This window comes from Ziziphus jujuba, chromosome 12 (genome assembly GCF_031755915.1).
Source record: "Ziziphus jujuba cultivar Dongzao chromosome 12, ASM3175591v1".
In the NCBI taxonomy this organism is placed as follows: domain Eukaryota; kingdom Viridiplantae; phylum Streptophyta; class Magnoliopsida; order Rosales; family Rhamnaceae; genus Ziziphus; species Ziziphus jujuba.
The window spans coordinates 16,635,308-16,696,255 of NC_083390.1; the positions used below are offsets into that span (position 1 = coordinate 16,635,308).

Genomic DNA, 60,948 nt, shown 5'->3' on the forward strand with positions numbered 1-60,948 from the left:
TCATGGATACAAAAATTTTGGTAAAAAAATTTGATCACGCTAGATTTATCCTATTGATAATTAAGCTTAATTTTTGGTTTTGTATATATATATATATGTATATATATAATATTTTCTAACAATATATAGTCTAATTTTGGTTTTTTAGCGACAACTATGTTAGATTTGGAATGGTTAAAGATAATTATTCCATCAAATTCGAAAACGAAAACAAAAGAGACAATCCATTTAATTTTATTAAAAACAACTAAAATGCTTGCCTTAAACATGTGAGGAGTCTCCTATTTTTCTTTTAAAAAATGTTTAATTTTATTTATTTTTTAATAAAAAATGTTTAATTTTATATCAGATTCAAAAAAGAAATAGAAGATATATAATAGTTTGTTTTACGCGTTATACTTTTGTTGCGTTATATATATTCTTTTGCATAAATATATAAAAATAACGACTAGTTTATGAAAAGAAATAACAAACTAAATTAATAAATGATCAAAATCAAGCAAGCCATGTGATAAGAAACGTGGGTTGAAGTGGAAAGTGACTGATACAACTCTTTAACCCAGCAAAAGATAGATCATTCCAAATTCAATTTTGCAGAAAAAAAGAGAAGCAAAGAACCTAGGAGATGAGCAGCAAAGCCATGGTTGGTGTTGAAGAGTCAAAAACTGTGGACTCCAAGGGCAACTCAAATATAGGAGAATTCAAATTAGAAAAATCAAAGAGTTTGAATAATATTGCACGGGTAAAATCTGATCAGAAGTCAAACAGTTTGTTCATTTCACGGTCGCGGTTATCCCGGTTGTTATTGTGCCGACTTGGAGCCATTGCCATGCTAGTGTTGTCTGCTTATATGCTAGAGTTGAGCACCCTGAGAGAGGTTATGAGGTCAAGGGTTTTCATGCTTCGATCTTCTTCTCTGAATATTAATGATCCACTTCAAAGTAAGTACAAATTATTTGTTTATTATATGATTTGGAAGTTGTCTGTTGAATCTTGTGTTTGAACCTTAGTTATATTACCTTCACTTTAAAAATAATAATGATGATAATTTATATATCCAATCTTGATTATAAACCTGCTAGCTAGATTATCTGCCTTTTGATATGTCTTCTTACCTTCATATACGTCCTTTATGATTTTGCTTATATTAATTTTCCAGTAGAAATTAAATCCTTAGTTGTTGTACCACTGACCTTTAATTTCATAAACAATAACACTTTGTGTGCCAATTTGTTTATTAATTATTTTGATATCAATTAATATAACATTATTTTATTTATAGGATGGGATATATCAGTTTATTGATTTATATTAAATCATATTAATGTATATATATATATATATATTTAGTTTAATAGAGCTTTCCACATACAATTTTTTTTTATAAAAGTATTATACAAATAATCTAAGCTTTTTAATTAATTTAATCTAAAGGTTCATATTTATATTTTTAAAATATTTAAATATTTTATATCCATATTCAAATATTATTTATTATTTACTTAAATTATTTGTTAATGCTAAAATTACTCTCCATTCTCTCCTAATTAAGTGCAAATGCTTTTTCTCTCTCTTATTTGATTTCTAATTTCTAATTTTAAGACACAAATATTTTCTTTTCTTCTCACAAAGAACCAAAAAAAAAATTATATATATATATATATATGAAGAAGAGTTTCATGGTTTTAATGATTTTCGGCACCAAAAATTTTTTTTTTTCCTAAAAAATAAATAGTTTAATATATATATATATATATGAGATTTTTTTTTTATCTAATAATGGATTAAGCAACTTCATCATTTAATTATTTAAATAGTATATCATTGAGACGTTTCAGGAATCTATTTCAAAAATAATAATAATAATTATACAGATAAAAAGAAAAAAAAAGAATTATGGATTAGGAAGAGAGATAGATGATTAAGATAGAGGAAAAAGAAAGATTATTTAGGTAAAAAATAAATGTTATTTGAATATGAATATGAGATATTAAAGGATGTTTAAAAAGATAAATATGAACTTTTAAATTAGCTAAATTAAAAGAACTAGATTATTTGTTAAATACATTTGTCAAAAAAATTTCTATGGGGAACCTTCCTTATTTAATTTATATTGATTTTTCAACCCTTAAAATATGAGTTAATTACACTTTTATACTCTCTAGTTTCAAGTAGTTGCATTTTCAACCTCAAATTTAAAACATTTCAATTTCGAGCCTCAGATTTTAGTTTGTTGAGTTGTGGTCCAATTGGAATTTTTTTCTTTTTTTGGGGGTAACAATAATTTAACCAATATTAAAAGATAATTTTTGTAATTTAAGCCCTCTAGATTTAAATTTATTGTAATTTAAGCTCTTTATTTTCAAATATATATATATATATATATTTTAATACCCTTAGACTGTTAACCATCGTTTGCCAAACATCCAACTGGACCAAAATAAAAGAAATTGAAATTTGAGGATATAAATTGAAACATTTTAAATTTGAAGATTTAAACTACAACTTTTCGAAATTAGAAAGTATTAAAATGTAATTAAATCTTAAAATATTGTTTATTATTTGTCATATGCATTTGTAAATGGTAATTATACAAAATTGGTGTTCAATGTCTTCAATTAGTTCATAATTTCAAAAATCAGTAAAGTTTACCTACAATTACCAGTTTCATTTCATAAATCATTTCCAATGGTTTTTCCTCAAAAAAACAGATCTATCATGAATTATAAGAACCATATCAAAGTTCTATACATATACATATATGCATGTCTCAGATATGTAACATATAGCTATGATTTGTACAAAAATGTTGTCAAGTTTAATTCTACATATAAAGCATGAGGATTCGTCCGTCCTACTCAGTCACTTTCAATTAATATCATCATTACATTAATTTATTTGCAGGTGCACATTTTTATGACAACAATGGATTTCTAACAATTTCAGCCAATGGAGGATTGAATCAAATGCGAGCCGGGGTTAAGTGTATATATATATATATATATATATATAGGTTGACTTGGTAATATTATGTTAAGGTCTATAATCACATCGGTAGATTTATTTGGATTTTTTTAATTGGATTAAACATATCTTTAAAACAAAAACCAAAGGGTTGATTTCATAGGTATATTTTAGCATCAAGGATAATTTGTTCGGAATTTGTCCACGTCCTCCAGAATAAAGTTATATCTGCCAATAAATCAGTTATATTCAAAAATAACATGATATATTGAGAGATATAACCTAATCATTGAAAATATATATATATATATATATATATATATATATATATATCCAGAATTTCTTGATAAGAAAAAGATTATATTAATATAACTTGCTTCTTTTTTACTAAGCTTTACTAGTTAGCAAGTTTTTATTGGTATTATACTTAACTATAAAATTAAAAAATTAAAAAAAAAATAATAATTACCTGTAACTATGCTGCACGCAGATTTGTGACATGGTAGCCATTGCAAGATATTTGAATGTCACGCTCATAATTCCTGAACTAGATGAAACCTCCTTTTGGCACGACCGCAGGTGGGTCAAAATTCTACAACTATTAAATTAATTGATAATGTATAGTTTATAAATTGCCAATTATCAAAAAAAAATTTGGTTGCTAAATTTTGGCAGTGGATTCCAAGATATATTTGATGTGGATTACTTTATCAAATCTTTGAGAGACCAAGTCCGGATATTGAAAGAAATTCCTGATGAACAGAAGAAAAATGCAGAGATAGCTAAGCTCTATCCCATTTCACCTACGAGATGGTCCACCATTTCATACTATAACAAAGTGGTTTGCTTTCCAAATCTCCTCCTCAAAATTTTGATTAAATTTTTTTGGGCCAAGACTGTTTTCTATGACTGATTCTGATGCTTCATTATATGTGTAAAACAGATACTTCCTCAAATTAAAAAGAACCAAGTCTTGCACTTCAACCAAACTGATTTCCGGCTCGCCAATAATCATCTTCCTCTAGAGCTTCAACAATTTCGTTGCCGCGTAAACTTCAAAGCTCTTCGATTTGTTCGTCCGTTAGAGGAACTGGGCCGGAAAATTGTTAGGCTTCTTAGGGAAAAAGGTCCATTCTTAGCTCTTCATCTCAGATATGAAAAGGACATGCTAGCATTTTCTGGTTGCACTGAAGGTTGTAACAACAATGAAATTGTAGAGTTGACAAAAATGAGGTGAGACAGAACACTTTTTATATATACCTCAATAGAAAAAACAGTTTAATCAACAACACAATTAGAGTTTTTAATTATCTCCTTACATGTTTTTTTTTTTTTTTTTAATTTCAGATAGAGTTGAGTTTTAACCTAAGATTTTAAAAATATATAACTCTGACATCAAATTGAATTACTACTTCTTTCAAAACTAATGTGTAAGATTGATCATCATTTCTTTCGGTTAGAGTTTTTAATTGTTTCCATTTTATAAAAAAGAAAAAAAAATTAATATGATGTTTCCATTTTTAGATATCCATAACTAATGTGTATATTTTTCAGATTTGCCTACCCATGGTGGAAACAAAAACTAATAAATTCAGTGAAAAGAAGAAAAGATGGAGCATGTCCTTTAACCCCAGAGGAAACTGCACTTGCATTGAGAGCCATGGATATTGATCCAAGTACCCAAATTTATATTGCTGCTGGTGACATATATGGAGGAGAAAGGAGAATGACACCTCTCAGATTAGCTTTTCCACATTTTGTAAGTGAAAAACATATACATTGCCATATTTTGCTTGTGGATTGAATTTTTCTTTATTATTTTGTCCATGTGAAAAAGGTTAACAAGAAGTCACTGCTAGATCATTCAGAACTTGGTCCCTTCTGGAATCATTCAAACCAGATGGCAGCACTGGATTATATTGTGTCAATGGAAAGTGATATTTTTGTTCCTACCTACAAAGGAAACATGGCAAGACTTGTCGAAGGCCATCGACGGTATTAAAATATATTAGTTTTTTTTTCTCATTGAAAAAGTTTAATCATGGGTAGCATGAAAGTTTATGTAGGATTCATTGTATAGTTTCCAAACTTTTCATTCCGACCTAATTGAATTCAGGATTAAAGATTAATATCTGTAGTCATTATCATTTGGACTATTCTTGAACTAAAATATTAAGTAAGAAGCTGCACCATTTATATTTGGATAAATAAATATTGTATAACACAATTAACCAAAAAATGATAACAATATAAATTGAGTAACACACTTTTAATAATTAAATTGTTTTTGTTCAATTAATTTATTTTAGATATGTCCTTTTTTATTTTTTCACTTTTTTTTTTTTTTTTTTTTTTTTTTGGTTGCAGATACATGGGGTTCAAGACCACAATTCTTCTAGATAGAAAGCTTATTGTGAATCTTACAGATGAGTATAAGAATGGAAGTCTAAGCTGGGATGAATTTTCCAAAGCAGTGAAGACAGGTCATACTGATAGGATGGGTGCCCCCACATCAAGAAAAATGGCTAAATATCCAATGCTTGAAGATTATTTCTATGCTAATCCCCAAGAATGCTTGCCATCGCCTCCAAAAATATCAAACCCTGCATAGCGTTTTCTTTTTCTACTTAGGCCGTTACGGTATTGTTATAGTTTTTTTTTTTTTTTTTTTTTTTTTTCCATCATCGTGTTGTTGTAGCTTTTAAATTAATCAATTTTAGCTACGTTGAAAAAATAATAGACATAGACAGTGCACAGTAAGTAGTTATTTCAAAATTGATGTAAGTTTTAAAATTAGCATTTATACTATGTTTGGATGTAAAGAATAAGAAGAAAGGAAATGAAAATTTTAATTTCTTTGTTTGGATTGTTAAAATGAGATGAAAGGAAAGAATAAGGAAGGAATAGATTATTATTATTTTGACCATCTAGTTTTCTAATCAAATTTGACAGGAAAGGAAAGGAAAGGAAAAAGTGTTTAATGAATCGAATATTCCAATATTATCTTTATTAATTAAAACCTAATTAATTGAGATATTTTATATTTAGGATATTTTTGTAAAAATATAAACTACATTAATTATTTTTTACTTTTCTTTTTCTTTCCATTAATAATAGTCCAAACAAACAATGTTTATAAATATTTTCTTTTCCTTTATTTTCCCTTCATTTCCTTGGGTAGGTTGTACGTTAGATACTTTGTTCCCAAAAAAAAAAAAAAAAAAGGTTTGATTGCACTTAATGTATCAATAAATAATTTTAAGATAAACTTTTTTATTGTGCATAGATATTTATATATATACATATATATATATATATACTTGTTTAACCATAAACCAAAATTTATATAAGTCAAACCATTATTTTTTATATATTATAATATGATAAATTAAATAATTAATTCATAGTATGTGATAAAGGATATATATACACTTGTTTAATCATAAATCAGAATTTATATAAGTCAAATCATTCCTCAAGTTTGATTGCACATAAATATATAAATATATATATATATTTGTTTAACCATAAACCAGAATTTATATAAGTCAAACCATTCTTTTTTATATATTATAATATGATAAAATATATAATTAATTCATAGTATGTGATCAAGGATATAATTCAAATAATACTAGAAATAATAATAAAAAAAATTATATATCACATATAATCCAACACATAATTTCCAAAATTATTTTAGAAAATAAAGTTCACTCATAGATCATAACTCAAACCAACTCCTCCATCAAATCGCTTCCAATATCAGTTCGGTGTCTAAAATAACAGTAAAATATTTCTCAAGTTTCAAAAATTAAACCAAAAACATTGGACGCATATCAATGTCCCAAAATAATTTTAATAATTCTAAAATTTCTAAAATCGAACATCGAACAGTACTGCGAACCCTAAATATCTGATATCTAACATTGTGGCTTTTCCATCTAGAGGCAAAATTAATTGAAATTAAACCTTCTATTAGATCTCATTAATATCTAATTACACTAATTTAACTTTAATTTTGTCCAATTTTTCCAATTATGTCCAAACACAGTCTAATTTATCCTATATTAAACTAATTAACCTAAAAATAGAAAAATTATCAAATAATATTCAAAATTTATAAACTTTATATCAATGGATAGCTTGTAGAATGTATAACAAGAATCCAAGCTTACCTTGATCAAAAAGTGTTGCCCCTGGCTGAAAAACACATCGAAAAATTCACCAAACTTGATGCTAATTGATCTCTCAATCCGTAAAGAATTTCAACAAATAGATGATGCCAATGGATCAAAGGGTCCAAATTAGAGGAGAAAGAGGCATGGATATAGCTAAAACAGCTGAAAAACAACAACTGGCCTAAAACCGAACCCTTTGCCTCAACTAGCTTCATATAGTTGATCCCCCAGCATCTGCCAATAGATTAGCTAGAAAATTGGGCATTTTGCTCACCAACAAGTGGCCTTGTTGGTTGGTCATCATCTGTAGGTCACCGACACTGGAAAATGAATCAAACAGGCATTAACCCGATTCGTCGTTAAAATGGGTCTGGTTGATCGAGTTCGAATTCCATAGGTTTGGGAAAGATTTTTAGGACTTTTTGAGTATTTTTTTAATTTGCTAAATGAGGACATTGATTCTCAAGATATACATAAACATTAAATCCGCTAAAAGATAAAAAATGGATTACTTTGGATACATATAAATTCTTATATTTAAAAACATCTATAACCATAACTTCCTAACTGTAACTCAGAATTAAACATACTACCAGTATACAAACTCTTATCGAGAAACTATACGCTACAATGTATTGGTCAAAAAAAATTCTAAACCAATAAAAGGTTAAACTTATGGCCCACTTACAGTCTAATTAGTCAATCTCAGTTAGACCAAATAAAATTTTAATTTTAATTTCCAATTTTGGAACAGATTGTCAAATTAATATTTTGTTTATGCAATGAATGATTTCTGAAGTGAAGACTAATCTTTGATTAAATTATTATAGTAAAGAATTATCAAGGCAATGCGACAACATTTGAAAAATGGAGGTTAGGGCCCTAAGGACTAGAGACAATGTGGATCGTCCTAACTAGCTACATGTTTAATCAAATATAAAATCCCCACCACTGTACCTTTTCTATTTCCTCAAACGATAGATCCTAAATATTCAGATTGTATTGATTTTCTTTTAATATACAAGTGGTTTTTCCTTAGGTGATAATATAATATTCGGATTGATACAAGTAAAACCAATTAATAGTCTGATATGAAAATTATTAATTAATAATATCCTATTAGTTCACTTTTTTCATGCATATTTTAAATTTTAAATAGTTTGACATATGAATGGGCCAATAAACAATATAATATGCATAGTCATTTTCTTATTTAAAAGAAAATAATGTTATCCTAATAATTTTGTAACACCCCGTCCCAAACAACATCGGAATTTTCTTCACGTTGACCAAGGTTGACCGGGTTTAATCGTCATTGACCAAGAGGGGTCAAAATTTGACTTTTTGATCCGAATGGAATTTCTCTTTGACTGGGGTATCGTTGCAAAGTATGTATCACCCTGAATCCATAGACTAGTAGCACGTTGAAAACGGAGCTACAGTTTGAAAAATATTAGCAAAATAAGTTGAAGTCCAAACTGTCCAAGGGATGTCGAAGTTGACTTTTTGTTCGTGCAAAGTTGAGCTTTGACTTATGCACGGTTGTGAAGTACTCGTTGATACGAGTTTATAAACTAGTGGCATGCCCGAAACGGATATGTGGTTTAAAAGTTATGAATCTGCAAAATTTTCTAATATATTATTATTTTATTTTACATTATTTTATTAATTTATTTTCCTTTTTTTTTTGTTTCTTTTTCTTTTTCCTTTATTTTTTTCTTTGTTTTTCTTTTCTTTCGGGCATGTGAAAAAGAAGGGAGAAGGGGTACTATTCATCATCACCTCCCTCTCCCTCTCTCTATCAATTCCCTCTTTCTCTTTCTCCTCTCCCTCTCGGGCCTTCCCGTTTCTGTTTTCTCCAGCCATCAAAATGAGGCACGCACCGGCCAGCATGACAACCCATGGCTAGGCGACTTCGGTGGCCAAGTTTCTGTCCAAATTGTCGATGGACGCGCCGGGATCGGTGCCCCAAATTCGGCGACTAGTGGTTCTCCAGTCGGCCATTTTTCGGCTGTTTTTAGCCGTGAGACCTGTCCTTCCCCCTAGATTTCAATCCCATGGTTCCAAAAATAACCTCCATTTGCCCAAATTCTGAGCCGTTTGTGAGATAGAAGAAGGAGAATTTCAGTTGAAACCTTCTGCCCACTTTCCGCCACCTCCGGTCGAGTTGAGTCCAACGGAGGTCGGTAATGTGATCCTCGTTTTATTAGCTTTCCATAGACACCTCATTTGTGAATTTTGGATACTGTTTATGTTAGCTCCCCCGGATACTAGGTATTATTTATCGGAATAAAATATTAATTTATTTGATCCTATGTAATATTGTTATTCTAGGAGCACGTGTGAGTCGTAGAATTGATCCTATGGAGGATCTTGGTTGGATTGAGTGCTCGAGGTGAGTGACCCACTTTCAAAATTAACTTCGAGTGTCAAATTAATTATATTTGTGATATTTTAATATTTGAATGTTTTTATTTTGTGTTAATTATGTGATAAATTGTGAATTAAATTTTGATGCCAATATTTGAATAATTTGAAGTATATGATTTTTTGACAAATTATGGAAATTTAGATTTTATGGAAATTTGATATTTAAAAGAATTGTGAATTTAATATTATTATTTGATTTATTGTGGAATTTATTTATGAGAATTTTGATTGTTGTGGATTTTATGAGGTTTAAATGACACATTTGATTCAAATTGGTTTTTTGAAAGTTTGAGAAAGAAAGAAATATTGATTTAAATTATTATGTTTCAAAAATATTTATGCCATTGGAAAATTTGTATATTTAAATTGATGGAATTGAAATTGATAGAATTTATGCGATGAATTTATGACGATGATTTATAAAAGAATTATGGAAAATTTACGAGTTTAATTGGATGGAATAAACTCGGTGGTATTTATGAGATTTTGAGATTTGAAAATAAATATATTGATTTTATGATTTTTAGATGCACTATACACGTACTGGTGTTCTGTATACATGGATATGACTAGCGCGCAGGTGGATGTGGGGTTGTCCGATGGTTACCATCGGATGAGGGTAAGCTACCCCTCCATGGCCGGGACGACTGTTTACAGCGGCACGGTGGGACACCATGTGACCATATGCTGGTTTCTCTCTTTAACCTTCTGTCTGGCAGTGCTTGGGACGCTGGGTACCGTTGACGCCACTGGCATATAGTAGGTGTATAATATGGTTTTCGCGACATGATTTTAGTTCTACAATATTTTAGAATTTTATTTAAATTAAAATATTTTTAATAGTGTTTTATAAATTAAATTGCTTTGGTATTCTAAATTGACTTATATTGTCAATTATTTGGTTTTATTTTATTTATTTAAATATTTCTTGGATCATTTTTGTTAATGTAAATTTTATTGTGTTTTCGTATTAATTGGTTACAATACTTTATTTCCAATTTCATATTTGTCGCTCGTCTTATTTTTTATAATTATTTCTCACTAAAATTTTTAGATTATTAATTTATTGTCTTTTATTTGCAAATTATTAATTAAATATTTTCTGAATTTTTAGGGTATAAAATATTAGGTTTTGCGAAAATATTTTAAAAAGAAAACTTTTCCAACTGAGTGAATTGTGAGAGTTTTGAGGGAAAATATTATTTTTTAACTATCTATTATTTATTTACTTATTTCTTATTAATCAATTAATTAAGTTATTTACCATTTTATTTTTATTATTGTATAGTAGATTGGGTCACTCACTGAAATAATTAGCATCTCACATTTTTAAATTCCATTCCCTTAGGCCCAGGTTAGTTGACGTTGATCGTCCGGGAGCAAGCTCGACGTCTTGGTTTGTTGCTGAAAGTCCAAGAGGATTTTCCTTTCCTTTCCTATCTTGTATTATTTCTTTTTATCTTGTATTGTATTAAATTTTATATTCAATTGTATTTGATAATGCTCTGTATACTATTTGGACGATTATCTATTTAATTATGCACTGGTTCCCTGTTATTTATTTGAAGTCCTGCAAACTTGTGGTAAGTCAAATCCTTAGGGAAGATTCTGCCGGATTTTCCATTGGAAGATCCAATAGGATTTCTCTGGGATCAGGATTTATCTAAGGTTCCGGTGAAAAATCTTGGACAGATCTAACAAATTTTGGGTAAATTTTTTCTACATAAAAATATAGATATATATATATATATATATATATATCATTATGGACGGTTAGCATTTGCCCATTGAAATTTATTACAAATAGCAATAAATGGCAATAGTCCAACAAATGAAAAAAATAGTTATTTTCGTTCCTTAACTTATATGCTACTGTTTGTGTTGCGATAGTTTTGAGCAGATGCAATAGTTCTGCATGATTAGCAAAAGAAAAGAGATTGTCTTCACTTTATTTCTGTTGTTTATATTTGACTTTTGTTCTCTCCTTTTGGGTACTATTTTATGGACTTCTAAAAAGATTTTTGAATATGATACAAGCAAATAATTTTTTCAAGGTACAAATTCTTATTCTTTTCTCTTATTTTTTTCTTTATTTTATATAATGGCTTTGCCACTTTATTTAGGTACAAAATTTTAGTGCATCACTTTAATTATAGTATAATCTCCAATGATAGATCTGCTGGGTAATTTGAAAAGGAAGAACCTTTTTTTTTTTTTTTTAATAAGAAAGAAGAAGAACATAATGCATATGGATATAAGAACTATATCATTGTCCCACTCGTGGCACTAAAATACATTTTATGGAAAATTAGGAGGGATGAGCAACGGAAGGAGGATTATATAGAAAATGAGCAATCAGCAAGGGTAGGAAATTAGAGCGGGAGACTAGTTTCCGCTGTATATATATATATATATATTGTAATTTAGCTTAATTTTTTAAGTTGCATTTTTTTTATTTTTGTAATTTAATTAATTTAATTTTTAAATTGTATTTTTTCTGTGATAATTTTATTTCATCATATAATTGTTTCTTTTTTTAATCTAATTGTGTAATTTTGTTTAATTGTATATTGTAATTGTTTGTTAATCATTATTATTAATGTTTTTTATTAGGAATGCTTTTGAATGAAAAAAGAGCAGGGCTTTTTTTTTTCTTTGTGTAATTTAATTTAATCTTTTAATTGTACTTTTTATTTTTTTGAATTTAATTTTTTTAATTGTATTTTTTTCTTTTGCTATTTAATTTTATTTTTTAATTTTAATTTTATAATTTAATGATGTAAATTTTTTAATTGTCTATTGTCATTGTAATTTATATCATTATTATTTATTATTTATTTTTTGTTAAACTTTGGCATTTCACAAACATGTCGAGATCTATAAGTAAAGTACCAATCAATTGAAGAGTCATTTGGTAAGTTCTGTAGAGGAGTAAGTTTGTACGATCCATTTGGGACAAGGTGTTGGGATGTTGGAAGGAAAACTTGGAAAGGTCCGAAGGAGTGTTTTTCTTGAAGTTTGAAGAATGAAATAAAAGGGAATCCGGCTCATTTTCAGCAGATGTAGAAAAAAATGGTGTGGTAGAAATGAGATTAAGATTGTGCAGTTTTGAAAACTTTAAAACTTTAAGCAACTTGGAGGTGAATAAAAATGGTCAATTGTGGGAGATTTTTTTTTTTGTCATTTACAATAATAATTTTTTATAATTCGGATAATTCTTCTATCTTCATTTTAGTACATCATATCCATAACTTTTAAAAATGTAGATATAAATGCCTTATTAATTGAAATAAGTCATTTGATAATAATTTGCGAGATATTTGATGAATTATTTGATAATGAGATGGCATAAGAACTAGAATTTATCGCTCACAAAAGTAGAATGGCTCTGGATTAAAATTGGCTTCCCAATTGTACTACTTTAAATTCAGTATCTATTTGATTCAACATCTTATTGGCCTTGGCTATGATCATTTTTGGACTCTTATAATAAATAAATAAATGTAAAATATTCATCATGATAAACCAAGTTTTCTCATCATCATCATCATGCTGCATATAAGCTCTACTTAGAGCTAGAGTGTGGGACAATTCCAGCCTGATCAATCCTTTCAAACAAAGGATGAAATTATATCCAAAAAACAATTGGTCCTGTTTTTCGTTTCTATGGTCGTTTAATAGACTTTCCAATATATATTAAAATTGCTAAATTCGTAGATCAAATTTTAAAAACTAATAATTATAATTTAAAACCAATCAATCAAATATAATAATACGTCCCTCACACGCTTGAACACCAGGGAAATTGTCGTAACCGTAAATTGCATTTTTGACCTCAAAGTTGTGGACCAACCTCACCTATAAGAAGAAAAAATATAAACTTATAGAAAGATATGTGCAGCCTAATAGATCCTTGATACACATTTGCTTTGTGTTGACTGTATGGGTACGAGCCTGGTAATATATTTCACAGTTAAGGCTTAACCATGTCAGATTAATTTGTATAAAATAATTAAATCTTATTAATTGTTCAATAAATATATGTGTGGTGTCTACTTTGTCCATAGTAGTAGTAGACCTGCATATTTATATTATATATATATATATATGTAGAAGGTAACATCTAGTAGACCTGCATATTTATATATATATATATATAGAGAGAGAGAGAGAGAGAGAAGGTAAATGATGTTGATGATGATGTATCTATACACAACTCTGACCAGTGATATAATTGCATTTTTGAAACTTAATTTTTTACTATTTTGTAATTTAAACTTTTTAACTTTTAAAATTACAATTTTACAATTTGTTGCAATTTAAATCATATTTGATTTTAATGAATAAAAACGTTAATGATCATCTCATATGAGTTAAATGGTTGATATCAAAATGCAACATTTTCTTAAAAATAGATGCAAATTTTTAGAATTAGAAGGCATTAAAATTAATTTGAAATATAATATAATTTAATAGTAATTATTTAATCTACACTTAAAATTGTTATTAAACTTTCTTAATCAAAAATTAAATAAGACCAACAAATTATAAATTAAAGACCTAAATCGCAATTAAAAAATCCTAAAACTATGAAAATAGGGTACCAAAATGCTTTTTAAGCCTTTTCATTATAATCCTTAAGCGATGATAATTAGCAATGTTGTTAATCATCCGCTATGATTGGTATTTTTCTATTACAAAAAACAATCATATGAAAGGAAGTGCCGTTGTGGCCTATCAGAAACAAGGTCTATGAACCCAAACAAAAATAAATAAATAAACCTGGATATCCACATAAATTCTTGTGAGTCTGTGACAACCAAAATAAAAACTTTATAGTATTTTTAAAATCCTAGTAATGGACCCTAAATTAGTTTCCCAAATTTTGTTATATTTTCTTTTCTTAATGCAATGAATCATTTCCGAAGTGAAGACTAATCTTTGATAAAATTATTATAGTGGAAGCTATCATTGCTTTTAAAAATTGAGGCTGCGGGCCTCAAGACAATGTGGCTCGTCCTAAGTTGGTAAAGCCCCACCGCTATTCCTCTTTTCTGTTTCTGTAAAGATAGCTCTTGTACCTCTTCATCAAAACATGTAAATCCTGCTTAATTTTCTTTTGATATCTTGGTTAATTTCCTGTTGATAGACGAGTCACTTTTTATTAGGATGTGATACATATACATACATACATACATATATATATACTCACACACACACACATATATATATATATATATATAGGGTTTTACTATAAACTCCTATCAATTTACTAGTATATAGGCCTGGAAATTGTTTATTTCACATACAACAATTTTTTATGGTAAAATCATATATATATATATATATAAAAGAAAATTCTATGATACGAATGGTCTGAACCATATTATAGTGCGGACTTTAATATTGACGATAATTTTTTAATAATATTAACGACAATTTTTTAAAAAACTATCATCAATATTTGTTTTCATGTGATATTATCAATGGTTTTTCAAAAATCCTCATCAATATTAAAATCCACATGACAAAAATATGTAAACATCTGCACCATAGACAAATTCTATATATATATGTCACTATTTCCGATTGATACTAATTGAACCAAAATCTAATAATTAAGCAAATTTTCATTTGCGCTTATTAATTAATAAAATATATAAATTTACTATATTCATGCACGTTCTAATTTTTTCTAAAAGTTATATTTTTCTTATTTTTCATGCTACTATTTTTTATGGTTAGTTAAATATGAAACAATAAAAATATATAAAAGATATGTACATGTATAAATCGTTTAATTTACTCAAAAATATTGATAAAAATTCAGCCAAAAAAATGTAAACTGAGAGAAATAAATTATTTTTAATATAAACGATAAAAATATAACTATTAATAAGATAATAATAGTTTAATATATTAAAAAATAAAAAATCGTAAATAATTAAAGAATAAAATAATAAACTTTTTTATACAAATTTTTTTAGGTTGTCATAAAAGAGAAGAAAATGATTAAAAATATTTACTTTGTTTCAAAATACATGTTTTTTTCATTTATATAATACAACAATACGTTTAATTCATATTTTAAACTTAAACTATTCCATTCAAAAATAAGCATTTTTTCTATGGAAAACCAAAAAAAAAAAAAAAAACCCAAATATATGTACATAAGCTGTTTGTAAAGAAGTTAACAATTTTTATATCATTGGCAAAAGAAAAGGGCTTCCACACTTTATTACTTTTTATTACAATTTTTTTTTTTTTTTTCTTTTTGGGGTGAATGTTATTACTTTTGATTACATATTTCACTTTTGTGCTCTTCTTTTGCGTACTATTTTATTGACTTTTAAAGATTTTAGAATATGATACAAACAATCAATTTTCCAAGGTACAAACTCTTTTTCTTTTTCTTATTTTTTCTTTATTTTATATATTGGTTTTGCCACTTTATTTAGGTACAAAGTTTTAGTGCATTACTTTAGTTATGGTATAATCTCCAATGATAGACCTGCGTGGTAATTTGAAAAGTAATCTTTTCTGATAAGAAAGAAAAGGAAGAAACTTATGCATATAGACAGAAAAACTATATTTATTATTTGTCCCACTCTTAGGACTAACGCCTTTTAGCCTTGAAGAAAATAACTTCTTTCTTACCAGGGAAATTGGCCCCTCAATGGCACAATTTGATACATTAAAAAGAATTATACAGTAGCGTACAACCAGAAAACCAGAAATGGCAACCCCCTAAAGATAACTTGACAAAGTAACTACACAAAATTTTATAGATCGAGGGAAATGGTTCTTGACATGAGCTCCATGAAAGAGAAAAGAGAAAATCAAGCACAGCATGTACAATAACTAGGAGATGATGCCAGAATATTCCAAAACAGAAGAAAGTAGAGCGTAAAAATCTACACGAAAATGACTAAGGTAATGTCATACTAGTCTCTCATGTCTTGAGCCGTTTTTGAGCTTGATCTGAATCCTCCCCATTGCCTGTATCCTTATGATGTGCCATCGTTTGATTACTAGAAGTTGGATTCTCATATTCCTGGAAAACAATGTTAAAATGTCGAGATTACTCATAGCCAATTTCTAGCATTCTACAATAAAAGAGCTCGAAAGAAGTCTGCTAATTTGCTAACGAGAAAAAATGAAACACTTGCTCACGTATGGAGATTGGAAAGGAAAATAATGAAGGAAGAGGCAGCAAAAAGAAAAATCAGACGAAAGTTCATAATAAGAATGTAAATACATACTAACCAACCAACCAGCATCAGGAAAGCTAATACCTTAGAAATGGGCATTCTGGAGGACACTCCTCTGTTTGCACGCTTCCCAAGATCAATCTGCACTGAGATGCTGGCCTGTGACAGATCCACACCAGCACTCTGCAGTGCTTGAGCTAGATTGTTCAATAACCTGTTCAAAAACAATTTCTGCACATGTTACCAGCTTATAACATAGTATATTACCTAGAAAAGGTCGATGAGAATAACGTGCTAATGAAAATATGCCATAACTCAGGTTTCTCAAAGTAGCACAGTAAGTGAGAAAAATATATAATACCACAAGCATAAGAGAAGTTCATATCTAATCAAGCAATCATCCCTTAAATATATCCTTACAAGCATGACAGAAAGATTATAAGCTAAAAGATACAAGTATAGGAATGAAATAGTAAGTGCATCAACTCAATATTTAACGAAATATAACAAATGCATTCACCACCAATGATAGGAAGACCCATTGAATTAGAGTAAAAAATATTTCATAACCAGTAACTTAAAATTGTACAGAGAAACCAGAAACTCTATGAGTTTGTAAAACACCCACCCTTGAGAGTAAGCACTTGAGATGCTAATTGTTCCCCCTTCAATCATCAGCTCCTCTTGTTGGTTTATTGTATCACTTGTGCAGGGGCACTGCGTTGATTGTGCATCAGAAACTGGTCCTTGAAGAGAATGTGCAAGCACACCATCACTCCTCATTGGAGCAGACATGCTGGCTTGAAGAGGCATGGGAAGAGGAATTCCCTTGTTGGCAATCTCAGGATGACGATCCATAGCTTTGCAAGGTACATCTCTACTAGGGTCAGATTCTACTGGATTTTGTGTGCTTGGAAGCATTGTTGGGTTGATCGAGATGCTATTCTCATCAAATTTTCCGGGAAAATTGGACCCTGGACCAGAACCATTCTTTATGCCTTGAGGACTACCAATATAACTTTGTACACGCCAGTGACTGTTTCTCTGTTTTGTTCAGGAGCATTAAAAAATGAAATTGTTTGCAATAAACTCTTGAGTTTTGAGTTCCAAAACTCTTTAGTTTTAAAACAATGTTTAATGCCAAGAATCAAAAAATTTTACCCAAGGCATTAACTTTGTCGGCTCTGGACTCCATCCCTGGTATGAACCTTCATACTTTTGTACCTTTTCCTGTAAAACCTGGACATACTCGATAACCTGTACAGGAACACAGATAATCCTATGAGTTGTGACATTGCAGCATCAAGCATGAACTTGTTTTTACAAATACATTTACACAAAATAATGACATACCTCTACTAGGAATGATGCTGTATCTCTCTTCTGATCACTATGAGGTATGAGATCTCTCAGTATCTGGAATCTGAAAGAAAAACACCAAGCTTCTTCAAGCTCTATTGACAATATTATCCATAAGACCTAAAATATAGGATCAATTACATATTTGAGCAACTTCAACTCTTTAAAATATACCCTTACATTGTAAAGTGACCAGTAATGCCCACAAATATCAACAATTTCACCAATTCGACATGTAATAATCAAGTGTTACCAAGAGTCCAAAATAGTACATTAAGTCATTTTACGTGGAGCAACCATGCAAGCCTCACCAACTAATACTTCAATTATTGGAGATTATATTATTCAAGAAATTGGTTTGTTCAACAGCAAAATGATTTACAAGCAAAATCTTTAAAAAGAATGCCATTTGATGCAGAATAAAACATAATCATTAATCTATGTTGCTTATCAAAAATACATTTGTAACAACATCAAAAGCGCTGTCAAATAACCAATATGAATCATCACCATAATAATTACAAAATGAAGAGAGTTACTTTTCAGTATACTTTTAAATAAGAAAATTCAAGCATAGATTTTAATTTTGTTGAAACGATTACCTAAAATACCAACATATTAATTACATTGGGAGCTACGTGAATTGAACTAAATTATTCAATTGATGATTTCTTCCTTGATAATGTACAAGTCAAGGCAAACAACTTCTATACATGAGGGGTAAAAAACAAAAAGCCTATGGCATAAGTCAAAGGTAGTGATGCTGAAAGTATATCACCCATCACCCAAAGAAAGGTAAAGAAAATATCAGCACAAGAAAAAAATGGAGATTACTTCAACATTTCCTAAAATTTCAAAAAAACATTTTCTCACAACTAAGGAAAGGTTAACACTTTCCAATAAAAGTCAATAAGGGGCTTTCATATGTTACAAGATGCATAAAAATGCTACCAAATTTTCTTCTTTTAGAGCTTAAAACTTCAGCAAGTTAGCAAGGAAATAGCAAATCACAACATAATCGTCAACTCATAAATCTTCTATTTCCGTTATATATCAAACCAAAAATACTAAATAAATATTACCTCTTTACAAATCTAATGCTAGCTAAAAACTCTTCAATGGTACTTCACAATTATCTCTATATATAAAAATTACCATGCTATAGGCCAACCACCTTAAGAATAAAAAGTTAGTAAAATGCCTAAAGCAAGTTAAAAGTTCTTGACTTTCATAAACAAAAATCAATGAAAACGATCAGAATCCATGCAAATGAAAATAGAGCGGGTTGGATTATAACTCATTTTCCACTCCAATCACAATTTACCAAGAATTCTAAAGGTGAAACGCATTACTACTAGATGTTTGTATGCATGCGTTTCCACAAGGTTTTTCCAAAAATGCAAAGGCAGTTAGTCTAACAACTTCGTAACTTACAAAATGAATCAATTCAAACAACGGCAGACCCTGGTCAAGCATACCTCTCATTGATCTTGCTCCTTCTGCGCTGCTCTGTGACTGAATGTTTTGATCGTATTGCACTAGCTTTATCATTGTTCTTGCCATCTGATTCCATAGTCAGAACCCCAATATAAAGAAACCCCATAATCAGAAAAATGCAAAAAACCTACCCAACTCCACTTTACAAGATCGATGAAAGCAAAAAAATGAAAACCCAAAATCTAAAAAGGTCTAAATGTTACCCATTTACTGATAATCATCCAAAAAGAAAAGAGAAAAAAAAAAAATAAGCAAATGGTCTTTGCAGTAAACTGCAAAGAGTATATTTGTCCAAGTAAATTCCAAATTTCAAGAGTTAAAAGTGTAAAGTGCACACATACAGACAGACACAAAAACAAAGTGCCTATTAGTAGTAAACCAGAATTCAAGAAAACAAAGAATACCATAATTTGAAAAAAAAAAATATATATATATATATATATATCATTCCAAAATGAAATTGCACTGTGCACAGCTTGCAAACAGTACAGTGTCCCAATTACAACACCTCGAAAAAGACGATCTCTTACACTCGGATCTATACTTACATATAAATCAACATATAGAAAAGCAAAGGGTAGTGGTTATAAAGGAGATACCTTTGCTGTTGGGGTTGTTGTTATTGGAAGAAGGTCCTTCTTTCTTCGAACCAAAATCATCCTCATCGTACTCTTCCTCTTCTTGATTACCCTTCGTCGCTGTTCTCATCCTACTATTATGATGGGTCAAAATTATTATGCTCCAAAAATTTCTTTTTTAATGAAATCTGAAGGATGCCCAGATAAGAAAAATCTAAGATATGCAGTAGCAAAAGCTGAAATAAGAGATTTGGGGAAGAGAGGAGAGGGAGAAGATTGAAAGAACCTTTTTGGGGTTTTTGACTTGAGAGAGAAATTGAAGGTTGGGTAAGATTTGGGAAAGAAAAAGGAAGAGATTTGGGAAGTGGGTTTTTTTCTGTCTCCGGCAAGAAGGCCGCCAGAGTTGGGAGTTTTTTAGACAGCTTTTCCGGCTCTGCCAACTCCTTGTGACTTGTGAGACACCATGACTTTGTTTGCTAGGAAGTAGATGGTGATGGAAATAGCATGCGGCTTAGCTCATGTGCTTCCCGTGAGGTCACTTTAATTGATCACTTTCCTTTTTTTCCCCAAAAAAAAAAAAAAAAAAAAAAAAAAAAAAAAAAAAAACTTTATACAAAATGCTTTACGATAATTCTACAATTGTCCACATTTTCTGAAAAAAATAGAAAGCCCAATGCAAAATAATTTCTCCTACTCATGTCCTGTCTCCCTTTTTTTTTTTTTTTTTTTTTTAATGAATGTGTCCTGTCTTTTATAAAGAAAAAAAAATTGCAGATCCATATTTATTTTATGATAATTAGTAATACTTTTTATAAATTTTGTATTCTTCTTTTATCCTAAATAACAAATTTATTAATCATTTATAAATAATACAAAATGAGGAATTCAAATTTAGAATTATTATTTAAAAGACATGTGAATTAATCTTAACTCATATTTTTAATTATCTATACTTTATTTTTTTTTTTTTTGGCATACATGTGAAAATTTAGGTGTGTGGTTGAATGATGAAAAAAAATTTTTTTTTTTTTCTTTCCAGTGAATGTTCCTAATTTAGCTCTACAACAAACGGCTAAAAAATGAACGATTTGATTTCAGAAACGTAATTTGGTGACTAAACTACAAAAATGAGTAAAGATGACTTTTTTTTTAATTTACTTTTTTTTTTTTTTAAACTTTGTCCCATGTTGAATTACACAAATCGTAAATTCTCAAAGGGTATATGATTAACTTCGGATGAACTTAACAACAAAAAATCAAAACTCCCCGTCCGTACATCTTTTATTTCACTATTTTCATTTTCCTTGACTACCATCAATTTTTTTTTTATCGAGGAGTACAAATCTTCTCATACATATACATAATTCTTCTATCCAAACGTTTAGATAAAATTTCCAATAAATTTTTCCTTCTTAGCTCTTAAATGTTTTTAAAGGTTAAAATTTAAAAATATATTTAACGTTTATACTTAATTTTGGTTTATTTTATCTTTTTAAGAACTTTACTATTTTAATAAACTTATATAAAATTTGAATATATCTTTAAATATGAGTTTTTGAAGTAAGTCTTAGTGGAAAATTCAACAAAACATCCTGATGAAAAGCCAACTATATATATGTAGAATTAATATTCTAAGAACTATCTTTCTGTTTATTCTACGAAAACTATTTTCCACTTTATCCTATAAAATATAATAATGTAGACAACAAAAATATGATCCACTTTAACTAATGTATTTGATTTTACATGTTAATACTTTTAAAAAAAAAATAATACTAAAGTCTATAATGAAAAAGGGAACCAGTGATGGGATGTTTGGGTAATGTAAAGTTAGTGAGAATTTAAAATTCTTTAGGAAAATAAAAAAAATTTTTATTTGGATAATTTTTAAAATAAAAAATTTATGAGCCCTAACGAAAAATAAATCTCACAATGTAAAAAACTGAGATAGAAAGTGGATCCTCCTACAAAGGTATCATTCTAAAACTCCCTAAAAAATTAATTATAAATATTTTTTTAAATACAAATTTATCATTTAATTTTAATGTATAAATTTATTTAATTATTTGTAAGTTCTATTTTCTTCTATAATTAACCAAACACTATAAAAAGAATCGTAAAAAAACTGATAATCTGTAAACTGAATCCCAACAAACTGATTTTTAAAAATTAGTTTCCTTCAATATTTTTCCTTTTACCAAACACCCCATAAAGGTAAATATTTAATTTTTGTATAGAATCATATAGGTTTCATTTTTGCTTTTCAAATCATCCTATTTCTTAGGCTAAGTTAGAGATGGTTTTCAAAATAACATTTTTGTGTGTGTGTATATATATATATATATATATAAAGTTATTCTATTAGAAACATATTCCTAACATAAAATATTAATGTGTTTGAAATGTCAAATGTTAAAATATCACCTCAATTAATAAATTAATATTAAAACTCTACTCCGCTAATAACAATCATTAGCCCTTGACATCTTACTGGATGTCCAATATAAAATTGAATTAGCCCTTGACATCTTACTGGATGTCCAATATAAAATTGAACCTATTATTCCAATATATATATATAATAATAATCTCAATTTTTGACTTTAATAAATATGGTATTATCATATACTGTTTAATGCTTTATATTTAAATTTAAATATTAAATTCACTTTGTTTATTGTTGAGTTGTTACCATATAAGCATTATAAACTTAATTAATAACAGATTTCGTGATAAGTATCAAGGATTTATTTTCGTATATATATAAAATATCGGATTTATAACAACATGAACTAATTATTTTATGATTAGAATATCTTTTATTAGCTTTTTGACCATTTAAAAAAATTTAGAGAACTACTAATGCATTTTAAAATTTAACCCATGAAGCAATTTAAGGAACTTGGTTGTATATATGTGTGTGTGTTTTTTTGTGTTTTATTTATTTTTTTCCTTCCTATTTTTAAATCAGCATGGACCATGAAATAGGTCGGACAGTATATTTATTGTCTTGCAGATAGAAATAATCTTTTGGGATCTCTTTTAAACAATTTTCCCATTATAGTAATAAGGTTGCAATTTGGATTTAATCAACATACAATTTTAAGATAATTTTGGAAGTGCCGTACACTATGAAATCAGCACACTGTCTTACACTTTAGAATCCAAAATTGTAATTTTCTTTTATTTGGTTAAAAAAAAAACTGTTTTTCCATATAAATAAAGAAATAAAATTATATATAATCATTTTGTATGCATGCAAAACATTTGCACTTGACGAGAGCAATTCGATTTAACTTGACTCTTAACTCAAATCCATCCGTTTAATCTTGAATATCCTTAACAAGTTAGTCCAACAATTTCAAATTTGAGTAAGGTGTGGCACCTCAACAATTTTTTTTGTTATTTATATATATAGAGTTCGGTTATTATCTAGACCTTCTGCATTTGAATGAAGAAAAAAAATAATGCTTTTTTAAAAAATAGTTATTTTTTCTCTTTTACAAAGAAAAAAAAATATAACAGTTTTTTAAAAAATTATCATTTTTTTTTTATTTGTATATGGACAATTCGTATGATAAAATCATCTATATATATATATACACATACAAAGAGAGTCGGAGAAAAGACAACAATTTTTTTTAAAATTATTTTTTTTTTCTTAATCTACATGTGGACGATCCAGATTATAAAATCATCCTTTTTATATATATATATATATATATATTATTTTGTTTTGTTCACGGTGTCCCTTTATAAATAGCTTTTCACGAGTATATCTACCCTTTATAAGTAGCTTTTCACGAGTATATATAAAATTTCTAATTCTTTCTATAACATTCCTCTGGCTATTATTTGGTCAATGGATTTGTAGTTTTAGATGCCCCAAATGGACGCTTAAAAGAGGACAATAATGAAAAAGCATGAAAGGGAAAGAAGTAATGACATTTTAGGAAAGAAATTTATTATTTTCAAAATAAAAAAAGAAAAAGAAAATTATTATAAACTTGAATGTTTTGCATCAAGGAAAAGGATTACTACGCCTTGTCTTTTCAATCATTTTCTATGCTTATTTTTCAATTTGACGATAGATTATCAACCCATTAAAATTTTTTTGAAAATTTTTTTTATGTACAATCTATAATAATTTTTTTTTCAGTGTTTTGATCAGATAGAAGTAGACAATAACTAATAAATACTCCAAAAATATAGGAAAGGCCAAAGGGTGAGATAAGGCTGAGATCCAATGAAAGAGAAACGTGGCAGGATGAAAAAACTTATTTCTTCACTTTTTTTAAATAATGTTCAATATTTTTTTTAAAAAAATTATTTTAATAATATAAAAAATATATTTTTAAATAATTTATACTGTTGTAGGCCAGAACAATATAATATAAATATAAATTCATTCAAATAAAAGAAAATATATAAAATATAGTTATAAATGTATAAATAAATTTAAATGAACATATATATGGGGCGGGGAGTACATTTCCAATCCAACGTTTGGCATTTTGTCCTGCCATGTTGGGGTTAGATTCTTACAAAGATTGGTTCAACAAATCATTTTACTATCTTTACAGGAGTACCATAATTTTTTCAACTGGAAAGAGATGCAAAAATGACTTGTGGGATGATTCAGTTTTTTTTTTTTTTCAATTTTAAAAAATTCTCAAAAGTTTTGATAAATGGGTGGAGAATTTTTTAAACAAATCTTTCAATTTTTGATTTAAATGCCAATAAAATTCATAACTTTAAAAAGTCAATAAAATTTTTTGATATTTTAAATATCACATAATTTTTATAAAGTGTTAAAAAATTTTAATTTAATACCTCTTAAATTTTATTGATTTTTAAAAAGTCATTTAAAATACATATTAAATATCCCCAAACTTTTTTAAGCTTTTTAAAAGATCATATTAAATACCATTTAATTTTTTAATTTTATAAAAGTCTATATAATTCAATTAAATTTCCAATTAAATATACCACCAAATTACTGAGACCATTGGCTAATATATACTGCAAACCTGCCTTTGTGTACAAAATTATAATGTTTAAAAAATAGGAAATAGTATTAAAATCATTAATTTATTTCAAAGTTTAGATAAATGATATGTATTATCAATTAAATTTAAAGACAACCCAAAATAAAAAAAAAATTAAAGTAAGAAAATCATAAATCCATAAAATTTAAAAACATTAATTACCAAAAAAAGAAATTTATAAACATTGTTGTGTTACTGATCAGACCCAAAATTTTGGATCGGGCTAGAATCCAAATCGATTCGGAGCTGGCCAATGGATCGTCAACAGTCTTGGTATTCCCAAAAACGCGCCGTTTCATCGTCAATAAAATTCATTCACGCATTGCTTACCTCAATATTCCGAACCCCCAAAAAAAAAAAAAAAAAAGATGGAGCAGCCAGGAAACACCACGTGGCATGTAACCCCTCCTCAATCCACATGTCAAAATTCAATCCACTGTACGGCCACGTGTCTTATTCGTAAAAACCTCAAAAAATCAGATCTTTTCTTTTTTTTCAACCTCTGGCTTTAATTAGATGATCTTCCGCATTCTCTGTTTCACAAAAAAATAAAAAATAAAAATATTCAAAATTTAAAAACCATCATGAAAAATATTCAAAATCTTCGAAACCTGTACTGTACAGATTCTGAACCAACTAGAATTTACACCAAAAACCCATTTCCATCAATGCCTCTAATTCCTCAACATCCCATTTTTTTGGAACTTTTAAAGCTCTCTGCAACTCTCTGCACATTGTTCATTTTCTGTCCATTCCTTTTCTTGGTACTCGTTTTAATTTTCTTCTCTATCTTTCTGATTTTGCCCTTTGTTTATTCCATAATCTGGGCAGTTTTTCTCTGGAAAATCTTGTTCATGTACCCCATTAGATTTTTTGAGATGAAATTGATGAAGCTTTTGATTAGCAGAAAACCCAATAAATGTGATACTGTAATTTCAAAGAATGAAGAAGAAGAAGAAGATGTTGATGATTATGAGGTGTTTGAGGTACTCAAAGAGAAGCAGGAAAGTGTGGAATTGGATCCTATGGAATTTCCAAGTTTCTATGAAACCGATGATGATGAAGGAAAAGGGATAAATGAAAATAATAAGCTTTGCAGCAAAGAAGAAGATTCATGGCATATTCTTGTTCCCAAATCTATGAAGATTGAAGAATACAAACCGGTTTTGTTCATTTTCCTTGCAAAACCTTCTTTGTCATCTTTATATTTATATATTTTTCCACATTCATTTTTTTTTTTTTTTTTTTACAGTTCTATGAAATTTTAACCTTTTGGAAGAGGAAGGAGAAAGGAGATGCATAGCATAGTTGAAACATTTTATAGGTATAGTTTGTAATTAATTTTGTTTTGTTATTGTTTTTTTTTTTTTATTTTTTTATTGTTGTTCGTTTCTGTAAGTAAAATATATCTGAATGTTTTTCAAACAAACAAAATTTTAATTATCCAAAATTAGTCCGTTGAATTTTGATATTATTTGTGTTGGATGGAATTTGTGTACATAGATAGCATTGAAAATATGTTAAAGTTTATATGTATACAGAGGATCTTCTATAGGATCTGGACTAAAGTTAAAATTAAGAAACATCCTATTAGGGTAAAAGGTCACGTTGATCCAATGTCTTGTTAGCTGTTGTTCATATTACCCGACCGTACAAGATTCTTCAACACAACAAAAATGCCAGGGGAGGAACTCCAAGACAACACAAATTGCATCCCACATGTATATGTATATGTACATATTTGTCAATTTATCAATTGTTAATATTATTCATTAATTTTATATGAACTAAATTTACTTTTGTAATTTGCTATAGAAAAAAATATATATATTAGTTTTGTAACTAAACTGGGTATGTTTTCATTTTATAGATTCAGAAGCTAAGAGACCAAGGAAGATTTAAATTATACTTATGCTTTCGAACCTCTTTGTAACTTAATTTAATAGTTAAGCAAATCATAACATTGACTGTGTGCATAAGTTAACTAATTTTGATTTTCATGAGGTCTATGTTGTAAACTGCATCTTTGTCCTTAAGTTAAGGTTTTCTTGATTGTCAAGCTTATGCTTTTATGATGTTTTTGTTTGTGGGAATTTTTAATTTTGACCCAGGGAATATTATATGCTATTTTTTTTAAGTCATTTAAAACAAATTGATATTTGTTTGTCCACCCTAGCCTATGGAGACGTATCTGCTACTGGTTTTAGTTTTCTTATTGATCACACGCTGCGATTTTGTTTTAGACCCAATTGGGTTATGGTACACAGATGTATATACAGAGAAAGAAAGTGAATACATATACAATCAAGCAATATATCATTAATTAATAGCAAATGTTCAAAAATCCAGCTAAAAAGAACAATTTTGTAAACTAATTTAACCGAACTTTGTGTGCTGAAGAGAAATGCTTTGCTGCGGCAACCATGGCTGCCTCAGGTCCACTCTGTGGCCCGGCTGCTGCTGGAGCAGATTTTGAACTACTCTTCATGATCCCATTTTCTCCTCCACCAGAGACACAGAAGCAAGAAAAAAGTGAGCTTGATTTTGAGTTGTTCATGGAATATTTCTTATCTTTATCCATCTCTCTTTTGGCAAACAATATGCCCAAACTTACAAGATAACAGAAGATTAACCCAAGTGTATTTCTGTATAAAAACATGGTTACCATGTTCCTATATATAGCTAAGCAAATTTCTTGATGACCAAGTTTACCCATAACTACTCTGAAATTTCGTAGTGGTAAACTGGCTAAAAGGGAAAGATTCAACCAATAGAAGATAGGATTAGTTTGAATCTTTGACCAAGAACGGATCATGAGCATCTAGTCTCTTTCTTAGGACGCAAGAAAGGAAAACGACACTTTACTTTAGTCTAAGAGTTATTAGAAACTCTACGTAATCAGAGTAACTAATTTTAACACATCATATCTATTTGAATTTTGTGTAATTAATTATATAGATATCATAAACAATCATTTAATCAACATTTAGCATGTGGTGAATTTATTAGTATTTTTCTACAAATCTGTTATAGATTAGACGTTTTTTGGATTTTTTATTTTTTTATTTTTTATTTTAGGTCCAATATCAAATTCGATTATGTTGGTTCTGCTCAAGCTGGTATATGGAATATTAACTAGTTAAATAAAATATAATATTCTCACCTAATTGTTTTGTTTTGTTACTGGTTTAGATCACTGGGTGAAATTTGACTGACCAATGGGGTGAAGTTTTTTTTCTTTTTTCTTTTTTTTTTTTTTAATTTTTGGGATCTTGGGATGGTCGGGGGATTCCAACTCTAATTCTCTAGGTGGAAAATAGTTTATTTCGTCATTAAGCTGTCCTGGAGATATAATGGGTTGAAAAAATTTATTATTTATGTTGATTTTGGATATAATAAGGGATTTGAAATCCCATTTTCTATGTAGAAAACAAATGATTTTGTTACTAAGCTATCCCTAAAGAAATAATGTATTGAAGAATTTGAAAATTATTGTTTTATTATTTATGACACTAAAATAAAAATGCACTGAATCTTTGTGTTTGGTCTTTATTGTATGGAGTCAAAATTTGTGGCCATTCGGGAAAAAAAAAAAAAAATCCTGAGAAAGAAAGATGAGGTTTATTGGCTTCTTGTTATTTAAACTAATATTTTAAATGATTAAAAAAAAAAAAACACCAACCTAATCTAGCCAAATCTAAATTTAAAATCCTATTATTTCCCATTTATCTAAATCTATATTCCTATTATTTTTTTTAAATGAATTTTATTTTATTAAGTCCTGTTTCTTAGGCATTAAAAAGTTCTTTGCATTGTTTTATTCTCTGCAATTTAATATAATTGTTTGCATTGTCTAGCAAATATATAATTCAATTATCCCTTTTTGAAATAATCTTATCATCACTAAAAGTCAATTTTGTTTCATATAAATAAAACAATAATAAATATAAAGTTTTAATGCAATGATACTTCGAGATAAAATAAAAATAAGAGCACTAGAATAGTAGTAAGAATAAAATAAGAATACTAGAATATTAGTAAGTAATTAAAAGCCATTGAGCTCATAACGTATTGAAAAATAAGAATAAAGGTACAAAATAAAAATATTAAAATATTAGTAAGAATACAAGGAACAGGAAGAATACAAGTGAAAATCTCATCGCTTACATATACATGACAAATCTAAGGTAGAGATATATTTACCAAAAAAAATCCCTATGGTAGAGATATAAAAAACATTGATCACCTTTATGTCAACCATTTAGTGTTCTTACCTCTACACAAACTATGTAGTAAATTTACCTTAACCAAAATCAAATGGGAAGGGATTTATGCTGATAATATGTTATAAAACTAACTAAAATATATGAAAACACAAAATACAATATAGAACATAAAAGAGTAGAGCAATAGTGGAGAGAATTTAATCTTATTGTGTATCACTTCATATTTCATGACTCTATTTATAGTCCTTTACATAGTATAAGTTACAAATAATATCAGAGAGATTCTTTTTACAATACAAAAATAACTTTAAACAGTCCCATAAAAATTAATTTTATTAAATTACCCTTATCTTCTTGTTTTTTATTTTCACTTTTTTTTTTTTATAATCGAATTCCACCGTTTTTAGTTTGAAGGTCAAATGTCTCTTTCACTTTCTTGAACTGCCAAAAATAAAGGCCAAGATGTTCAAGGGTTAGGATTTCTCATTTTCTGATATAACTCTATCATTCATTAATAAAGGGCACTGTCATCGGAATCTCAAGATCCTTTATTGACATCTGAGCCTTGCCAAGCGCTTGCACCAAATGAGGAATCCAAATACATTCATAAGAAACCATGAAAAAAGAAGCTGCCAAACAGTAAAACCCCTTTATTTTTTACTTTCAAATGTTCTAATAAATGTTCTATCTCAGCCTTCCACAATGACAATGTTCAAGTTCACCTGATGGGTAAATAGAACTGATCTCCACCGTTCATCTTGGTCAAAGTTGCTGAAATTCATGTACAGCATAATCTCCTGCTCAATATCATTAAAAACAGAGAGCATGTGTTGGAAATACTGTCACTCTTCTTGATTTTCATTCAACACGAAAATCCATCTGCCTCTGACTCTTCAAGTTCATCCATGAAAGGAAGGGATTGAGAAAATTGTTTGTAATACGTTGGATTGTGACCCATCTACCACCGACGATTGGTTTTAATCTTTAAAAAAAATAAATAAATAAATAAATAAATTGGGTTTTAAGAGAAAAATATACAAGAGATTGGTTTTAGTCTGAAAAAAGTGAGAAATAATGGTTCTCCGTTGGCATTCAAATACAATATAAAAAACAAAAAAGAAAAAAGAGAGAAAATTTAATGATTAAGATTTTAAAAGAATAAAAGGGTATTTTAGTACATTCAATGAGTATGAAATTGTATAAAGTTGTTTTCATATTGCAACTAGAAATCCTCCTATTATTAATATACATTACATATTACACCATGAATATACATAATTATATAAGTTACAAGAAATAATTCAACGGTGACCTCACAACATATTCCTAATAAAATTTTCTTTTTCTCATTTCTTATAAGCTCAGACAGTCGAACTTTCTGCACAAGCCATTGCGGAAAGCCCACTTGGCTCATTGAAAAAAGTTTGTTTCTATATCATAATTTTCCTGACTCATCATTTTTGGGAACAGAGGTCAATATCATTGTTGTTATTCACCAATTTCTTTTTGATGAAAGGTTCATTAAATAATGGCTTATTTGTCATTGGCTCTCGGACTTTTTGTTACAGAAAAGTCATTAAAAAAAATAAAAATAAAATTAAAAAAAAAAAAGGAAAAAGACTTTTATAATTTATTCAACAAGAACAACATTGTACAGAAAGTTCTACACCAACAAAACAAAGAAATTGACAAATTGAAAACAGAACAACCGTTCAAACCCCAAATTAATCACCCTCCAAAGCCAGTGCTTGATTTTCAACATAAAATTCGACAAGGCCAATGGTCTGCATATCACAAAGTTGGGCAATGAATCAATCTCCATCGTATTGTAGTAGTACTAATTATACCGCACCTTGTGAGGAGAAGATAAATGCTTTTCCACGGCGATCATGGCGGCCTCCGGGCCTGTCCTGGAGGATTTGCTGCTCTTATTGTCATCATCTATGGCAGAATTGATAAATTCAAACAACCACAAGGCAAGTGATGCTAGGAATGAGGAGGAGTTATGATTACTCTCTTCAGTATTCTTACCCATATTTTGGTTATCCAAAAATGAGAATGTTAATAAAAATCTAATTTTCAAAACTAGCTTGTTGAGGATTAATAATTTGCTTTAGCTAGTTTTGGTTTCAATGAGCTGTGAAAATTGCAAATGTTTAGCAGCCTTATACAGAGCCAAGATTTTTTCTTGATGATCAAGCTAAGTTAGCTTGTGTGGAGGTTCTTTGTTTCTGCCTCTGGGAACCTCACGTTGTGTTGACTAGGAAAAAATATCACACGGACTTCATATGCATGTATCCTATATTTCTTCTATTACCAAGTCAAAAAAAGACTTCTATAGAATAAAGAAAAACAAAATAAAACAAAATGAACTTCATATAGACCCCTCACGGACCAAGCACATTTTAAAACTTTTTAACAGTTTTGTTTGTTTATATGATAAATTTGCATTATTGCATTGTACTACTGAAAAAGGAATAATTATAGAAAAATGCACAGAGATATTTCCATATTGTTGGTTCAAACGTCCATTATGTTTGCACATCTTTATTTCCATTTTGTTGGTCAAACGCCCCAATATTGTTGCAGAGACCATTCAGGTTTTCATGTGAGAAGTTAAAGTTAAACTTTAAAGCGGGGTTAACAAGGAGTTATAACCTATTTACTCTCACCTGTAATGTTCACCCATTTACTCTCAACAACAACAAAAAATAGAGTGAACAACTAATATGGAGTGAAAACTCTCTGTGTTTTCTGGATATCTGAGACTAAAGCCTAGAGGTACAAAAGCACTGGGGCTATATCAAATTCGTCCTTTTGGATAAGTTCAAACCTTATATTGGTTTCAGAGACTATTTTTATTGTACCCATTGAGTTATATCTCTGTTTTCTTTTTTCTTTTTTCTTTTTTTCTTTTTTTTCATTTTTCTTTTTTTTCCTTTTTAAGGTGAAAAGCATGTTTCATGGAAGCTTAATTACGACTCTGTAATGGCGATTTTTGATAAACTTGAAGTTAGGTCGAGATTTTTTTTACACTATTGTTACTTATCATACTATGAACTTCTCTGTGAAATTTGGTGATCTAAATCTTTGTGTTCTATGAGATATGTTGATCAGAAAGTTTCTGGAAAAGTGGTTGAAACAGTGAATTCGAACTCTGTTTATTTTCTGAATACTCCATGTTAGTTTGTGTTCTTGGTATTTTTAGAAACTAGGGAAGAAGAGCTTTCTAAGGATATTTTTTTGTTCAGTTTCATAGAGAAAAGAAAGAGATATGAGCATTTGAAAAAGGGGTCATGGACTGTTTTTTGGGAACAAAATACAACCCGGAAAAATTTGTCTCCCACAAGCAAGCAAAAGTGGCGCGTGCATACAGGCACCGCCTTAGAAGTCTGGTTTTGGACCAGATTTTGCATCATCTGTTTCGATTCAATTTCATATATTTTTTGGCTCCCATTAAATATTTTTTAATTTTTATTATTTTTAATTTAAAAAATTCTATGGTTCTTGTCTTACAAAAGAAAGACAAGGCAAAAGAAAAATATGATACAAAAATAATACCAATTTCACTACAAGGATGGACTAATTATAGATATACAAAATAATATTCTACTAATATAAACGTGAATAGTATTTTTATTATTAAAGATAAATAATAGTTTTTATCATTCATGAATAGTTTCTTATAAAACGGGTATTGCAGAAGTGGTACAAAGAGAATCTTTCTTTTTATATTTGTCGGCAAGCTTTGATAGCTCAAGATTTCTATTGGTAGAAATTTAACCCTCTATCTGATTGATGATGTTCTCCTCTGTTATTAAGTCGAAGGATAATGCTGGAGAATGTTAATTTGGCATTAGCTTGAGATGGATTTTTTGTTTGGCCTCCATTGCTAAATCTTTTGGAACATCAAAATACTTAATTGATATGTTATTTCTCCAATAAATTTTGAGCTTGCATTTTTTGTTCATTGAAAATAAAATAATTTACTAGTAGATGAGCTAAGAAAATTCTTCTATCATCAGTATCTCTGAATAAATTATTTTCTTTTAAATCCCTATCTATTTCAATCAAAAATTCTACAAAGTTGATCCACTATTCTTATGGATGAGTACCTTATGCCAAATCAAATTATCTGAATGTGTTCCTCCTCTATTTCCTTTTTTGTTGTTTCAGCGAGCAACCATATGTGAGATCCCATGTTGGTTAAAAAAGAAAATGAAGCATATCTTATAAGAGGATGTGGATACCTAAACCATTGAGAGGCCTTTAAAACTGTTCAGACGGGGTCCAAAGCGGATAATATCTCATGCGGATGGACTGGGCTGTTACAGTTGGTATCATAGCCAATACCCGGATCGGTGTGCCAGCGAGGACGCTGGGCCTCAAGGGAGATGGATTGTAAGATCCCACATCAGCTGGAAAGAGAAACGAAGCATGACTTATAAAAAGGTGTGGATACCTTTCCTGTGAGAGGCCTTTTAAAACCGTATGGACGGTGCCCAAAACGGACAATATCTCATGTGGATGAACTAGGCTGTTACACCATATATGATAAAGTTGAAAAAAAAATTTCTATGGCTCTATCCAATGGTTCTAGCGATTAAGAATGTCAAATATTTTATTCTTTTGTGGTTTTTTACCACATGATTGACCATTGATTTAATCATTTGGAAAAAATTTCTAAGTTGGTCAAGCCAAACTTTGAAAGGTTATTAAATTAGTAATTTCCCATTCAACAAATGTTAAACTCCAAGGTACATGATTTAGATAAAAATGGGGTTTTGGTTAAGATTATCAATGGTATTTATATTAGTTGTGTATTCAACTAATATATTTTTAATAATTTTTTTTTATGATCATGAATCTTTTCTAGGATTGAAATGAATAAATGCGGAGGCAAAGCTTATCTAAATTTTTCAAATAAGTATATTCTCTAAATTTTTTTTTCAAAGAAAGATGACTGATTATCATTTTTAATGAAATAAATTAAATTAAGAAAAATATTAATTTACTCATAAGAAAAATCTTTATTCTAATTCATTTATTTTAGCAATTTGTTTTGCTATCCTTTTAGCTAATTTACTCATTTGAACTTGGATTGCTTTTCCACTTCCTTCACTATTTTCTAAGATATAGTTTTTTCATACTCCATTTAACTGTTTGTATATATTTTATAGTATTCTTAGATTAAAGAAATCAAGAATACTTGGAGAGATATTTTGTCATGTATCCAAAACTTAATTATTAACTTTCTTTATCATATAAATGCTTATATATATTTTCTAAATTTAAATAAATTTCTCCTTTAGCTTTAGGTTGTTTATTTAAATTATCTCTTCTTTCTTTTTTAACAATAGTAGGTGTAGATTCACCTTCTGATTTTACTCTTGATGTTTCTCCAGTTTTGGTATATAATTCTTTCATTTTTTCTTCATAATTGAATTCATTTTTAAATTCTTTGATTGGTAGATTTTCGATTTTCCTTTTTTTAGGATTTTCTCTATTATCTATAGATTCAAATAAAATTTTACTTTCTAATTTTAAATTTTCTTGTAATGAATTAATTTTTTCAGAAATTTGTTCTTTTTCAAATCCCTCTTCTATATTAAAGATATGCTTAAAGTGTTCTAAAATTTATTCATTTTTAAGCAAACTGGTTTTACTTTTTCTATAATTTTATTGCTTTCTTCTATGCTTAATTCGGGTTCTTTATAAAACTCTTACCAATAATCTAATGTTTCTTTTATATTTTAAAATTCATCTTGATTAAAAAAATTTATTGGAGTAGTTTTTCCACTTAAAATGGCTAATTTAGAATTTGATTTATAACTAGTTGGTTCTCGTATTTTAAGATTTTTAAACTCAACATTCATAATTTTTATAGTATAACAAACAAGATCAGTAATATTATTTAGGCTACTACAAATATTTTTAAGATTTTTATTTTTATTTTCTATATGTATAATATGAAAACAGTTTGTATTTCCTTGATATTCTAATTTTTGACTTTTATCTTATTCCATTAATTATGGTACCTAAAACATTTTAGTTTTCTAAAGGTGCTTGAAACCAATTTACGAGAGTCCTCTAAACTCAATAAAATAGAAGACTAGACATGGAAATATAAGTTTTATAGAAAACTAAATATTTGGGTTCTAAATTAATGATTGAAGATACAGTTAAACAAGAATATAAAAAAATATAAACACATATAATAAAAATGCTTAGATAATCAAAACATACATTTATAAGATAAAGGCTTTTTTATATTGATAATATAATAAAATTACACTTGCAATAATATAAAAAATCTCTATGAGATAACTTATAAGGTATAAGTATCTTTTAGGCTCTGACACCAATTTGACTACAATGATGGGAATGAAAGATATACAAAAGAAAGATAAGGTAAAGGAAAAATATGATACAAAGATGATACCAATTTCATTACAAGGATGGTTTATTTATAGGTATACAAAATAATATCCTATCAACATAAAAGTGAATAGTATTTTTATTATTAAAGATATATAGTATTTTTTACAATTCATGAATAGTTTCTCATTAAATGGTATTGCAAGGGTGGTACAAAGAGAATATTTCTTTTTATATTTGTCGGCAAGTTTTGTTAACTCTAAATTTCTGTTATATTATACTTGAAAGCGGGAGGAATTTTTTTTATAGTGTATTATTTTTTTTAATAAAAACAATATAAGGTTGTTTTTATTGTTGTTAACCAAATTTTTTGTACATGCAATTTGTATGCATATTTATTTATTAAATTATAAGAGGAAGTTCTAGAATTAAACGGATTTACTTTTATTACTGTTTTGGATTATAGATGCTAATTTTATATGATGGATAAATATTTGGAATTGAAAGATAATTAGAAGTATCGATGACTTTTCAATTTCGTTCTTATATTTGATTGATCATTGTTTTAGTTTATGTTATTGCGAAACAACATTTTGCTAATTTTAACATCCTTTTTTGCGTCTCTATATAGTTATTTATTATTATTATTATTATTAAGTGTACCATAATTATCCACTAACATATGTAAATATATGCACATCCACAACCACATACTTATTAAAAGAGCTTATTCTTACACAAATCAAAGTTATACTGCTTCAAATATGGAGAAAGTAATGACTACGCTTGTCCTGCTACCCCTCACAATTAGTCCTAACTCTGTCGCTCTTTATATATATAATGGGAGCTTCTCATGTTCTAATGCTTTGGACTAAAAGTTTTATTAAAATAAACTTATATATTTGCTTTATACGTTATGAGCATCTCACATTCCATCATATATGGTGATGTGAGAAATATGAGCAAATTCATTATAATAAAATTATATATATATATATATATATATATATAAAGTTTTTCTACAATGAATATTAACCGTGCACATTATGGTGTAGATGGTGTCAAATTATATTTAATTCAAGATTAAAGTACATATTATTTTTATGTATGAATTAGGTAATTTAGCATAAATTCGCACTATAACATGCGCATCGAAGCATCCTTATTGTGGCAAATATATGTTGAATTGTGGCTAATTAAAATAATGGAATATATATGGATACGCAGGTGGAATCTAGCTATAGGCAGTTGTTGCGGATGCCACAAACGAGGACTGTCCAATACCTTCACCAATTTGTACTAGCTACTGTATTTCCTGAACTTGCTTGATTAGCAAATAGTGTTTCTCTCTTAGATACAAATTTGATATACATAATAAATAATTTAAATTTATGCTATTAATGATGATTTAATACGGTATATATCACAGTTTAAAATCCTAAAAATTTATGTTAAAATTCCACTACCATCTCCATGAAGCATAAATGCAATCAGCCAACAAGAATATATAATATTAATATAAAGCTGCTCTCTTATATAGTTATCACTTTTAGTGGATGGAGTACCTGTTGTCCTTCTTATCCTTTGGCCACATCTTGCGCTTATTACCATCTTGGAATCAATATAAATTATACTTTCTAGGGAAACAAACAGTAGTTTGTGAGCTGATCAAACTTCTTGGTATTGTGTTTAGTTAATTTTTCCTGTGGTCTGTAAAAATACATTTTTAACCTCTATATATATATAAAGGTAAGGTTTTCTTGATAATCAAGCAAAACTTATATAATTTTGAGGTTGCTGTTTTTTGGAACCTTTGATTTTTGACTAGAGAGCAACGGTCTTTGTAAGTGATTATTTTGCACAAAATCAAGATTAAGTATTTTTACAAACTAATTGTTAAATGTTGATTATGAATGATTTATCGCCTTGTAACAATTAAATTAATGTATGATACTTTCTTCTTTCTTTTTTTCTTTTTTTTTTTTCCCTGTGAACAGAATTATTTTTGGGATCTCTTAGTCCTTCTGAGTACCAGAAGACTTTTCTATTTATTGAAAATGAGATTTTTATTGTTTTATCATTTTATGTATTTATTTTTATATTTGCTCAAACAACTTTATGTATCAGGCCATTCCAAACGCCCACTTGGCCCATTGAAAAAGGGTGCGTATGCGAACCTTCCTGGCTCCTCATTTTTTGGTACAGATGTCAAAAGCATTTTTGCAATCATTCCTCTATTTTCTGTTCTTGGTCTTTTTTTGCTACCACTGTATTTATTTATTTATTTCTGTTTGACTGCCAGGCTCTATGCTTGGTCAAGAAACAAAAACAACTTTTATTCAAGATGGACATCATGGTTACCAAAAACAAAGAAATTAACAAACATGAAGGAAAAAACAAAAAAAAAACAAAAAAAAAAAAAGGAAAAACCAATCAAATACAAATCACTTCACAAAATACAAATCACTCCACAAAACCAGTAATTGATTTTTTATACATCATATTCTTCAAGTTGATCATCCCCTTCTTGATTAGTTGCCATAAAAAGTACCCCTAATGAATCAATCTCTTATGTGTTTTGCTCCATGAACATCAAAGATTAGTACTAATTATACCGCACCTTGTGAGGGGAAGAGAAATGCTTTTGTGCGTCGATCATGGCAGACTCCGGGCCTGTCCTGGGGGATTTGCTGCTCTTATCGTTATCATCTAAACGAGAATTAGTAAATTTAAAAAACCACAAGGCAATTGATGCTAGGAATGAGGAATTTTTATTACTCTCTTCTGCACTCTTACCCATATTTTGGTTATCCAAATATAATAATACCACTTTGGGTATTAATAGAATCTACTTTTCAAACCTTCTTGAGGATTTGCTTGGTTAATTTTGGTTTCGATGAGCTTTGAAAAATGCAACGTTTAGCCTGCCTTATATAGAGCCAAGTTTTTTCTTGATGATCAAGCTAAGGTTGCCTGAGGCTCTTTATTTCTGGGAACCTTACGGGGTTGAGTTGTAAAATATAATAACACGGACTTCATACATTTCTTCTATTATCAAGTCAAAAGTTTGTCCATCTTCTTAGAAGCCAGTCGATATTTTTAATTTTTGCTTTTAAGCCACCATGCCCCAAATGCACCTTGAATGGTTCAAGTTCAACACAAATCCAGTCAAAGTCGAAATGCATTTTTTTCCCACTTGAATAGGTTTTTATTTTACTCAAGTATATGTTCTTCATAAAATACAATATTACAAATAGAAAATTCATGTTGTTATGAATTATTCCGCAGCTTCCTATCAAATTCAAGAAAACGAACCATAAAATAAGTTTATGGATTCAAATTTCAAAGAAGTAGGGGGCAAAAAAAAAAAAAAAAAAAAAAATTCTTTGACTTTTCTCAAGGGACTCAAAATATAGTCCAATAGATTCTTATCTCAACGTATTCCTTTATGATCAGAGCTCTTTCAAATGTCTTTGCTAACTGTCTGCGCTATGTATGTCAATATGCCTTCTTAAAATCCAAATTGTTAGTTCACAGTTTGCTTAAAACTTACTTGCACTAATTTTAAAACTAAACGTTAACAGACAAGATCACTAATTTAACTAATAAGTCCCAAAAAGGAAAAATAATAATAATAATAATAATAAGTTAACTTCACGCAAACTAGCTATTCCAGACACCCTGACGGACCACACACACTTGAACCATCTAATAGTTTTGTTGACATTAAATTTCATTACAAAAATATTTCTGGGAATAATAAAGATCTATAATTTTTTACATTCTTCCTATATAGTAACTAATTTTATTTATTACTTCTCATTTATGGGAATGGAGATTTACAACCTTCTGAATAATAACTATTGTGGCAAGCTCAATGCTTAGTGGGAATGTTTTACTTTTTATTCAACAAAATTAAAGAATACATATAGTACAGAAAATATTGCCAATAAAAATAAAAAGAAAAAACAAACAAACAAACTAACTAAACCCTAGTCACTTCATACCTACATAATGTATATACATTATTTTTAACATTTAGCTTGCAATAGTCTTGAACTTAACATGGCTATTGGCTTCCATCATAGAGGAGACAACTAATTCGTTTCTTTATGCCAATGGCCATCTTGTTGTCCAGAGGAAAATTGAAAGCTCCCCAAGCCGGACAGCTTCAACACAATATTGCCAGCCATGGAAGTTGCCATTTAAGTACCTTAAGCAGCTCCATATAAAGATTATGCTCCATCCAAATCACAGATTAAGAAAAGTGCTTTGCAGAAAGCATAACAGACGCCTAATTGAACCGCCACTTTATGTGCGGAAGAGAAATGCTTTGCTGCGGCGATCATAGCCGCCTTCGAGCCATTCGCCGCCGTTACGCTGCTCTTACTGTTGTCACCCTTAGCAGCAGCATCGAATGTAAAGAACCAAGAAACAATTGATGTTATGATGGAGGAATGCTTGTTATTGTCTTTCTTATTCTTTCCCATTTTGCTTATCCAATATGCAAATACCACCTTGCAATAATGATCAATACATGCGATGAATTCTACTTAATTTCTAGGGAAACAAACAGGAGTTTTTGAACTTATCTAACTTTTTGATGCGTTGTGCTCAGTCAATTTGGTTGTCGTATGTAAAAATGTATCTTAGCCTTATATAAGCTATAAAGTTTTTCTTGATGATCAAGTTAAGCTTATTAATTTTGAGGTTCATGGTTTCTAGGAACCTGGGTTTTTTTTTTTTTTTTTTTTTTTTTTGACTTGGAAGTATTAAACGGTCTTCACAAGCTAATTTTCAACGTCTACTTCTTTTTTAGTCAAAAACCCATTTCAGAAAAAAAAAAATTTTGTCCATCTTTTCTTAGACATTAGACAGCCGTGTGGATTAATTTGAAAACTTTGGCTTTAAGCCAAAGTGTGAAAGACCACTTGGTCAAATTGTCTTAAAAGTCACACACGGTAATTCGTTTTGATTTTGACTTCCATTGGGTGTGGCCTACCAATGCCCCGTGGGCCACTCCACAGACAAATCTAGAGCCTCACCACAGACAAATCTAGAGCCTCAACTCAGAAAATGGATCAAAGCCCAATGTGTTTTCTTCACTTGGAAAGGCCTCCTCCTTGATAACTTGGACTTTGCATAACATCAAGAGCATCTAATGCTATTGCATTTTCCCGATGCATTGCAAACTCATAGCATAATAGTTGTTATAAGCCTCACCAATGGAAAGTAGTAAAATTTCCCACACATTTAATTTTTAATTTTTAATTATTAAAAAGCAAAATTGAATGGAACCCACTCATCCAATCAAATCAAAAACAGTTGATTAAATAAAATTTTATATTTGCCAATGTTATATTTTAACATGCATCATTGGAGAGGTTGTTAAAATTTAGTATTGTGAGCCCATACCAATATAAAAATGTTTTTACAATTTGTTAAATTTTTTTTTTTTAAAAAAAAAAGAATTGCAGTTAATACTATATTTTTAGTATATAAAATACATTTCTATTTTTTAATAATAATGTGAGGATTTGAACTCATAAAGGAATTGAACTCATAATTATTAGTTAAGAAGCAATGGTTTTTACCATCCACTTTTATAAATAGTCATATTATATTATAGAATTATAAATTAATGTATAATTTAAAAAAAATTAGGATATTTAGACCAGTGATTCCTAAAGTAGCACTTTAATTTCTTTACAATTGCATCCTCTAACTCATTAAATGGTACATTTAGTCCTTTGTAAAATTTCCATATATATATTAGTACATTGCCAGCCACGTGACATAAAAAATAAAGGGCATGGTTTGTCCAGTTACATTTATAAAATGGTACAATTTTCATTTATTAAAGAGCAACTTGTTTGTTGTTTACAATTTTTACAAAAGACAGAAAGAAAGTTAAAATATCACAAAGTATCCTTTATTTTTAGTGTCAGAATGACTGACAATGTGTCGAAGATCTATTAAGATTTTAGATGTAAATTTCCAAGAGGACCAATCGTGCACAATTACCATGAGTAGGAATGGATGCAACTACTAAATAAATAAATAAACAAATTGAGGACCAACATGGGAATCAAAATATAATTTGGAAACCAATACTGAAAAATAACCCTATAATTATTTATTTACCTTTTAAGAGATCGGTAACTTTAGCTAAAAGTAACTCTATGCTTCCCCATGTTTATGCATATACAAAATTATCCAATTTTTTTTTTTAAATATATAAAAAGAAGGACAACATTAATTTGAAGTATATTGTGGCGTAGACTTGCAGGAAGCTGAATAAAAACTTAATTATCCAGCAATGTGTTATTTTTTCCTCGGATATCGAACATGTTATTAACCATAAAATCTATCAAAAACAATGATATATATAAATACATATATATATATATATAGTCCTATAAAAATTAAAATCATATTGTCCCCGACAGCAAGCATGAAGAATCATAGTATTAGAACACGAACTCCCTTACAATCACAGCGATATCCAAAAAGGGTCCCCTTCCTCAGCTCCAGTCCAACAATGTCGGATTTATTTCTTATATTTATTTATTTTTCTCTTTATTAAAAAAAATATTTACACCACGATCTATCTTCACGGTTAAAACGATATCGTGTGGATGAAGGTTCATACACGTGAACCGTATTTGATAACTCACGACCCAGCACCGCCCACAAAAGCCGACCCCACTAAAAATCCAAAGAACAAACCTTTGGGCCCTGGGCCTCAGATCCATATTCGGTCCCATTAAAAAAAAAAAAACAAAGAAAAACTCAGAATCAGCGTGCGCCGTTCACCACCGCCCACCGGAAAAATGTACTAAAACAAGCTCATTGACCCAGAGAGAGAGAGAGAGAGAGAGAGAGTCTTTGACTCTGACTCTGACTCTGGAATCTCTGACTCAATGAAGCAGCTTGCTATGCGTTTTGGAGGATTCTGTTTCCCTTTGGTGACGTGGAGCGATTCTATTTGACTGGAAATTGTCCGTTGCAAATCTGTTTTGTTCTTTTTTTTTATTATTATTACTTTTTTGAGTACAATGAACCCAGTCACTGTTCACGGATTGGGAGTGCATTGTGTGTACGTTATGGACTTACTCTCGTATGCACGTCTGCTTGTCTATCCAATGAACGTGAGCAGCACAATGCATCCCCTATTATTTATAAAATAATAATAATAATTTTGAAATTAATTATATATGAAACCAATTTCTAATAACAGTATTTGTTGATTAAGTCCATTTTAATTTTATATACGTTTTAATTGCTGAGAGCTCAGCTTATTATTAAAAATATGAGAGCTTAATTCAATTAAGATATGCTATGGTTGAAATTTACGTTTTAATTGCAAAGTTATTGTCTTTTAACATTGAATGTAGATGATTCAAATTATTATCCTATTATAGAAATTTGAATTTGAATCATTATTCAAAAAAATAACGACTATTATCGTTATGGACAAAAGAACAAATTTATTGTTTTTTCGCTGTAATTGTATTTTTAAAAAAAATAAATAAAGAAGAAGAAGAAAGAATAACAACCTAAAGATCTAATTTTATCTTTAAAAAGAGGGAGATAGAGAGAGAGAATAACAACCTAAAGTATCAATTTTCATTTATCAAAATGTAAAGAACATCAAATAATCAAAATGATTTGTTTTTTGGGTTTTGATTGTCTGGTGGGGACTGGAGATTTTAATAAAAATTCAATATTTTTAGACATAATTACTGGTGTTTGTTTAACTAATTACATCTATGAGAGAGATAAGTTAAATTTCAATTCAACAATTTTTTTTTTTTTTTTTTTAAGATGAAGTGGGTGTCTGGTCATATCATATAAGGTTTTTAGGCAATTCTTTTCCATTTTTTTCTGATTCCTTCAAATGTTAATTTTATAGTATTTGATTGTATTTTGAAATGATTGTAAGCTAAAATAGCTTCTTCTTCTTTTTTTTTTTTTTTTTTTTTTTTGTCTCCAGAATAATCATTTGAAAATGAAATTTCGTTTATCTCTTAAAACACTATACTTTATAGTAAAGTCACCAAAATTTACAGTATTAATAAGACTTTTACCAAATGATATAACAACGGAGGTGGTATCATTTCATTTGGTTTATTTTTCTATATATTTAGATACGTTTATTAATTTGCTACTTGATAATGAGGAACTAGGATATCACTTCATTTTCAAAATTTGATGAGTTTAAAATTATATAGATGGTGAAATACATATATACAATCTTATTTACTATTAAATTTAATTAAGTTTAATATTGCCAAAAAAAAAACTAAATTACATAATATATTTTTTCTTATATACGTATACAGAAAAATAAATGAAGATAGGATTCAGGATACACATTAAAAATGATAATTATGTGACAAAAGATATAAGAACGTACCTATTTATGCTCTTCAGAAAGAGCAAGTTGAAATATGTCAGATCGTATTATATGTCAACATTTATTTATCATTCATTCAATTTATGAGATCGGTTATACCACTTTATTTTTTATTTTAATGCAATGGGGCCTAAGATCCATTAATATTTATAAGAAAAAATAAATAAAATATAACTTCGGAACTTACAAAGTAGGTGGTGAACAATTTTATACTCTCATAGAAGAAAAAAAAAAAAATATATATATATATATATATATTTAACATTTTATTTTATTCAGGGTGACATGTCCCACGTCTTAAGGATTTTATTTATTGCAGATTGGGATCTCGTGCATGGTACAGAGTATAGACCAAGAAGTCAGAAATCTCTCACTTGACTCCAAAAATTTATTCCATTTTGATTAGAATAACCAACAAGAACCACGTGGCAGATAATATCAACAGGTAAGATTAAAAAAAGGGAAAAATAAAAAGTAATGAGGTTCAACGGTCAGCATCACGTGCGACAGGAGTATGGCTGACCTTATTCACGCACTGTATCAAAACAAAAACCAACCAACAAGGAAACAAACAATTAAAGAGTTTGTTTCTTTTTCTTTTTTTATTATTATTAAATTAAACAAATAAAAGGCTTTCAATTTCAAAGGAGCTTGATTGAGTTATCCGGCAATCTGTCAAACACACACCAAAAATTTCTTAATACCGACCGCTGCACTCCACCCCCATGTGCCGGCTTCCATGTTACCCAATTTTTTTAATCATATTGCCGTCTTTAGCCTACCTAATATTAAGTCACTTTTAATATATATATTTTTTAATTTATTCAATTTTTTTAACCTGTTTTTTATGTTACTTTAATTTCACATCATCTTCTTTTTTTTTTTTAAATAATTTTTTTTTACTTTAAATGTTCCATTTATAGATTTTAATATAAATTTTTTTAAAGTTGCTATTTAGAATATCATTAAGAAAATTTTGATTGATATGTTAAATAGTAAACGATTTTATATATAAGTTAATTTTATTTTTTAAACAACTAAATTTCTACATGAAAAAAAGAAACACTAATTAATAATTGATAAATATGTATGAATTTTATTGAAAACATTCACCAATGGAATATTAATATGTATATATATATATTTATCTTTGTTTATAGTTTGGATAAAGAATTTTTTAAGAAAATATGTAGATTGAGTTGAATTATTTGTGTTGCTTTTAATGATATGTCTAGATGTTACCATCTACATTTATCCTAAGGATGGCAATTTTCTTTGTACATCCCAAAAACTACAGTACACAATCCCTAACGGAGCAGTTTTTCTTTAGAATAAATATTTAGGATCCGAATCTGAATTCAACTGGGATCGGGAAATAAAGAACCTAGCTTGTATATATTCATTTTTTTTATTTTATATATTTAGATTATTGTATTTTTTAAGAATATATTTTATTATAATTGTAAATTTGGATCTTGATGTATTTTATTGTATTTTTATTACATTTTAATCATTTTATTTACATTTTATTCATAAAAAAAAATTTATATAAATTTCTCAAAAAAAATTATATCAATTATAAAAAAAAAATAAATGGGAAAAACAGTCTTATCCCGTGTTTTATTGGAAAATTCTCGTCCCCGTCTCACCTCTTAAAAAACATAAAAAATCACGAAAACAGGATGAAAAATTCCACACAAAGACGGAAATAGGATTTTAAAAATTGGTCTCATCCAACCCTGTTAACATTTCTCACTTTTCCTAAAATAAAAATGAAAAAATTTACGACCCATTATTTACCCCAAAAAAAAATAAAAGAGAAAACGAACAACCCAGTATGCCTACTATCGTCTCACCATATTTTATCTCCTAATAAATGGAAACAAATTAACAAATTTTCTTGTAACAACTCAACAAAATTACAAATTTTTAGGCTGCCATTGATTGGATTGTATGTAACGTTGCAGTTCCATTTATATGGAATACCAAAGAATGGTTAAAATTACAATCATTTAGAAATTGTAATAGTTATAGTGTACTTTTTTGGCTAAAACAATAGTTATAGTTGTACTTAGCCCTGTGGTTGTACAATGCATAGTGCACTTTTAAATCCAAACTTCAATTTTTAACTTGGGTAAAAAAGTCATTCCTATGTAATAACAAAAATATTGTTATAATTGGAGGTCGCCAATAGAAATTCTATTGGGTATCGCAACGCAGTTCATGAAAATATTTGAATAATTATTTGAAAGAGTCCTGAAGCTTTTAGAAAAATTTCTAATTAAAATCAGTAAGTTCCCATTATATAATGGGATATGATTTTAAAAAAAATTAAACTCACTTTTAAATTGATAAAAATATTTCATATAATGTTTGGTGAAAAAATATAAAATCACTATTTTTAGAATATCTATCACCTATTTAATAATTTTAAAATAATCATCAATTTTTGAAATGATTCTTAAAAATCACTCACATATACATCTTTAAATGTTGTGTCTCAAAAAGCTCTTACAAATAAGTTGAACCTCTAAAAAAAATCAAAAGTAAAATTTATCCCATACAAAACTTAAATATTTCGAAATATTTTTTAGTTTGTACATAGTATTCCCTTTTGATGATCCATCTTCATACTCCCCACGCTAATAACTTATCATCTATTTAACAATTTTAAAATAATCACCAATTTTTTTGAAATGATTCTTAAAAATTACTCCCAAATACATCGTTAAATTTAGTGTTTCAAAGAGCTCTTACAAATAAAATGAAGCTCTAAAAAAATCTAAAATAAAAATTATCCCATACAAAACTTTAATATTTCAAAATATTTTCTATTTTATACATAGTACTATCTTTCAATGACCTATCTTCACACTCCCCACAACAATAACTTATATATCTAGTAATTAACTTATATAAAATCTCATGTATCAGTTTTTTTTTTTTTTTGTAATAATATATCATGTTACAATCGGAAAAAAAGAAAATAAAATAAAAAGATAGTAGTAACATATATAAATAAACTGTTAAAAAAAAAATCATATCAAGGTTTAAAATATCTGATATTTTTTTAAATTTTTTTTGATATATTCATTTTTTGAAATGGTCAAAATAAAATTTAGGTTCGAAATGAAAATTGATAAAACTTCCATAATATCCATTGAAATTTTCAAAAATTGCCAAAATTTTCATGAAAATTTTCGTAAAATATCCACATCAAATTTTTAACAATTTAGTTAAAAAATCTATAATTTCCATATAAATTTCTGAAATTTCCATAAAATTTCCATTGAAATTTCGAAAATATTCATGGAATTTTTTAAATTTTTTTAAAAAATTCATAAATATTATTAATATTTAGTAAAAAAAAAATTATTAAATTAACTTCATTGAAATTTTTTTTACCCTTTGATTACTTTTTAGATATTTAGTAATATAAGCAAAACTAGTCTATTGTTATTATAATATGAAACTCAAGTTGAGTGATATGGAAGCTGAAGAATAAAATCATTAAGACTTGGATCCAATAATAATATTTGAAATTATAATGGGCGATGATGATGAAGAGGGTAACCAAATGTACCAATGGATTAGAGATGTTCATTTAGACGATCATGAAGGAAATCCTGATCTAAAGATTGTTTAACAAGCTTAAAAAGAGGGAATAAATATTCAAAAAATGATTGCTGAAAAAGTAAATTATAGTAGTGATGATTCATTTCAAAGGCTTATGAGAGAGCAAACTAGAACTACTAGTGCTTCAGCTCCATCAGGTGGTACACATTCACAATTTGAGACTCTTAATAGTCACTCTAACTCCAGTGATGATGAATACAACTTCAATAAATTATCTGAATTAGAAGTTATAAGAGGTAATGGCCAAAGGGAATCACCAAGTTAAGAAGTTGGATTAAGGCCATTTACTGGTGAACAATATTACACACATGCAAAAAAAGATGAAAATCATGGAAGTAGAGATGCAGATCAAGAATTTGATGCTGTTGGAAAAAGAATATATACGTAAAGAGAAATCTATAATGAAGATGTCACAACAAGAAGAAAATTCGATTTTTGTGAATTTTGGATCTATGAGGGTTGGAAGTCATTTTCATAATCCTTATCCAATGGATATTTATGGAATGTCATTAAGTAGCAACTCATGGGTACCATCTCAAAGTCAACCATCAAATAATAGTAGTTATACACATAGTCAACCAATAATACAAGATCCATATGGTTGGCATATTAATAATTATATGCAAAATTATCAGAAAAATACATATTTTCATAACTACTTCTCACATTTCGCATTTCAAAATCAAAATGAGGAGGAAACTGATAATTTTCAATCATCTAGAAGTTTTATGTTATATTAAGATGATATTTATGTACTATAATGTAATTGTAATAATTGTTTTATATATTTTAGTTAATAAATAATTTTATCATATATGTATTTTTTGATATATTTTTATCAATAATAATTCATCTATGGTCATTAATACTTATAATAAATCAATTCACTAAAAAGAATATAATATCTATTTAATATTTTAGCAAGTTTTATAATTAATTTGATAAATGATGGATTAAATAAACTAATTCAAAAATTTCAATTAAAATTTCAATTTTTTAAAACAAATTTTCATAATTTTTTATCGATATTTGATATTTTTTGGTATTTTTATAGAAATTTTTGTATTTTAAACTTTAGATATTTTCATCGATATCGATTTTTTAAACATTTCATAAGAGCCTAGTAGTTTAAAGGGATGGATGTGGCCACTAGGACTAGAAAGATCTCAAAGTCAAATTATCATTTTGACTGGCGTGACCATTCTCCACGGGTTAGTGTGCGTTAGGCTATAGCTATGATTTCGGTGGAACTAAAGAGCATGAGAAAACAAGCTTCAAGTTGTTCAATATCAATTATTGGGTTGAAATTAGTCAAATTAATTTTATATTATGATCACTAATTAAAAATAAGCGTTTTGGTAGCCATAAAGGTCAATTAGGTATGAAAAAAACAAACGAAATGTCAAGAATTGCCTACTCTCAAAAGTAGGGATAGTATATGTGCATGCATGATGTGCATTTTTTTGGTCAAAAAGAGAATGCCTTTCTTGGTTGAGTGTAATTAATTGCTAAAATATTGGTGTTTACATATGAAATCATTCATAAAACCTTACATTCCACTTTAATGACAGCTTATTATTTCTTTTTTTTAGCTACTTAAAATTTTTCCCTTTAATTTTTTTTTTGATAAAAAAAATTTGCCTTTTAATTAGAAATTCCAAAAAGCTTTCAACATTAAAAAATATGAACTTTTGCATTATTTGTTCAAGTTTACAACCTATTAGACATTGTAGATGGGCAATAAGGCCAAAAAAATTATAAAAAAAAAATAATAAAAGGAGAAATAGTGGATTGAGAATATATAGATTACCATTTGAAATGACATTTTACTTTTGACAAAGAGTAATGCTGCTAGTAAATTTATTACCAAATTCTAAAATTTTAAATACTAAATAATGCAACAGTTTATTATTAGTTGACATTAATATAGTTTAAATTTTTTTTTTTTAAAAGTATGGTATTCAAAATTTGATAACTCTAATATTATCATACAAGAAACACTTTTTATGCATGCAACAATAAAAAAAAAAAAAAAAACTTATTTTTTGCTTTTTTGTTGCTTGTCAAGTTTTTATTTTTATTTTTGGTAAAATATTACTTCTAAGTTTAATTAGTATAGTTTTGCAATTTTGCCATAAATAGGGTAATATAATGAGAAATTAAGGTTGATTGGTCATGTTATCACATCGATCAATCATGTAGACATTCCATCAACATAAAACAAAACTTAGTAGATTTGTCAACAAAAGTTTAAGATATAGGGGAGGAACCTATCAATTTAGTTCTTTATCATTAATTGTATATAAAATTAATAATAAAAAATGGCTATGTCGAGCATTTATGCACATTTGATGGGAAATTAAAATTTCATGAAAAGCTAATCAAAAGAGCTATGGAGGAGGAAATGAAAAATGGATAGGATCGACCCAACAACGACCAGAATATATATAAATTGATATCATACATTTCATTCAATTCAAATTATATAAGGAGAGCAATATATACCGAAAATGATATTCCACCCCAAAAAAAAAAAAGGGGGGGGGGGGGGGGGCAGAGCGAGCTTGCAAGTAATTTATTTATTTTGCTAAAAATAGGTAAACTGGCGAGCTAGTGTGCTTATATATTCAGTTCTTGTCCCTTTCATGGGATGTTGGTATGCCTACCCTTAAAGCTGGAAAGAGAAAAATTAAAACGTAAATGCTGGAAAAGAGCCGCAAAGGGCAGAAGATACTTAAAAAATAAAAATAAAAATTAGTAATATGAAAAATTTATAACATATTTGTCAATTTTTCACCTTTTGAATCCAGCAATAGGTACTATAGGGGAAAAGTAATAAAAGTTTAAAGAAAAAGTACTTAATTTAAAGGTATAGAGCTAGGACCATAACATGGATAACATTAAAAGGGATTTATTTATCATTTATTTAAATGTTTGTTTAATAACATATTTTTTAATTCGATTTTTATTTGTTTAATTTGATGAAGCTATAGTTACTTGATATGGAATTATCTTTAATATTCTCACCTCACTCATCTAATCGTCCTCATAAAAAACGAATACCATTTTTCTTTTTTTCCATTTATACCTTTCTTCACGTTTTAAGTTTGTTGCAAAAAAATATCTTTGTCAATCCTAAAAATCTACTTGTTGTCCAAGAAAGAAGAGGGGGGGTGGGGAACTTCAAATCTACATTGCATGTTAACCCATTTTTTTTATTTATTTTTTTTTTATAAATATTAACATATGATTTTTGATATACATTTTTATTTATTTATTTAGTATATGTAACATTATATTCATATCTAGAACCATATAAAAATACTCTCATATTCCTTAAATTCTGAAATTTATGATCTATTATTTTAAATAAGTAAAATATCCTTATATCCAACTTGAGTTTCTATATAAACTAATGTTGCTCATGGGCCACAAGATAGAAATTCCTAGAAAATATAGAATATGTGCATTGGAAAATAATTTTATAAAATATGAAGATAAGGATTAGTGTATTTTCTTCATTCTTTGTTATAAAGCAATCTTTTTTAACTTAACCTATTTTGATTGATGGAAGAGTATTTTTTACAGCAAACCTTGTTTTTTTGTCGGATTTTTTTACAGCAAACTTAAAAATACCCGAAAAAGTAGATATAATTACTTAGAAGACACATATAAGATAAAAAATAATTTAATTACAAAAATCTATTATTTTTAAGAATGTTTATAATAAGAGTGTGAGGATTCAAATTAAAGCATCATCCCCAAAAATAGTGGTATCATTGGAACTAGAAGCAGCTGCTAAGGTTTATATAATTTACCTTAAATAATTTTACCAAAATAATCGAATTGAGATATGGTCTAAAACACCTTTTTTTTTTTTTTGTTAAATAAAAAAATGATATTTTTTGGTAGTCAAATTGGAAGGAAAATGATTCTTTTTTTTTTGTAAAAAAAAAAAAAAAAACAAATCTCATTACCTATTTAGCAGCTGTTATCATTAACTTTGCCAATTCCACACACACGAAAAAAAGTTGAACGATATCCCATGGAAACTGCTTTCTCAAATCCCCAAAATATAAAAGAAAAGCACTTGAGTGGTACTTCGAACACTTCATGATATTTCATTATGAGGAGGGTCCTACACCATACTGCCTAATAATTGTTTGTTTAATACTATATTTCTGTTTTTGGTTCATCCACAATTAAACTCAATAACGAAAATTAACCCCAAAAAAAAAAAAAAAAAAAACCCAATAACGAAAACATTTATTAAAATTTTAAAAGGATATTAATAGATCTTTTACTTGGAGTGGAGATAAAATCTAATAATATTTTCACCTTTTAGATTAATGTACTAAAACATCACTTGTATATTTTATAATAACTGATTTATTTACCAATTGATATATATGTTAAATATTGTAATAACATTTCATTGTTCATGCATTTAAATTTCTTTTCAAAAAAATAAAAAGGCTTGTATTGAATTTTAAAAACTAATTTATCTGTATTTAGTTTATATATTATGTTCTTCCAATTTTTAATATATTGGCACATCATTTACTATATTATGTTATTTATTTATTTATAGATAACAAAAAAAGGTTAATGATTTTAATAAGAATAATGCTACATACACCTTAAACATGTTTAACAATAGTATACATATTATTATTTAATTGATTAATATATTAATATAATCTAAAAATGATAATTTAATTTTTTAAAAAATAAATATTATTAAATATTAATTAATTAGATAATAATACATGTTTTCTTGATATATATATATATATACATATATATTTTTTTTTTTGGCTAAATTAGAAAAAGATATCTCCGAGTGATATCAAAAGTATTAAGTCGTAATCCTGCGCCATCAACATTACCACATGGCACATTCGAAGTAATAATAAAAAAAATTACCAAAATTTAAACTTTAACTTCCGAACTTGTAGGTCTAAAGACTGAGGAATTTATTTCCCCCAAACTACCATCCTCGATGTCACACACACAATAGCAAGAGAGTTGGACCTAAAGTGAAAACAAAAGTAAAAGTTGATTAATTCTTTTTTTTTTTTGTGTAATATAACAAAAATTCTAGAGAGAATAAAATATTTTTCCGTGGATCATACTAACTGGATCAATCCTATTTAATAATTATATTTACAAATTAATATTTCATAAGGTAAACAATAAGATATTATTTTATTTGTTTAGATTGAATTTCAATTATAAATTGAATTTCAATTATCCTTTTAACTGATCACTTATTTATTTTTAATATACCAATCAATAAATATAGATATTGCATCATTTTATCATATATTGCATCATTTTATTATATTAGTTGTTAAATATTTTACCCAAAAAAAATCTGTTGTTGAATAACTTGGCCAAAAAACTTACTTTTTTTTTTTGTTTTTTTGTTTTTTTGGTTGATAAGAAAGGCAAACAAATTTGGTGTATGTCTAGTATTAATCAACATATAAAATTAACGTGAAAGAAGCCTTTGAAAATGATTTCATCCATGTGAACCGTTAGATATTTTTCCATTTTATTGTTAAAAATTATAACCATCCGATTATTCTCTTTCACTAAATCTTGAAAAAGAACCCAAAAAAAAAAAAAAAAACAAAAAAAGGTGCATACTGCTGCAGCATTCAAACCCATAAGCATCCGACCTTAATCACCTGTTTTCTGGACCGTAATCTCACCCAATCAGAATCCCCCAAAAAAGCAGGGAATGAAAGGGGCCCACCGGTTGTACAAAACATCATTCCCACCTCCAAAGTACGTTAACAAAATCTCGCTCTCTCTAAATGGTGAGAACGACAATTTTTGTCAAAAGAAAGCAAAATTTTACCACCTTAGGTCACAAAACCCGAGGGCAATTTGGGTATTTTACATAATAAGGGTCGGGTCAATTAAGTCAAAATAAATAGGAGAGAGATTTCCACGGTGAGATCGGCACAGAAATTGTTAAAAAAAAGGGTAAAAACACCTCCCCTATTCGCTGACACAAACACTACCAAAATCCCTGATTTGTGGTCGTTGGACCCACCCAAATGCCACGTACTCAACCAGTGCCCTTATCTCCATGTCACCAGCAGTACCACCCTCCTTTCTCTTTCCGTACACAGTCTCCAAAGATAGATTCATCAAACGCCCCAGAATTCCCCCCCAGAAGATCCAGCGGCTCTCATAGCGTATTCTAGAGTCTTCGAAACAGAAAGAAGAGAGAGAAAGAGAGAGAGAGAGAGTGGTCACATCTTAACCGGGGTTAGTGCTAAGTTTGAACCAGGGTCAAGAGCATTTGAGTTAAAGAAGCCTCCCCGTTGGGCATTTGAGTCAGGGGAAGAAAAGACAGAGAGGAAAAAAGGAAAAATACACAGAGCAAAGCAAAGAGAAGCTACCGAGAAAGAGAGAGAGAGCGAGTGAGAGAAGAGAGAAGGTATTGTGGCTCGGACAGAAATATTTATCCGAGTCAACTCGGACCGGTTTTTTCTCATTGCTCTCTTGGAAAAAACCTCCTTCCGATTCTGAAATTTTGGGTTTTTTTTTTTTATTCGGAAGGTTTTTTATTGATTGAAAGTCTGGCCGTGGTTTTTTTCTCGGCGGTTGAGATCGTCGATGGTTCTTTCTCCAGATCTTGCATTCTGGTGAGTTACTGTTTCTGATACAATCTGTTTTTGAAGCTCGATAATGTGGGTTTTCGTGTAATCAAATGCGGTGCTATCTCCAACACTGTTTGTGGATTTTGTTTGGAGTTTTTACGGATGTTGGATTTTCCTTTGCTTCGTATCATATTTTTCATTGGATGAATCATTTCCACCATTTTTTTTTCTTCTTGGGAAGTTGGGGAAAATCGTGGAGAAAATTGCTGCTTTGAATCTGATGTTGTATGCTGTATGAAAGTTTGAGCAGCCAGAGAGAAAAAAAAAAAAAAAAAGTCTCTGGGTAATTTTTACAAGCAATTGGCGTTCAAGATTTTTTATTCTTCTTTTGTGGTATATTTTTCTGTTTATTTATTTATTTTTTAACGAACTTATTGATGAAGTTCATTAATCTGATCGTTAACAATTGGTATATAAATGCTCCGAGTTGCTTTATTCATTTAGGACTTGAAATCTGAAACTGAAATTACTCTAAATCCATGTAGAGATTTAGCACTTGCCGCATGTAATCACTGACTCAGTGTTTTCTTGCAAAGTGTTATAATATTTCGCTTTTCTTGGTTATAGGTTTTTTTTACTTCTCCATTAAAAGCAAGTTTTTATTTTTATTTTTTAAATATATACATATATGTGTGTGTGTGGATTTCTTATGCAATATCAATATTGCGCGTTTAATTAATTGAAGATCAGACTGTTACGCTTTTCTTTCTTTCTTTCTCTTTTTTAAATTTTCGTTTTAAAAATTATTGTGGGTATGCTGCAGATTCATTTTGCTCCTCCTCTTCCGGGAATGGCTTGCTCAATGTAACATTGACCTGTGTCTATTTCCTTTGCCTTCTTTCCTATCACGAGCCTTTGTAGCTTAGGGAATCTTGGGGGAAATCTGAAGGTCTTTTTTCCTGATTGATGATTGTTTTGGAATTAGATTTAGTTTTCATTCTCTCACCGGTGGCTTTGGAGTTTGGCGCCTCCTTGAAAGGGAAGAAGCTCTCTTCCGCCACCATCTCTGTTACCAGCCACGGAAACAGTTACTTCCTCACTTCATTGAATGTCTCGTAAATTGGATAGCCCTGTTCAGACCCAGATGGCAGTGGCAATTTTAAACAGTCCGCTCAGTGGGGAGTATCATGGGAGCGATAGAATAGAAGGGAAACAGCCTGCAGGGAGGAGACGCGTTTTCGTGCAAACTGAAACTGGGTGCGTCTTGGGAATGGAATTAGATCGTGTTGACAATGCCCATACTGTCAAGAGGAGATTGCAGCTTGCTCTTAATGTCCCTACCGATGAGAGCTCGCTGACCTTTGGGGATATGGTGTTGAAAAATGATCTCAGTGCTGTCCGTAATGATTCACCCCTTCTCCTTACTCGGAACCTTATCCACAGAAGCTCGTCCACTCCATGTCTCTCACCTACTGGGAAGGATATACAGCAGAGAGATAAGAGTGGTCCTATTGAGATATTGGGCCAGTCAGATCACTTTGCTAGAGCAAAGCTATTGGTCAAAGAAATTGTTAAGGGGATCAAGATGGGGGTTGATCCACTCCCTGTCCATAGTGGGCTTGGAGGTGCCTATTATTTTAGGAACTGCAGAGGTGAGAGTGTTGCTATTGTGAAGCCAACAGATGAAGAACCTTTTGCTCCAAATAACCCAAAAGGCTTCGTTGGTAAAGCACTTGGGCAACCAGGTTTGAAACGTTCTGTGCGGGTTGGGGAAACTGGATTAAGAGAGGTTGCGGCTTACCTTCTTGATGAAGGACACTTTGCAAATGTGCCTCCCACTGCCTTGGTAAAGATCACTCACTCAATCTTTAATGTAAATGATGGGGTGAATGGAAACAAGCCTCACAAGAAGCAGCTTGTTAGCAAGATTGCTTCTTTCCAACAGTTTATACATCATGATTTTGATGCAAGTGATCATGGGACTTCTAGCTTTCCTGTCTCTGCTGTGCATCGTATAGGGATATTAGATATTAGGATTTTTAATACAGACAGGCATGCAGGAAATCTTTTAGTTAGGAAGCTTGATGGTGTTGGGAGGTTTGGTCAAGTGGAGCTCATTCCTATTGATCATGGCCTCTGCCTACCAGAAACTTTGGAGGATCCGTATTTTGAGTGGATTCATTGGCCTCAGGCTTCGATTCCATTCTCGGAAGATGAGCTTGCATACATAGAAAAATTGGATCCACAGAAGGATTGTGAGATGCTACGAAGTGAGATTCCTGTGATTCGAGATGCTAGTCTCAGGGTGTTGGTCCTCTGCACCATTTTCCTCAAGGAGGCTGCTGCATCTGGTCTCTGCCTTGCTGAAATTGGTGAGATGATGACTAGGGAATTTCGCAGTGGTGAGGAGGAGCCCAGCGAGCTTGAGGTTGTTTGTATGGAGGCAAGGAGGATGATAGCAGAGAGGGAACTGTCGTCTCCCAAGGCTGATTTCGGAGATGAGGAGTTTCAATTTGATATAGACTATGAGGAAGTAGAGTTAGATGTTGCATCAAAGGTGGCAGCTGAAGATACTATGATCAGAGCACCATTCCAATTTGGAAACGGGAATGGACATTGCCGCTTTCCACTCTCTAAATTGGAAGAATGCATTGAGGAGGAACAGGAAAGCGAGGGAGACGAGCAAGAGGGATTCACAGATCTTCCTTCTCCTGAACGGGTCCCAACCATTTCAAACATTTCGATGTCACTTAAGAACACAATGTTAGGTGAGAAGAACCAGAAACACATGAAATACGTTGGACCGAAACAAGAAAATGGATACATGGTGAATTCATCATCTGGGCACAGGAGTGCCAATGAGCAGCTTCCTACTAGCATGAGCTTTGTGAAGCTGGCTGATATGAATGAGGATGAATGGTTACTGTTTCTGGAGAAGTTTCAGGAACTGCTGTACCCCGCATTTGCGAATCGGAAATCTGTGACCATAGGTCAGAGGCAGAGACAGAGGCTTGGTACTTCATGCCAGTTTTGAACTCGGGATGAATACATATGAAGAATAAGGCTAGTTTCTTGGGGTGAAGGATTGGTAGGTTAGATTTGGTTATGAGTTTTCTCCCTCAAAGGTATTGTAGTTGGAGGTGACAGTAGGAGGAACCGATGTAAATATTCTTGTGGAAAGCTGAAGGATGAGCTAAGTAGAATTGGTTGTATTTCTTGGTTTATGTTTTGTTTTAATTTTTTTTTTTTTTTTTTTGGGCCCCCTTTCACTCCATATGGGCTTGTTTGATAAATAATTTGTAGAATAAAAAAGAAATTATTGTATAGTGAACTCGGTTTCGTTTTTGCCTTTTAGATGTGGTCCTGGTGGTCATTTTCCGTGTTTTATTCTTAGTTCCTCCCCTGTAAATGGCAATTACAGGGTTGAAGCAACTGACAAAAGAATCAGAATATTGTGGTTTCTATGGTCCAGCCATAGTTATATTAGGATAGAATGGAAGAATATGTACACTGGCCATTTTAATTTAAATTGTTTGAGCTTGGATTTCGTTTAATGTGATGTGAAGGAATCTTTTACCGACATTTATTGTGATATAACTGGATCGCTGATGGTTTTTCAGTTGAAGTGCTATTTGCTTTTCCCTTATTATCAAATGGGAAAAGTTGTACCAGCTAGCAAGCTCTTGCTCTTGTATTTGCTCTTAAAAAGTGGATTGAAATTGTGAAAGTAACATGAAAAGCACATTTGCCATTCATGTATTTTTCTAGTTTGAAATTTGTCTTATCAATGGGACTGCATGTTTTTTGTGACTAGAAGCAGTGGAGATTCCCAATATTAAAGCACAATATATCCTTTTGTCGAAAATTTGTCGTCCTCTTCGAGATTGAATGCCTTTTTCTTTTTACAGAAGTCGTCTCCACAAAACTTGAGTAGAGACTAGAGAGCTTATGTAGATGACATTGCCGGATCGAATCATTTACACTTGTTGACGTCCTTTCTCTTCTCTTAAGCATCAACTGGCTGTCATCCACAGCCGTCGGAAATGGATGATTATATCATGCTTTTTTAACTTGTTTTATATATGAAAAAAATCAAACCAGGATCGTCGCATAAAAGACTATCAAGATGCTCTTTATTACTGTTTAAAAAGTTGAGATTTAATCATGAATTCATAGTTTATTTGAGATTTTTATAACTACTTTGTTTTATTTAATTCACTAATATAATATATTTTTGAAGGAGATATCTGATGGTTTTATATTACTAAAACCTTCTTATACATATATATATATATATATATATATATATAGACTCAATCTCTTATAAGATAACATGATAATTAAATTTCAAACTAAGATTACTATATCAACCTTTTAGATTTGGAGACTCAATCAAATTAAGCAAATTCAACAACCATATAACATTGGCTTTTTAGTTTTAACCTTTCTGGTAGAGCTGATGAAAGACTAATAATTATATATTATTTCATCCTGTAAAAAAGGACAAAGGATATTGTTTATGTCATAGTCGATCAAAATATTAGCTGTGCAGGAGAGAAGGATTACAAAGAAACTTTGTCCATGCTTGACATTACAAGTTAAGAGAGGAATTAGCAACCAACAAAAGAATATCACATGTTGAGGACCCACATAAAACGATTGGACGGGAAACAGTTGTGTAATAAGATTGGGCTTTCAACTTGTTGATGAGGTTTATCTGTTACTACACGTATTTTTCTGTGTTCTCTGCCTTATTATCATTTTTTTTTTCTCTTTTTGTTCCATGGTTTACGGTTGTACAGCCAACAGCCTTTTAGCTCTTGGGGAGGCTGTTTCTTCTACTGAATTTCCCATAGATTCATGGGTTTTAGCTATATCAGGGAAACTGTGGGTCTGTGACAGTTTCTGCTCTGTTTTTTGCAGACAATTATTGTTTGGAGGTCCACTTATCCTTATCTTACCTCAGCATTTGGTGTAGGCTATTTATAGCGCAAAGTTATACTTCTCAACAAAATTTCTTGGACAAAAAAATATTGTGGCTGGTCAAAATTTACCAGATGGCTGGTCAAAATGTACCAGATATTTAATATATTATACATTAAGAATAATATTAAAGTTGCTAAGTTTTTTGTTCTTTGCTTTCATTTTGTTAGCATCGCAGAATTCTTTGATGTGTGTATACTTTTCTATTACCACTCGTTCATTTATATAAAAAATTATGTTGCTGAAACAACTATTTATTAATCTGATAAAAGAAAAAAGTAAAAAAGAAAGGGAAAAGGAGGAATAGAACAGTACAGTTTATACACAATTAGTGGAAACTTATGAGAACGATTATATTCTACGAATTATTAACAAAGCTAAATTACCTCTTTTTATTGAACAAATTAAAAACAGAAAGTGTTTTACAAGTGTTGGGTAGTTAAGAATTTTGGAATTCTCTATAGCAGGATTAGCACCCTGAGAAAGTTTGCTTGAAGATGGGTGGTATAGTTGGCCATCCATGGTGCTGTTTCATTATCATTGTTAACAAACACTAGCTCCATCCTGACGTGGGAGATAGACATTGAAGTTTGGTGAAGGTCTTCATCTAATTTTCCTTTGCTTAAGTTGACTCCAAAAGCAATATATCAGGCGAACATCATATACATACATAATTCATATCCATATTAAATTAATTTCTGATAATTATTTTATTAATTTATTTCGAAAGATACGATGATGTGAATAATAAAAATGAGATCTAAATTGACTAATTCAATATTTAAAAGAAAAAACTGATTGATTTATTTTACTTTACATATTAATCTTTTAAAAAATTAATTTTTTTAATTTTAAAAATCTAAATTTCAATGGAAACATATGGATAGCATTTTTATTATATGCATTAAAATAGACAGATTTGGGTTTAGTATTATTGCATCGTTCTCATACTAAACAGTTGTGATAAAAGATATTTTAGTTTCATATTGTTTTTTGCTTAAATATTTTAGTTTAATATCGTGATGCGGATATGATAAAAGGGTGTGATTGTACATTGCACATAAAATGATGAGAAAAATATTGGTATGAATAGGGAACGTGGCAGCCTAATCTTAAGGGTTTTAAGAGTTGTTTGTAGCATATTGCAAGTTGATAGAGTGATATGATTCTATGGGTATGAAAGCACACAATGGTTTGCAATGCAAGATAGAATGATGATGCCTTGGGGATAGGAAGCACAGAGACAGACAAAAAAGTGGGTCCGAGGCCTGTCTTGCTTCTTGTCCTTGTGACCCCTTAAACCGTCTTCAAGCAAAGTGACTATTAAGCTTGCCAAAATACAATTTTATATATGAATATTTTGACTGCAAGACTCGTATAATTTTCTTTTTAGCTTTGTATACATAAGCATGTGAAATTCA

At 29.2% G+C, this 60,948-nt stretch overlaps 4 protein-coding genes across 8 annotated transcripts; 3 read left to right on the forward strand and 1 right to left on the reverse strand.

Annotated features, from left to right (window-relative positions):
* Positions 1–605: 605 nt before the first annotated feature.
* Positions 606–5,833, forward strand: LOC107429089 (rhamnogalacturonan I rhamnosyltransferase 1). Of its 4 annotated transcripts, none has more exons than XM_048462950.2 (8): positions 606–941; positions 2,905–2,978; positions 3,455–3,543; positions 3,640–3,802; positions 3,908–4,197; positions 4,519–4,723; positions 4,802–4,959; positions 5,332–5,833. In XM_048462950.2, the coding sequence occupies exons 1-8, from the start codon at positions 626–628 to the stop codon at positions 5,573–5,575; spliced, it is 1,539 nt and encodes a 512-aa protein (XP_048318907.2). In that variant the 5' UTR covers positions 606–625; the 3' UTR covers positions 5,576–5,833. The 4 variants fall into 4 exon arrangements, with proteins under 4 accessions (XP_048318907.2, XP_015895226.3, XP_024934369.3 ...); XM_016039740.4 differs by having other exon boundaries at positions 3,640–3,805; positions 5,332–5,832; XM_025078601.3 differs by having other exon boundaries at positions 3,640–3,805; positions 4,824–4,959; positions 5,332–5,493.
* A 10,496-nt stretch (positions 5,834–16,329) lies between these two features.
* Positions 16,330–20,746, reverse strand: LOC107404531 (transcription factor BIM2). 2 transcript variants are annotated; one of them, XM_025068690.3, is made up of 8 exons: positions 20,507–20,746; positions 20,242–20,351; positions 19,624–19,708; positions 18,140–18,209; positions 17,948–18,043; positions 17,415–17,830; positions 16,871–17,000; positions 16,330–16,629 (listed from the first exon to the last, which is right to left on the reverse strand). In XM_025068690.3, the coding sequence occupies exons 2-8, from the start codon at positions 20,348–20,350 to the stop codon at positions 16,528–16,530; spliced, it is 1,008 nt and encodes a 335-aa protein (XP_024924458.2). In that variant the 5' UTR covers position 20,351; positions 20,507–20,746; the 3' UTR covers positions 16,330–16,527. The 2 variants fall into 2 exon arrangements, with proteins under 2 accessions (XP_024924458.2, XP_015866969.2); XM_016011483.4 differs by having other exon boundaries at positions 20,242–20,354.
* A 5,022-nt stretch (positions 20,747–25,768) lies between these two features.
* LOC112493060 (uncharacterized) lies at positions 25,769–26,737 on the forward strand. The gene is made up of 2 exons (XM_025077891.3): positions 25,769–26,431; positions 26,521–26,737. Exons 1-2 carry the CDS (start codon positions 25,853–25,855, stop codon positions 26,569–26,571), a joined length of 630 nt encoding a protein of 209 aa, XP_024933659.2. The 5' UTR covers positions 25,769–25,852; the 3' UTR covers positions 26,572–26,737.
* A 27,523-nt stretch (positions 26,738–54,260) lies between these two features.
* On the forward strand, positions 54,261–58,098 carry LOC107404534 (phosphatidylinositol 4-kinase gamma 5). The gene is made up of 2 exons (XM_016011486.3): positions 54,261–54,589; positions 55,368–58,098. Exon 2 carries the CDS (start codon positions 55,653–55,655, stop codon positions 57,576–57,578), a length of 1,926 nt encoding a protein of 641 aa, XP_015866972.1. The 5' UTR covers positions 54,261–54,589; positions 55,368–55,652; the 3' UTR covers positions 57,579–58,098.
* The last annotated feature ends 2,850 nt before the right edge of the window (positions 58,099–60,948 follow it).

Bases quoted from the DNA above. Each gene is read 5' to 3' on its own strand.
- LOC107429089 (XM_016039740.4), top strand. From the start codon at position 626: ATGAGCAGCAAAGCCATGGTTGGTGTTGAAGAGTCAAAAACTGTGGAC. The intron at 4,198-4,518 runs GTGAGACAGAAC...TATATTTTTCAG, and splicing joins GTAGAGTTGACAAAAATGAG to ATTTGCCTACCCATGGTGGA. The intron at 4,960-5,331 runs GTATTAAAATAT...TTTTGGTTGCAG, and splicing joins CTTGTCGAAGGCCATCGACG to ATACATGGGGTTCAAGACCA.
- LOC107404531 (XM_025068690.3), bottom strand. From the start codon at position 20,350: ATGAGAACAGCGACGAAGGGTAATCAAGAAGAGGAAGAGTACGATGAG. The intron at 19,709-20,241 runs GTATCTCCTTTA...CTATGGAATCAG, and splicing joins CAACAACCCCAACAGCAAAG to ATGGCAAGAACAATGATAAA. The intron at 16,630-16,870 runs GTATTAGCTTTC...ATTGTTTTCCAG, and splicing joins CCAGAATGCCCATTTCTAAG to GAATATGAGAATCCAACTTC.
- LOC112493060 (XM_025077891.3), top strand. From the start codon at position 25,853: ATGAAAAATATTCAAAATCTTCGAAACCTGTACTGTACAGATTCTGAA. The intron at 26,432-26,520 runs GTTTTGTTCATT...TTTTTTTTACAG, and splicing joins AGATTGAAGAATACAAACCG to TTCTATGAAATTTTAACCTT.
- LOC107404534 (XM_016011486.3), top strand. From the start codon at position 55,653: ATGTCTCGTAAATTGGATAGCCCTGTTCAGACCCAGATGGCAGTGGCA.